The sequence below is a fragment of the Eschrichtius robustus genome, chromosome 3, assembly GCF_028021215.1.
Source record: "Eschrichtius robustus isolate mEscRob2 chromosome 3, mEscRob2.pri, whole genome shotgun sequence".
Lineage (NCBI taxonomy): Eukaryota > Metazoa > Chordata > Mammalia > Artiodactyla > Eschrichtiidae > Eschrichtius > Eschrichtius robustus.
In genome coordinates, this window is record NC_090826.1 from 51,180,323 (window position 1) to 51,252,411 (window position 72,089).

The 72,089-nt window shown below is 41.6% G+C and overlaps 1 protein-coding gene across 2 annotated transcripts; it reads right to left on the reverse strand.

The window, feature by feature from the left end:
* Positions 1-379: 379 nt before the first annotated feature.
* Positions 380-31,166, reverse strand: CYP2J2 (cytochrome P450 family 2 subfamily J member 2). Of its 2 annotated transcripts, none has more exons than XM_068537994.1 (9): positions 30,923-31,166; positions 19,857-20,019; positions 17,152-17,301; positions 16,595-16,755; positions 13,795-13,971; positions 11,843-11,984; positions 8,882-9,069; positions 6,026-6,164; positions 380-779 (listed from the first exon to the last, which is right to left on the reverse strand). In XM_068537994.1, the coding sequence occupies exons 1-9, from the start codon at positions 31,130-31,132 to the stop codon at positions 757-759; spliced, it is 1,353 nt and encodes a 450-aa protein (XP_068394095.1). In that variant the 5' UTR covers positions 31,133-31,166; the 3' UTR covers positions 380-756. The 2 variants fall into 2 exon arrangements, with proteins under 2 accessions (XP_068394095.1, XP_068394094.1); XM_068537993.1 differs by having other exon boundaries at positions 380-864.
* Positions 31,167-72,089: the final 40,923 nt, after the last annotated feature.

Here is a 72,089-nt window from a genome sequence, read left to right on the forward strand (position 1 = left end):
ACATTTGTTTCCCCCAAACCTGCTTTCCAGGTTTGGTTAAAGTGGTCACATTCTTCTTGGTCCTGGGGTCCAAGGCCAAGGAGTGTATCCTTAGGTAAATCAGAGAAATTTCTTCTCCATGGAAACCTGCCTATAAATCAGGAATCCTACCTGCCCTGCTGACTTCCCAGGGGCCATTCGGAGGCAGAAACAGGATGAGCTTGCCCAGTGCTACCAAGTGTGAGGGCCTTTCTAGCTGACCTCTGTGGCTGCCCCAGGGCCTGACTTCTCTTATCTACCATTTCGCACCACTCCGACCCGGGCCATCTCAACAGGCCAGCAGCAAGTCCCCGTCTAAGGAAGGAAGCAGGAAGGAGGCAGATCACAGCTATGACTTTTATGATGTGCTTTATGGTTTCCAAATCACTCTGGTTTTTACAGCAATTCTTCCTTTAGAGAAGGAATCACTATTCTCTTTTCATTCCCTGGCTGGAGAGGCAAATCACTCACAACATACCTGATTTGCTCAAGGCTCCACTGGAGATGGCAAAGCTGGGGTTGGGATCCTGTTTCCTCTGAGTCCAGTTCCTATGACCTGTCCTCAGAGGCACTGCATGCTGTTCCCTCACTGCCGAGCAGGCGCTCCTGCCTCGAGGGGACATGGCCATTCTTCCTGCTTTCCTTCCCCTCTCCCTCCCCGACAACTTCATGCCCGAGGAACGGCACAGAGGCGGTGGCTGACGGGAGAGATGGTCAGGCTCATTCTGAAGTTCAGACTCAGCTTCTCATTGTTTGGAGGCCTGAAGGTAAATTTTTGCACAAGGGAAGTAAAGAAAATAAACAACTCAGTTCTCGCCAACTGTTCTCCAAGGCACATCCGCTTACCTGAAAGACAAAAATATAAGGTGAGTTACCTGTTCGGGCGGCGTCTGTGCCCAGCAAGGACTGAAACCTTCTACCACGTCTTGTGAAACCTGAGCAAACGGAGGGCCTGCTAGGCCCTGGGGCTTTATGTACTCGGCTTACTTGATCGAAGCCACCTGAGTTAACCAAAGCCCAGCGAGCTAAATCCACAATCACACACTCCGATGCCTTCAGGGATGAGGCAGATGAGGCACAGGTGAGGCACAGGGTGTATATGAAAGAAGTCAGAGGCCTGGGTTGATCTAGCAAGTGAAGTCTAGCCTAAGGCCTTTCAAAAATCCATTAGCAAACAATAATGACAAAAGCAGACAAAGAACAAAATTCTAGGTAATTTTTCTCAATTCTTAAAAGAAAATTGTTGAAAAGTATAAGCAAGTAAACATCAGAGCAAGGTTTCTCAAGTATGAGGCATCTTTTCTCTTTTTCCCGTTTCCCTCCTTAATGACTGGAAATCTCTCTGCCGTGGCTACCTGTGCAGGCAGACACCATCTCATGCCACCTGTGCTTCACCTGTTCCGGGTTTCCGCCACGCCCTCCCCCTCATGAAGGTGCTCCTCGCCCGACTTGTGTAACAGCACCCCACGCTGGTCTCTACCACCAGCCCTCTTGTGGGTGTTTTAATAACTTACTTTCTCCCTAAGTAATATATATTCACTACAAAAAGAAAAAGAATTGTGAAAAGTATAAACACAATAAAAGATCTCATAATCAGGCAGAACCCCTGTTAACATTTTGACATATTTCCTCATGGTCCTTGTAAGGATTCTCCAGCACACCATCACTGGGATTACTCTCTGTAGCTAATTCTGTGTGCTGCTTTTACTACTTTGTGTTTCCCCACGTCATGAAACTTTCTTGGAAATAGTTAATATACGCATGCCTCTATTTTGTCCTTGCCTGTAATGAGTTGTTGAGGAAATAAAATTAGAGAGTATCTGCAAAAGTGTTCAGTAAGTTGAAATATGCTTCAGAATTATATCGTACTTATATTGTTTTGTGCCTGTTTCCCACCAGCGTGTGCCTATTTATCTCTGTTCCCCTCATCCTTACCTCTTTACCCATCACAAATAGTACAATGAGGAAATCTGTTAAAATAGTACCAGATCAGATGTATTGTAAATACCCAAGATTTTCCTAGAAGAATCCAGATATTGTGACAAAACTGGACCTAGAGAGTCAGGAACCAGGGTTAAAGTACAGGTTCTGCCAGTAACCAGCTCTGGGCTATGAGAAAACCCTTTATTCTTACAGACCTAAACGTGTCAAACTTGTCAAACATATGAGATAATCTCTCTCCTAACTACATTATGTGGCTGGGCAAGGATACCAGTAAGACAGGAGATATGAATTTGCTTTTAAAATTATGAAAACAAGGGCTACTTGATTTCAAAGCTTCATCCTGGACCACGGGAAACATGGACCTTCTCCTTGAGGCTCCCACTAACTAACCAGGTCAATTACCTCATTAGTAAAATGAGAACACTGACCTAGGGTTTTTGGGAAAAGTTCTTCCAAACCTTATCTCCTATGATCCAGTGACTTTTTAAACATTTTTTTGAAAAATGAGGACTCAGCCTCTTGCCTTTCATGAAGCTGTCTGCTGCTTTGTTGGATCAAGTGGGAAAAACTGAAATGAGGAAAAGAAAATATAAATTTGCAGTAATAGCTTTGCTATTTGCCCTGATTATGTACGTATCCTAATTCCACACCTGATCATCTTTTGCAAGAGAAGGGCAGGAGCTTTCCACACCCCATCCCTTGAGGGAGGCTGTTTTTAGAAAGTGCTGGATCAAGAATGAGGCAAAGCAGCTGTGCACCAAAGCCGGGAGTATGGCGGGGGAAAGCCAGACAGTGGTGTTGACTTCTTAACTCAGTGCATCTTTCAGGTTTCTATCTCTTGAAAACTGTTTAGCTAGGCCTCATTCTGTTACAGCTGAGGGAATCCCCAAATTGCTTGCCTTCTAAGAATTTCATTCTTCTCAGGCAGAAAGACAGATAGTGAGACCAACTGCTTGCAAAAATGGCTCCAATTTCCCCTCTCTCCCTGTACCCCCATCATTTGCAATGTGATTTCATAGCTCTTCCCATAAAAATTGTGCTATTTTCCCTTCCCCTTGCACCGGGTCTCACCTTATGACTTGCACTGGCAACAGAATGCAGGGGGGAGTGATGGTTGCCAGTTCCCAGCCTGGGCCTTAGGAGGCATTGTGTGCTTCCTGTTCTCCCTCTTGGGGTCTTTATCTTCCACATGAACACCAGCCCCAGCCGGGCTAGCTTGCTGGAGGATGAAACTTGGAAAAGAGCCCCATTGTCCCAGCTGAGGTCATCCTAGATCCACCTTCAGCCAGCTGACCTCCCAAAAAGGCCAGAGAGGCCAGCTAAGATCAGTTGAGCTCCCAGTGCAACTGCAGACTCGTGAGCAATAATACACACTTATTGTTTTAAGTCACTGAGTTTTCCACCTTTGTTATGCAGCAATGTAATAATTGATACATATGATATGAACTTGCTGAATCTTAAAATGGAAGGGCCTTTAAGTGGGGAAATGAGTTACATTGTAATTATGCAAGAAGGAGCACTAGATGAGAACAAGGGAACTTGAGTCTTAGGCCCTGTTCTGCCAATTCTTTGGGCACGTGATCTTGAATAAGAAACAATTCTCTCTTATTCTTAGTTTCCTTACATTAAGAAACGGCATACTGATCGATTGCCTGTCTAACTATTAATAACTGGGTTGCTGTAAGGATTAAATGAGATAATTTGCTTGCAAACGAAACCTGTAATTAAAAGGGTGTGTTATAACTCTCAATAGCAAAAAAAAAACAGTGAGTCAAGAATAATTATAATACTTAAAATACACAGGTGAAACTCTGCACTATAATAGGAAACCTGAAGCTCTTGTGGACAGGAAGACTGGAAAGTATTCCCATATCTCGTGTCTGCTTTCATGTTAGGAAGTGACTTGTCCAACTTGAGGAAAAGTGGCATAGAACCAGAGGAAGAAAGACACAGAAGATCTAATCACAATCAGTCCAGATACACTCAGGACAGTGTCCTAGAGCAGGAAAATCTGGGCTCCGGATCACGCATACATGGGTTCAAATTCAAGGGCCTCCCTTTCTGTACTTTAGTGGCATGATCAACAAAATGATACTGTCTCAGCAAATCAATCTATATTTAATTTAATGATAAGAAACCTATCATGAATTTCTGAGTGTCAACTCAGTGTAGCATAGTTACCTTTTTTAGGAGACACTGCTAGGAAGAGCACAGGCTTTAGTGTTTGATAAACCTGGTTAACATTGAGTTCTAGCTCTGCCTTGTGAGCTTTATAGCTTTTTAGATGCTATAAATGGCCCCGCCAAGCCTCAGGGCTTATCTCTAATGTGGTGATAATAGGAATCTGAAACTTGTAAGTTTACACTAGAACACATGCTCCTTAAGAGATATTTTTTTCTACTTCATTCATTGTCATATCCTCAGGGCTGAATGCCTGACACATGATAAATGCTCAGGAAATATTTATAAAATTAAGAAATTGGGAAATTAGTTGAACTGATCTCTGCAACATACCTAACTCAATACATGGAATATACTAAAATTTTTCTCACTAATTTTACATTGTTATAAATTAAAACACCCTTTTGGAACTGGCTGGCTTGGAATGAGAGTTTTCACTGCATCTTCTTTTGTACATTTCAAGTTGTATACCATGTAAATGTATTAATTAGGTTTTTAAAGGGTCATTAGAAGTTGAAACAGCAAAAGGACCTCTTCAGGGACCCGTTATAGAGTAGAATCTCATCTAGTTAAGCCTGTGGCACTTAGAGTCACTTGCGATGCCCATAATGAGAAGCAAGTAGCCCTTTTCCTTGCCCCGCCCCCAGCCTCTTCTTAGCAATTGGCTCTAGTTCTGTGTGAATGGGTTGCCCTAAAAAGATCTTGGAACATTTAAAACTCTATAAAGAAGGCAAGTGTTCAACCTTCTCTCTGGGAGACAGGCAGGGTCTGAGCTCTTGTTCCAGTGTTCTGGGGGACGGCAGAACGTGAAGCTGAAATCTCCATCAGAGTCAAGCCAGGACTTAGGAAGTAAGGGCATGAGTCCTGGTGACGCTCCACCCAGGGAATCCTGAGTTGCAACCAACAGCAAGAGTGAGTCATGCTGGGACTTCCCTGGTGGCACAGTGGTTAAGAATCCGCCTGCCAATGCAGGGGACATGGGTTCGAGCCCTGGTCTGGGAAGATCCCACATGCCGCGGAGCGACTAAGCCTGTGCGCCACAACTACTGAGCCTGCGCTCTAGAGCCTGTGAGCCGCAACTACTGAGCCCACGTGCCACAGCTACTGAAGCCCGCGTGCCTAGAGCCCATGCTCCGCAGCAAGAGACGCCACCGCAATGAGAAGCCCGTGCACCGCAAGGAAGAGTAGCCCCCGCTCACCGCCAACTAGAGAAAGCCCACATGCAGCAACGAAGACCCAATGCAGCTAAAAATAAATAAATAAACAAACAAACAAACAAACAAAACATGCTTTAAGAAAAAAAAAAAAGAGTGAGTCATGCTGGTGTGGACTGAAAACTGTTGCTTGCAATTCCAGTTAAACAGTGAAGGTTGCCCTCCATGAGCCATCAGTCACTGCAGCTGCCCCCAGTGGTGTGCTCTGAGTGGAATTCAGGATGGAGAAAAAGAGGATACTGGCCCTAGAGTGTTAGGATGCATATAAAGGAATAATTTCAATGAGCCCAAACTCTTGCATCTTCCCATAAAAAGAAAGGCACTAAAATCATAAACTTGAGATGTCTGGGTTTTTTTGTTTTTTTTTTTTGTGACTAGCAGTAATCTTTTGATGTTTGACTACATGGTTTTTTTCCAGCAAAAACTCCTATATATCCTCATTCTTTCCTTATCTTTTGGGAACAGTCCCTAAGAGCTATCTGAGAGGCTGCCTTCCCAGGGTAGAGTCCTCAGTTATGCCTCGAATAAAACATTCTCAACTTTTAGGTTGTGAGTTATTTCTTCCTGTTGAACCTGGAGACATTCCAACTAACGCAAAGCATATCAGGGAGAAGAGTAGGGAAGGGCTGAGAGTCTGGGTTCCCACACTCTTATTTCTTGCTACTCACCTACTGAGAAAGGCAGAAAGGCTTCCCTTTTCTTAAACCGTCCATTCTCCAGAAAATGCTCCGGATTGAACATGTCGGGGGTGGCCCACTCTGCGGGGTCCCTGTGCAGTGCAGTCAGGTTGGTCAGGACCATGGTCCCCTGGAGAAGGCAGCAAGGACTCAGGTAAGACTTGATCCACACAACACACATATGCAGAGGGGTGGCAGTCCCCCCGGCTCCCACACCAAGGCTGATAGCACCCTAAACTCCCTCAGCCTCCCCAGTCCGCTCCCTCTGAGCCCAACCCCTAGGACCCTGCTCTTTGCCATGGGACAGCTTACCATGATGGACTGGAATTGTCTGCTGGGAATTTTACCTGGGGAAGTGTGACTACTGACTGCAGAATGGATCTCTGCAGGGACTTGTCAGTGTATAATTTGGGAGGGAACATGTATGCATCAATAAGAGAAAAATGTGACATCTCCCACTCTCTTCCCTCCAATGTCTAGTCCGTTCTACAGAGAGTTTAATAATAGAATGAGGTCGCCCAGTGAAAGGAACCACTATCCTTCCAGATACATAACAAGAAACCCAGGAGTCCTCCTTAGTGCCTCCCTTTCCCTCATTCTGCCTTCATCCAGTCCTTAAGCTAGGCTGGTCAACTGTACTTGAAATTTCTCTTGATTCTGTCACCTCCATTTTATGTCCACCACTGCCCTCTGGTCCAGGCTACCACCTGGCTTGGTTATACTCCTATAATAGCCCTAACTATGCCCATTCCTCTCTTCCCCTTCAATGTGCTCCACACACTGAAAGCAGAGTTAGCTTTAAACATGATTTAATCATTCCACACCCGTCCACCCACCACACCTGGAACCTGATAGATACTCTTCAGTAGCTCCCATCACTCTTAGATTAAGGACACATCACCTGCTCCCTGTCTGAGCGACCCTCCTTCTGCCTGCACTCCCACTATATCAAGCTTCCTTCAGTTTCTCAAACATGCCACATGTTCCCACTCATTTCTGTGCCTTTTTACATGCTGTTCACATTGCCTGAAATGTCCTTCCTCTCCACTCTGTCATCGAGTTAACTCTTAATCATCCTTTAATCCTCAGCTCAAACATCACTTCCTTTGGGAAGTCTTCTCTGCCTGCTCTGGCTCCCACTCCTCATGGCAGCTAGCTTGCATCTTTCTAAAAGCCAGTGAGTTTTTTCCTTTGGGCAGTTACCATGGTTTGTACTTATAAACTCGCATGATTATTTTCCTCTGAGTTGTTTTCTGAGCCCTGAAAGTTTTAGGTGCTTAATGAACATCTGATGAATTAATAAAGAATAATAACTGCTATTTTGAGCACTTTCTATAGTCAGCACAAGGCTAAATATTATACATGCATGACCTCATTACATGTTCACCTGTGAGGTGGATTTAAATGCACTTTTACAGATAAAGAATTTGAAGCTCTGAGAGGTTGAATAAGATGCCCAAAGTCACAGGGTGGGAGGAAGTAGAACGATGATTTGAATTAGGATGTTTGACATCAGTTATGACTCCTAGCCTCTACAATGTATAGTCAATGGGATCTCGCAGTTCCCAGGATGATAATTCCAGTCAATATTAAAAATCAATGTTAGAACAAGTCTGTTGAGCTGGGATGATTCCCTGGAGCTAAATGAATTGCTATAAAAATGCAAAGATCACCTGTGAGATAATTTACCTCAGCCTTCACCCACAAGATGATCAATCAGCAAGAAAATAGTAAATGCAATTGCTGCAGGAATAGCTGCTTTTCCTGGCTCTGCAGGGATGGTGACTAAGGGGTGTCCAATGCGGAAGCTCCTCTGGCTTTGCCTTGAGATCATCCCCAGGTACAACAAACAGAGCAACTTAGACAAACTGGATCTAATGGATCCAAAGAGGTCCACCAAGGTGGAGAAAGGAAAGAACTGTAAATGTGCAGTGTGCAGAGAGGACACTAGGGGGCACAGGAGAGCTGCCTGCTGAGATCCTAAGAGTGGTGGGCAGAGTGAGAGCAGAATTTCCTTTGTGAGGACCGGGAATTTAAGAGGGACCCACTAAGGAATATTTCAGGGAGACTCTTTTAAAGTCAAAGTAAAGCAACTCCTGTGGAGAGAACATGGTGTAGTACAAAAAAGATGAGCCTGGGAATCAGAACAGTTCTGTTCCTGGAACCCAACTCTTGCCACTGTAGCTGAGAGATCTTATGCAAGATTAATTACTCTCTGAGCCTCGGCTTCCAAACTTATAAAATGAGGATAACAGAAGTATTCTGAAGACTGGCTAAGACATTTTAAATAACCTATATAGTCCATGGAACATAATCCTATTTAAAAAGCATTGGTTCCTTTCTCTCCTTTTCTGATATTTAATACTGCACACAATTGGATTGCTTTCCCTTGTGAGACAGTCCCATCAAGGGGCTGTAAGTCAAAGCTGGAAAAATACCAGTGGGGATATTATGTTAGAAACACCAGCATCAATGTGATGTTGGCCCAGGAGGTCTCAAATGTCCCTTCATATTTCAACATTCTATAACTCAGGATTATGAAGCAGAATTTTCTAAAGTAAGTCTGGCAGGTCCCTATCCTGTAAGAAGGATACAGGCTTTGCCTAAACACAGTTGACCTAGGAATCCCCCTTCCCCTCCGTAACACCTATTAGCATCCAGTTGAACTAATTTTCTAAGATCATACCCAGGGAACAAAACTAGTATTTCATCAGGCATAATATATATCTCTCTCCCTATTTAAGTGATTCTCTAGGACAAGAACACATGTTACTTTTCCAATTGAGATTCCCACCATTTACAATTATGAACTTGGAGATCTGAGGCTGTGAATGAGCCCCTAATTACCTTGGGCAGGTGGTATCCACCCAGGGTGGTGTCCACTGTCACCTCTCTGGGCACATTCATGGGGATGATGTTTCCCATTCTCTGCACCTCGTGGATGACAGCATTGGTGTAGGGCATGGACTCTCGAGCTGCCGTGCTCGGCTGCTGTGACTGGCCAAGCACCCTGTCGATCTCAGCTTGGACTTTTTCTGGAAAAGCAGAGGAGGTTCTATTATTCTATTATTCCATAACTTTCCTTGAGCCTCGTTAAGTTAAGGAATGGAATAACCAGGATCAAACTGGCTAAAGTTATCGTAGGCTCTCTAGACTAGCTCCTCAGGGAGGTATGTGAGTGGAAAGTGGGCCCTGGTGTGAGACAAATTTGGAGGCAAACTCTTGCTCTACAACATTCCTGCTGCACGTTACTGAAATTCTTTGAGCCTCAGTTTGTTCTTCTTATTCGTTAGGATAAATCCACTTCCGCTTTAGGATGTTTTGAGATTTACATGAACTGATTTAGGGAAGCAACCAACAAATGAAAAAAAATCCCATTAATTGTGCCCCAATACCTGTTTTCTTCTTTTTCTACAAAAATAGATATTTTAGCTGGATACCTGGTTGCACAGCTAAAGACTACATTTCCCAGATTCCCCTGTGACTAAGTTCTGGCCAACAGAATGTAAGTAGAGGGGATGTTTAATACTTGGAAGAGGCCCTTAAAGGAAGGGTGTGTGCTTCCTCCTCCTTCTTCCCTTCCTACTGGTGGAAAGGCAACCTTAGAGGTGAGCCATCTTTGACAGTGCCAACAAGGGCACCATTCTAGATACAGCAGAGCAACACAATGGAAAGAGCTTGGACCCCCAAAGGGTTCTGCAGAGTCCAGCTTAGAGTTTCTCATTTGAAAGAAAAATAAAACTCCTTTTTTTTAAGTGAACATTTAAAAACTTTTAAAATTGTGGCAAAATAAACATAATATATAATTTACTATCTTAATCATTTTAAGTGTACAGTTTAATAATGTTAAGTATATTCACATTGTTGTGCAACCAATCTCCAGAAATTTTTATCTTGCAAAACTGAAACTCTACATCCATTGAAGAGGATGCCATTTTGCACTTTCCCCAGGCTCTGACAACCACCATTTTACTTTTGCTTTCTATGAATTCAACCACTCTAGATACCTCATATGAATAGAATCACACAGAATATGCCTTTTTGGACTGGATTACTTAGTTTAGCATAATGTCTTCAAGGTTCATCCATGTTGTAGCATGTGTCAGAATGTTTTCTTTTTAAGGCTGATTAATATTCCATTGCATTCCACATTTTGCTTATCCATTCATCCAACGATAGAAACTTGGGTTGCATCCACTCTTTATGCCATTTTAAGCCATTGTTATTTTGGAGCCTCTAATAGGGAAGCTATATCAATACGCTAACTAGGTGGCTTTTAAATTTAAAAAGGACTTCCTTGGTGGTGCAGTGGTTAAGAATCCACCTGCCAGTGCAGGGGACACGGGTTCAATCCTTGATCCGGGAAGATCCCACATGCCACGGAGCAACTAAGCCCGTGCACCACAACTACTGAGCCTGTGCTCTAGAGCCCGCAAGCCACAACTATTGAGCCCACGCACCACAACTACTGAACCCCGCGTGCCTAGAGCCCATGCTCCGCAACAAGCAAAGCCACCGCAACAAGAAGCCTGAGCACCGCAAGGAAGAGTAGCCCCCGCTCGCCACAACTAGAGAAAGCCCGTGCACAGCAAAGAAGACCCAATGCAGCCAAAAATAAATAAATAAATAAATAAAATAAATTTATGAAAAAAAGTATCTGATAAATAAAAACACAGAGAATTTAAAAATAAATAAAGAAATAAATTTAAAGAAAACCCTGTAATTCACAGTTACAAGTGCATTTTGTAAGTGCATGACTCAGGACACATAAACATAAATATATACACATATAAAACAGACATTTATTCATATATATAAGGAAAGAAAGTTTCACAAAAAAAAGCCTTATCCTTAATACACAGAAAGCACTCTGATTTCCCTAATCTATTTTTTTTAATTTAGGGAAGAAAGTTAGTCTCGATCCACTAAATTGACTTTATGTCCTGTTAATAAACTTTTACCCACAGCTTGCAAAACTGTATCCCAACAGTTTTTATCCTTCATGTGCTTAAACCGTTCTGGGGCCTAGAAAATGAAAAATGATTGTAACAATCACTGTCCTCGAAAGGATTACAGTCTGTGGGGAAGATATATAAATAATGTGTGGTAAGCAAAGTAATGGAGGTGCAATTAGGCAATCTCTAAAGGAAGGAAATGCTAGTATTTTCCCAGAAGTGTGGGGAAACATCTTAGAGGGGCTGTGGTTGAGTAAACTCTTCAAGCATAGCTAGGGGTTTACCGTGTAGAGAAATTAGGGAAACACATTTTGGTATTATTCTTCTAGGGAAGAGCAGGTGTGACGGCCCAGAAGTACAAATAAGGACGGTGAAATTAAGTGACATGTGACTTAATGACGCCCCCATGCAGGGTGGGTAGAGTCGAGGCTGGACAGGCAGAAAGAGGCACAGCAGAGGGCATGATATACCAGATTAAGCAGTATGAACACTGTCCACAGGGCAACGGAAGACATCACTTAAAAGGAGGGAAGGCTGCGACCAGATTTCACACGTGAGTGGAATGGAACTCTTTCCTGGAACTCACCACAATGTCGGTGGACTTCACTGTTTTCCCCACTGGACTGCGCGTTTCCGGAGGGCTGGGACTCTCTGTTATAGTTGTGTTACATGGACCCATCACAATCCTCACAGAAAAACTGAAGAAGGTTCCCGTTCTCAAGTCCACCTGGCCCAGTAACTGTCCTACCTATCTCTCCATCCTATCGTGCTATCTTCTGGTCCCACCTTGGGACAGTGTGTTCCAGGGGGCGCCATTCTGACCTGGCCCAGGCCCATCCACTGACATGCTCACCTTGGATTTCGGGATAGAGGGCCATGTAGAGCAGACCCCAGCGCAGGGTCGTCGAAGTTGTCTCCGTTCCAGCAAAGAAGAGGTCCAGGGTGCTGTAGATGAGGTTTTCTTCGTGGAAACTTGAAGTAGCACTGCCCTTATGCTAGAAAGCACAATGATTATTGGTTTATTCAGATGGTTCTTAGATGCCACAACACAGGGGCCCTCATCCTAGAGAAAACGTGGAAGGAGAGCGCCCAGGAGAAATGACTTTCCCTTTGGTCATCTCAGGAGGCAGAGGCTTATTACTGCAACATCACTACAGTCCTCCTGCCCCAAGTGCTGGAAGCTTTTATTAGCTTTGGTGGATGAAACAACACAACTAATTTTTTTACACCCATAATTTGGGAGAATCTAGTATTACACTGGAAAAACAGCCTTGGGTTCCAATATTAGTCACACCATTCACTATCTGTACGACTTGAGCAAGTTAATAAACCTTTCTGTGCTTATATCCTATTCCACAAAATAGAAATAACAGTACTCACCCCTTAAGATGGCATTATGAATTATGCGAGATGGAAAGGACACAGAGCAAATTCTCAACAAATGTTTGTACTGATACCAGAAAGAATAACTGAATTTCTCTAAAGTACAATAATTCTCATATCCCCTGTTAATCTTCTCCTTTTTAGGCTAAACTTCTCTGATTCCAACAGCCATTCCTCATGGCACTCCAGCATCTTTGCCACGTTCCTCCAGAAGCTTCAATGCATCAACATTCCTCCCTCTGTGGTCCCACACCTGCACACCATATAGCAAGTGGCGTCTCCCCCTCTGAGGAGTAATCAATGCTTCTATTAATGTTATGCCAATAAGGTGAAACACGAGTGGAGTTGGAAAGACATCCACATTTCTGCCAACTCCAGGAGAACGAATGAATAATCTGATGAGTCAAAGATAATGACACAGATGCAGTGATGTGTGTTAACCAGAGGTGTTACTATGGTAAAGGATATACATCCCATTTTGCTTTTTTCCTGCTTCTTTCCTATAGTAATATTAAAAAGCGGATGACATGGTGATGAGGGAGGAAGGCAAATGTCCGTCCCATTTGAGGCTAATCTCTGGCAACGGACACAGATTTACTTGTGTTCTGCACTGGGAGCTGGGGGAAGGGGTAGGTAACTGGGCACTGGTCCAACTAATAATGAAACAACACTTATTCTTCCTTTTGTGTGTATCTCCCTCAGATATGGGCAGAGGACAGAGACTAGATCATGAGAAGGCAGTATTTGGGCTTTCCAAAGCCCTTAAGCCAAATACTGTTAAACCTCTATCTTTATTTCTAATTGTCTCATCAATGAACTCATACATCAATTCTGAGTTAATGTTATTCCTACACTCTATGACGTATTGCCTCTATTTTCCTCTCCTGTGGTAGGCTGAATAATGACCCACAAAGATGTCCATGTCTTAATCTCTAGAACCAGTGAATGTTACACGGCAGAAGGGACTCTGTAGATACAGTGAATTAACGATATTGATATGGGAAGATTATCCTGGATTATCCCAGTGGGCCCAATATAATCACAAGAGTCTTTATAAGAGGGAGGCAAGAAAGTCATAAAGAGAAGATGTGAGGATGGTGGCAGAAAAGATGCTATATTGATGGCTTTGAAGACAGAGGAAGGGGCCCTGCGTCAGGGAGTACAGGCAGCCTCTAGATACTGGAAAAGTCAATCAGTGGATTCTGTCCTAAAGCCTCAAGTAGGGGCCAGTCCTGCCCGCACCTTGACTTCAGCCCAGTGAAACTGGTTTCAGCCTTCTGACCTCTAGAACTGTAAGAGAACAAATGCGTGTTGTTTTAAGCCCCACGTTTGTGGTGATTTGCTACAGCAGCAATAAGAACCCAGAATCCCCTCATTTGCTCTTTAAGAGTAAAACTCAGGTAACAGCTCTGGTTTCCTCACCTTTTCTATTTCCTTGAGGTAAGCATCAATGAAGTCTCTTGCTTCAGCAGGATTCCAACCTCTCTTGTGGTTTTCAATCACACGGGCAACAAACATTTTCAGTTTCTCCCAGTTCCTGAAGAGCATTTGGTGGGGTCCAGGAAGGAAATTCATTATCCTTGGAAAGACATTGTAGAGCTGATGGAGAAAACAAAACAGTCATGGAGACAAGGGAGTGCCAGTTTTCTACTTTTGAAGACAATGAAACCATATTCTCTTTCCATCTCTTTTATTTACTTAAATTTAATGCTTGGAGTCACCCTTGACTCTTCTTCTCTCTCTCAACCCTCTTCTTTCCCCTCTGGCAAAGCATTTCAGCTCTCCATCCAAAATCTAACCAGTCTCGGACCACTTCTCACCACTCCATGTGCTTTGTCTTCCTGTACAAACCACCAACATTTCTTACCTGGATGCTGTAAAGTCTCCAACACGTTTCCTGATTCTATCCTTAACCCCATTCCCAGTCTATTTTCCACTGAGCTGCCAGAGGGATCATTTAACTGTTTAATTGATTATTTCACTTTTTGGCTCTCAATCCTCCAATGACTTTCCATGACATTTAGACAAAATTCTACACCATTCTCCTAGCCTGGAGCTCTACATGAGCTAGCCCCTCACCCTCCTGCCACCTCCTCTCCTATCACTCCCTGCCATCTTGCTCTCTTTCACTCTTTCAAGTCCAGTCCCATTGGCCTCTGTGAAAACATAAAAAATGTTCTTGTTTAGGACACTGCATTTGCTATTCCTTCCATCTAGAATGGTTTTCCTCTGAAATCTGTATAACTCCATTTCCTTTAATTCATTAATGTGCTGCTCAAATGTCACCTACTTGGACCTGTCTTACCTGATAATCTTACAGTTAGTAGCACTTCTGGTACTCTCTTTCCATTCCTTTATTTTGTTTTATTTTTTTCTGTGACAACTGTCATTAGTATGTGTATGTATATATATTTGGGTGTGTATGTCCGTGTGTGTGTGTGCAAAATGTCTGTCTATCTATGTATATGTATCTTTGTATCTATCTATGTATCTACATACCTATGCATGTATGTATCTATCTATGTATCTATCTATCTATGTATCTATCTATCTATGTTAAATATGTACGTGTATTTATTTATCTGCCCCCACTATGATGTAACCTCCATGTGGGTAAGATATTTTTTACTGAAATGAAGTGGTCTTTGACTATATTTTCTCTAATAATACATAGTAGAAAATAGATAGCGTAAGGTAATAGAAAGTTGCCTAGATTTTAAATGAAACAGGCATGGGTTTGACAATTAGCTCTGTTTCTTTCTAGCTATAATACTTCAGTAATAATAGTAATAATAATAGTAGTAGTAGTAATGATGTGATTTGTGGCTACTTTAGCTGCCAGTGGGGCCCGATGGTTATTTTCATGACTAAATGACATGAGATCCATACTGCACTTGACACAGAGCCAGCAGACCACTAGGGGATGTGCTTACATATTCTCATATCTGCTTGCACACATCAAGATGATCCATTTCACGTTTAAAGGACTGCTGTAAAAAATTATCTGAGATAAAGTATGAAGAGTTGTCCATCAAAGTGCCTGGTCTACTTTGGTTCTCTAAGAAATGCTTCTTACCCCTGCCCTACTGCCCCATCCTACCCTCCCAGGATTTCTGTTCCCTGGGAACAGTCAGCCGGGTACCCACTGAACTCCCATGACTTCCTAGGTTCTGTCTTAACAGGAGGGAAGAAACTGGAATAACTGGATGGGGGGGACTACCATGGTTAGAAGTGAGAGCAAGGAACATTATTCAAAAATAACACTGATAATAAATCATAATAGCTCACATTCATTATGCCCCTTTAATGTGCCAGGAATCAAGTACTTTATCAGTGTTGGTGTGATGGATCCCTAAGTCTCCAGCTAAAGATACTTGTTAAGAATAAATAAAACCCTTGGGGCTGATTTTCCCCTAGAAGTGTCTTCCAAATCCAGAAATGTGGCTGAGAGGCCAAGAAGCTGAGTAGAGGTTTTGACAGACTCACAGCACTGCCAGGACAAAAGTGGAGAGCAGGGCCCACCAAGGAAGGGGTGAAGTTTGACCCCTCTAAATCTATACCCTACAAAGTTAGAAGACTGATAATATCAAGTGAGGATGGACACGTAAGTAGTGCAACCACCTGGGAAAACTTTAAGTATTTTTTACAGGTGTAAATGCAAGAGAAACGAGTGGATGTGTCCACATGAAGGATTGACAAGACTGTTCATTCCAGATCCCCAAACTGGAAATCCCCCGAGTGTTTATTAATAGGGAACAGAATAACAAACAGGGGCATATTCATAAAATAGAAAAGTAAGCAGATTTTTTAAAAAAAGTACAACTAACATATGAATCTGAAAACAATTTGCCGAGGGAGAGTCAGGCAAAGAAGAATACTTCTGAGGGAGGATGGACATGGAGGGCTAAGGAGGGACATGGAGAGGAGAGACACAAAGGTGATGGCAATATTGTGCTTTTTAAAGAAAAGAACATAGGTCCATAGGTGCACTTCATGTAAAGTTTTGTACCTTACACGAATGTTAGAAACGTTCTTTGTCTATAGTCAATATTTAACAATATTATGTAAAATACTAAATTTAACAGATTGACTGCAAACATGTTTGTGTTAAAGTAAATTTTAAAAGGTTATATGTTAGCTTAAAAAAAAAAAGGAAGAGCTCATCTGTGTCTGACATCAGCCCAATATCCTTATCCAAGATAGGAAGTGAGAACTGCCTCACCTGGCACCACATTGATGTCTCAAGACATGTGACCTCATCCAGCAGCCTCAGCAGCTCCTGGAACTGATTGTCCTCGTAGTCAAAGCGCTCCCCAAATGTGATGGAGCAAATAATATTGGAAACTGCATTGTTGATTTTGAAGTGAGGGTCGAAAGGCTGTCCTAGAGGCAGAAGAAGCGATGGATCCTTCAGATTGGTTTCTTTCTCTTCCACTGAGAGTCTACTCTACATGACATATGACATACTGACTACAGAACCACCTCTGAGACTGTGGCCCCAGCACCCTACACAGGGTCTAACATACAGCAAGTATTCAGTCAATGCCTGGGAAGTCAAACTGATGACCAGGATTTAAAACCAATAATAAGTTTAATACCCATCTTCTTATTCTTAATTCTTGAGCTCCATGAGGGCAGGTCATGATTAGCTGTTCACTGTTATCCCCTCAGTGCCCTACGCAGTGCTGGGTGCAGGACAGGCACGTAGACTCTTATTAATCACCTGGTGAGTGAATGAATGAGCCACAGTTCCCTGCACCTGTCCTATGACACACTCACCGTTCTCCTCTACTATTGCCTGGATGAGGAAGTGGGTCTCTTCCTGAATGCGCTCCTCTAAGCTCTTCCTTCCTAAACCAAAGTTCTTCAGTGTTGTCAGGGCAAACCTTCTTTGTTCCTTCCATACCTGGCCTATGGACATGATCAAGCCTGGGAAAAAGAAAGCCAACATTATGAAAAGAAAGCCAACAAGAGCCATGGGGGATAATGCATCAGATGGAAGGAAGGAGAAGGGCATTAAGGCGCTTGAAAAGTATTCAGAGAAATAATCCCAAAGCAATAGATATAGTGGCTAGCATTTACTGACTGCTTCTAATGCCGGACACTTTAACATTTTTAATGCATTGTGTAATTTAGCAGTCACAGAACCTCTCTGAGGCAGGTCCTATCATAACTGCCAACCCTCCCAACAATTCTTTTGATAAGGAAACTGAGGCACAAGGGATAAAAGGGAACTCTGCAAGGTCTCAGAGTTAGTAAGCAGCTGAACAGGCATTCAAATTCAGTTCTGCCTAACTCCAAAGCCCATGTTTTGATTACTTGTCACATAAGTATATGTAAGTATTTATGTTATGCAACATACCAAGAATGCACTTAGGGATTAGACAAAATCCATACTCATAAGGAGGCAAGGCCTTTAAGAGAGGTCCTATCTAAGCTGGACCTTAAAAAATAAATGAATCATTCAAGAGCATGGAAGAGTGAAAAATCTATGCGGAAAGAAAAACACAGGCAAAGGAAAAAAAAAACCGTCTTGGTGTGTTCAATAGATGATCATTTATTTCATTAATACAGGTGAGGCCACACTTCTTTCATTTCTTCACTTCCAGAGCACTCTTCAACTCCTTCTAATATCTGCCTTTGGCCTCTACCACCTCAAGGACATGGCCTTCCCTGCTGTCCAGTCCAGGATCCTTTTCAACCTCATCTTGATGTGTCAGCAGCATGAGACACTTCTTTCTTCTCTCTTTTCCCAGGACGTGACACTCTCCAATTTTTCTCCTAATTCTCTGACTGCAGAGAACTTACCATACCTTTTGTTAATTCATCTTCTATTATATCTCAAAATGATCTAGTTCTTCATTCAAGTTCTGCAAGCCTCTTCTCCCCTTATCTCTGCTCCATTTTTGGGAAAATCTCATTAGCTCTTTCTGTCCCTCAGCTCCAGACATACATACAAGTGTCTGCTTGACTCTGCAGATTTAAAGGCATTTCAAACTCAGCATATCTATGACTGAATTCATGATTGCTCCATACAACTCCCCACCCAGGCCAGCCAACACCTTGCCCTCCTCCAAATATTCCTTCTTTCCTTTACCTACCCATTTGGGTATCTACCTCAATACCTCACTCTCTCTCTGTCTAGGTCATCATGTCTTATTGGATTTGCCTCCTGAACATCTTAAATCCATATATCGTCACGGCCACTCTCCTGGTCTAACCTACTGTACTGTCATTTCTTGCCATCTCCCTAGTCCAAGCCACCACCTTCTCTAACCTAAAGTGCTACAATAGTCTCTTGCTCCCTTTATTCCACTCTTGACATTGCAGCCTAAAGAAGTCTTTAAAATGTACCATGTAAGTACAATGATTCCTTTCTCTACTGAAACCGTTCAAGAGCTCCCATTATTATTAGGATAAAAAGCAACATCCTTAACAAGGAGATGCATGGAACTATTCCTGGCCAAACTCAGCACCTTCATCTCCATTTAATTTTCTCCATTTAATCCCTGTGCTTCCCACACTGGCCACCTTTCAATTCCTCAGTTCACTGTCCTTCTTCCCACCTCAGAGACTTTTCATACTCTATTCCCTCTGACTGATTGCTTCTTCACATTTGTCATTTACTTACATTAGCTTTTCCTGAGTCTCTGAATTAGATTAGGTACACCTAAGAAGTGCACCCTGCTCTTACCTTCATAACAGTTAAGGCCTGAAATTATTAGAGTAATTGATATTGTTTTCCTGAATGGAATGTAAGTTACAGAAGAACAGGATTTTGTCGTTCTACTCACTGTTCTGGCACTGGTGCCTAGCACTGGGCTTCACATGGCTGATAATAAATAGAGTGAATGGATGTAGAGTTAATGGATGAAATATTTCAGAGGAATTGAGAAGCACCTGAAAAATCTGGTGCTTTGGTAGAAGAATAAATCTGAGTTTTTCATTTAGATTTTTAAATGTGTTCGTTTATTTAATGATCATTTTAAGTGTTCATACCAAACTCTTCTAATATAGATGGAAGGGTTAAGATACCTTGTGGGGCACAGCCTTAATAATACAGCATAAGGAACTAGAGGCAAGAAGGGATCACATAATCAGCAGGAGGGAGCAGATCCACATCCATTTTCCTAGGGAAGAGATCTGAATGGGAAAGCAGAAAGAGAGAGAGAGAACGCATTGCCTTTCTTAAAAAACACATCACATCACTGAGTGATGTGAATACTTACTAATTAAAGCAGCCAGAGTGAGTTCATGCAGGTGATGCAGCTTCTCTCAAATCCCTGACATTAGGGCTAACCCTGCCAGGTTCCCTGAGGGGGTGTCTGTAACATGGAAATGCAGCCACTCAGCTTCTTTTAGGGGCAGGAATTTTATGATGGGCCTGGTCCCTGGGAGTGTTGGAGAATTACAGTCACAGAGGTACCTTTCACAGACTACAAGAATATCAAACGTACACATCTTATATTAGTCAAGAAACTTACCATTCTTCTTAAAAACACGTTCTCGAATAGGGGTTATAGGGCGGTTCACAAAGTTTTGGTCCTGGTGGACAAGGACTTCTTTGATTAAGGGCAATCCAGTTATAATAACTGAAGGCAAGTCACCGAATTCCAGGCTAAAAAGGTTCCCATATTTCTTCACAAACTGAAAAATAGTAAAATAGTCACAGAATATGCACATGTCTGTGTGTCCAGGAATAGAGGGTTTGTGTAGCTGTGGGAGCTTGGATGGGGGGTGGGGGTGTCTGTGTGCACACCTGTGTGTGCACTTAGGTCTGATGGTCTGATGGGGATGTTTCTACCTGTTTCCATTTCTCCTCCTCTCAACTAGACTCGGGCTGAATCCACTACAGGACATAGACATTCCTTATAAACATTCATTCATATGTTCAACTTCCTCGAATTGAGTGAGCGTCCACCATTAGTCCTGAGAATAAGGCCTAAAGATTTAACAAAATAAACAAGGTCTTTAACTGCAAGCATCTTAAAATCTAGGGAAGGGAGAGAAGTCATACATGTGACTCACCAGAGAAGGCTGAGATATGTTTAGTAAACATGGACTTCTTAGTAAATCATATCTGTTTAAACAAGAGAGAATGTCCCCTTCCTCAACATGTTCTAGGTGACAGAAAATTCATTATAGGGCTGGGACCAGGTATGGAGAAGAGCACACTAGTTCTGGAGCCATGTGCAAATCTTAACTCTATGGTTGACTAGCTGTGAGCTCCAGGGAAAGTTGCTTCACTTGTTCGGAGCCTCAGCTATAAAAGGAGAAAATTATTCTTCCCTCAAAGGGTTCTGTGAAGAAGAATGAGAGCAGCGATGTGAAAGGCACTTTGTTCCCTGGTACCAGGCAGACAGCCACTCGAGCCTCTGGGGAATGAATGGGCTCTGTGTGCAAAGGGATATGGAAGCACTTGCTCATGTGACAGACAGGACAAGAGCACAGGGATGATGTGCGAGAGAAAGGAGCTGGTGGTCACAGACGACCACGTCCACTGGGTGCCATGATAAGCACCTTTCACGTTTTATTTCATTAACCTCACAACTACCCTATGGTAGTAATGATTTTCCTTGCCTTTCAGTAAGAAAAATGAGTCCTAGCAGAAGTAACTTAGCCAAGGTGACAAAGCTATTGGGTGTTGGTGAAATTTGCCAAGCATTGTGTAAGATTTAAGGACAAAGCCATGAACCCAAGATGGTGCTTGGACCTTAGAGTTTAGTGGATGTAGGAGAATGAATGTGAGAATGAGGGTGAAGGAGCTGGGAGAGGAAGAGTGAGACGAAGAGAATGGAAGAGTGTGTGGGTGTGTCAGGAGCGTACACAAATGTTCAGGTATGTGCAAATATGGCTTGGACCGCAGTCAAGGGTCATAAATCAAAGTCATCCCTGACATGCTTACTCAAGAGAGGAATCTAAGTAGACCTGCCCATTCTTGCAGACTGCAGGGCTGTGTCTTACTAAGGCTGTGGTATCAAACAGAAGCGCTCATTTCCTTCAGGTATCTGTGGCCCCACCTCCCCAGCTGCCATGCACTTATGCGCTCCCATGTCACCTCAAGCTCCCTGGACTGTGTCACCCCTTCAGAGCAGATACCATGGATTTAGTCTCATTCCACCACCCTGCTCCCATATTAAAGACCAAGCCTGAACTCCATCCTTCCATTGTCTTGTTGGTCTACAGTCTTCCATCCATGTTTGTTCATCACTAGCACAGTAAGTCTGTCTTGTTAGAAAGAGCAGAGCCAAGATTCCACCTTAGTCTGGTCTGCCTCTAAAGTGCACTTCTTGTTCTAAGAAATGGCAGGAATGGGTCTGCATAAATCAATACTTCTTATTTCATCATGCTGAATGCCTGGATGAACTTCTTAGGTTTTACAGAAAGGATTTCTTGACTATTTCAGAATATATAGTAAAATATTTTTGGAATGGCTGAAAATCTCAGGTTAAGCTAAAGGACTCCTAACTGACAATGTATACAACCTGGAATCTCAGCTTGTTCTTGGAGGGGACTTGGCACTCCAGTAGTGTTTACTGAAATGAACTTCTACAGAGTTTCACCTCTTACCAACTCTCTGCCCTTGTATATTTCTAGTCCGACAGAACTACATCAAACATTTTTATGGCATGATCAACTGTGTAAACATGGATACATCAAAGGATCTCCTGCAGCCCTGGTACCAATGGTGGTGATGTCTACCAATTCTTAAGTAACCATACCAGTCACTGTGCCAATGGCTTTACTTGCAGGTAAATGTAAGTCCCAGTGTCATCTGAGAAGACTTTGTAAAGTAGAGAATACATTTTGATGTACAAAAACAAACAAGTTCTTAAGAAAAAGACAGTGTAAGGGATAAAAAAAAGAGGTTAAAAATAAGGTTGTTCAGCCTCCTACACTACTGGTGGGGATGTAAGAAGGTACAGCCACTATGGAAAACAGTATGGAGGTTCCTCAAAAAAACTAAAAATAGTGTTGCCATGTAACCCAACAATCCCACTCCTGGGCATATACCTGGACAAAACTATAATTCAGAAAGATACATGTACCCCTATGTTCATAGCAGCTCCATTCACAATTGCCAAGACATGGAAACAACCTAAATGTCCACCGACAGATGAATGGATAAAGAAGATATGGTACATATATATGATGGAGTATTACTCAGCCATAAAAAGAATGAAATAATGCCATTTGTGGCAACATGGATGGAACTAGAGATTATCATACTAAGTGAAGTAAGTCAGAAAGAGAATGACAAATACCATATGATATCACTTGTGGAATCTAAAATATGACACTACTGACACAAACTTATCTACGAAACAGAAACAGGCTCACAGACATAGAGAACAGACATGTTGTTGCCAAGGCAGGGTGTGGGAGAGGGATGGTATGGGAGTTTGGGGTTAGCAGATGCAAACTATTATGAATAGGCTGGATAAACAACAAGGTCCTACTGTATAGCACAGGGAAGTATATTCAATATCCTGTGATAAACCATAATGGAAAATAACATAACAAAGAATCTATATATATGGATAACTGAATCACTTTGCTGTACAGTAGAAATTAACATAGCATTGTAAATCAACTATGCTTCAATTTAAAAACAAGGTGGTTCAGGAGGCTAAAACAGGCTTAAAATCAGAAATGAAAATAGAAAAATCAAGAGAAAAGGAATAGCACAGTAGCTATAAAAGGCAAATAAAAGTAATAGGGTACAGGAAATTTCATATGAATGATAGATATTCCAAACATAAGATGAAGCACTTAAATAATAAAGTAGAGCAAAATAAATGTTTAGAATACAAAAAATTAGAAGTGGTGAGTTAGTGAGACAAGAGACTGAACCACGAGATGTAAAGTTGAGGACAATTCTACTTAATTTAAGTTCTTAAATTCAAAAGCCAACAGAACAAAGACAGGAAAAGAGAAAAAGGAAAAAAGGAAGAGTGTATCAATTCTAATTCCCACTAGCAGTAGCTGAGAGGGTCTGTTCCTCTGAGCACTCACCAGCACTGAGCTCTGTGTATGGCAGGAGTCGGGGGCGGGGGGGGGGGGTGTCGGGGGAGGGCGGGTTGGGCACAAGGAGGGCTAAGATTCTCTCTCACTCGCTAAACTGTATTTTAAAATGTGTCACTCAATGCATTTGCATTGCTTTTATAGTTACAAAGCGTTTCTCTCCAATAAAGCACAAAAAAGAAACCTAAGGCCATAGGGAATAAAGCTTTATAACACTTCTTACACTTTTTAAGTCGTAAAATCCTTCAAAAATCTAGTATGTCATAGATCTGGTAAAGCAAAACCCTGTACACATGAATGCATTTATGCATAAATGCAGTTCACCAGTCCCCTGGGGTCTCTGAACTCCTGCTAAGAATACTGGTCTCACTGGTAGTTCTTGGTGTTATGCTAGGTTTCTGAGAACAGCCTGTGGAAATCAAATTCAAGTTCAATCCAACAGATTTTTATAAAATGCTTTCAGAGTTGTCAGGCACCTTCTGACATTGCTATGTTATATGTGAGGGCAATACAGAGATCAATATGCTATGGTGTTTTCCTGAAGTGTCAAAGTCTCTTGGGGAAGGCTGACTACAGAAAAAAACTAATGCATAGTGGAAGATGATATATGTTATAATGCTGGAGCAAGGGGCATGAAGCTATTGAAAGAAGAGAAGAATTCCACTCCAGGTACGGGAGAAAGTTTCTAAGAGGAGCTGATACTTGGGCCAGATCGTAAATGAAGGTGTGGGTACCTGCAAAAGGATATGTGTTGTGAAGGCAAAGATTTTAGGCTGTGGGCATAGCATACACCAGTGCAAAGACAGGAAAATGTGGGCTTTCAGGAACAAGTGAGCTCTCTTTTCTGACTGCAATATAGGTTCATTAAAGAGCACTAACCCTGTGGTTGGTCAAGGCTGGGTGCTGGAGGTACAGGTCCTTAAGCTTAAGATGCCCCCAATCTAATGGAGCATACAGATAAGTAACCAGTTCTTATTATTACCATTCTGTACAGTAAATTATTAAATGGGGGAAAGCAGGAAGCACATAAGGGGACCAAAGGCTAGGATAGGTTTCTGGGAAAAAATACCTTCTCATTTGTGTACGGAGAGGGTAAACAAGCCTGGCAAGGTAATGTGAGCTAGACCAAGGATATACAAATGTCAAGTGAAATATTTTGGATCTTGTTTTGTTTGCAACTAGAAAACTGAATAGGAGAGGTAAGGGCAGTGAGTGCTTAAGAACTTGGATTTTGAAGTCATATAAATCCATTTATATCCAGCTTCTGCTTTCACTTTCTATGTGATTTTTGGTCAAGTTATTTAACTTCTCTGTGTCCCAGTTTCCAAATCTATAAAATGGGGGATATTACTAATTCCCATCGTTGGGATGGTGGTGATAAGTAACCATAATACTAAAATAAATAATAAAACTATTTATTTTTATTGTTATATTTGGGAGTATATTTTAGCAAAAGGACTCTGGTTAGATCTGGACAAAGGAATGCAGGGGAAGAGTGTCCAGAGAGTGGATTAATGCAGCCCACGCAGCAATCAGGCCAGACAAGGTATGCAACCTCAACTGGCTTTTCCTTGAAGTTTGTTACTATAAATTTTTGAAGAAAGGAGGAGGGTGGTAGATATAGAAAAGAAGCATCAACTATGTGCTAGGCACCCTGGCAGTAAACTGATATGCATGAACTTGTTTGATTCTTATAATAACCCTACAATGTATTCTTTGTTTCCAGAAAAAGAAGCACAGAGATTTAGTGCCTGGCTGGTGGTCATAAATGTGGGCTCTTCCTAACTCGCTCTGTATGTCTCATCCTTAACTGAAAGCATGAAGATATTCTCTCTCTCTCCTTCTGAGTGATGAAGTTCCCTAAATATTAGCTGGCCACATGACTTCCCAATCAAAAACCACATTTCTCGGCTTCTCCAGGTGTGGCCAATGGGACGTAAGTAGTGGTGACGTGTGCATCTTCTGGGTCATGTCCTTAAAGGAAAGTTGCTTCTCACCACCTGCTCCTTTCCCCTTTCCATGGACTGGAACTCATACGTGAAGATGTTGTAGGACGAGAGCAGCATGATAGAAGGAACTGGGGTTTCTGGATGACCTTGTGGTACAAAGCAGCCTTCCTACCCTGGTCTTCCTGCCTACATCTGAACTCACTTCTGAGAGAGAAATAAATTTCACTCTTTTTTTACACCACTGTATTTTGGGGCCTTTTTATTACAAGCAGCTTAATGTATAGCCTCATAATACATTTATCCACCTTATCTACCATTCTCCCACTTTAGTCCAATAAGATTTTCTCTTATTTAAATACATGCACATATAGCTGTGGTAGAGGAAGTTTAGAAAAAAAGGGGAAAAACAAGAATGGTTCATGGTTCCCATCATGCCATACGAATAGGCCAGTTTCTCCACTGCCCTCTCACTTTGTTTTAGCTCATGTCACTTCCTCCCATTTAAAAATCTCCTGTCCACTTTACTCCATATAACCACTTGCCTAACATTTCTTTCCAGTTCAGCCAAATTTATTTCAGCATTCTATAGAGGTTATTCCCAGGGCATCCCATTCACAATGATCCCACCTCATGATATCTCATTTGGTTACCAAAAGTTTATAACACACATTTCATCATACACTGTCTTGTACTGTGCCTGTCATATAATAAGCACTTCATAAATGTCTGTTGGATAAATGAACCCCTGAATAAGTCAATTATCCTCTAACTACATCGTGAAAAGTCAGGTAGCATAAGTCAGATAATAGGTAAATGAGTCAAATAGTCCTGTGTCCAAGTCCTTGTTTGGCCATTATCTATGTTGAATAACTTGGGGAAATCGCTTTACCATTTTCAGCCCATCTGCTCAGTGGTAAAATGGAAACAACATCAGAAGATTCCTAACTTGTGTGTCTTTTGTGAAGATCAAATGAAAACGAATATACATCCACATACAAGACCTAGCAGATAGTTAATGTTATAGCTGATAGGTAATGATAGATAGGTAAGTAAAGATAGATAGGTAATGATAGGTAGTTAATGATAGGTACTTAATGTTTCCAAATTGCTGGAATGTAAATTTAATTACAACTAAATCACACCATTTAACTCCATTTTTTTCACAGCCAAAAATATTTCATTGCAAACCTATATAAAATAAAATTTAACACTTCTGATGAAAAATCTTTGGGCCAGAGATAAGACCCTAGCCTCAGTTTCATCCCTGGCCAGTTTTATGACATGAGGCAAATCATTTAACCTCTTTAGTCATATTTATCTTAACGGTAAAACAAGGGCACAGGCCAAGTTTCTGATTTCAGACAAGAGTGAGTAAAAGCATCCCATTTTACTCGTCCTCCTCATCATGATACTGACACACACAAAAAGTAACACCAATAAAACCCTGTTCTCTGTAGTCAAAGGACCAGATAAAGGGTGGTCCACCAGGACAGAACATTTCAATCTTTGTACCTTCCTTTTCTGCAGACAAATACCATAAGAGATGTGGCCCTCCCACATCCTAATGAGGGGTTATAGCCATGGAGAAGATGCATGGAAACTTGCCTTCATCCTACCTTTGCAATAAGGCAGTGCCCCTCCCCTGCTGACTCTATGAGCTGAATTGTGACTGTCACCCCTGAACTGCAGTAAAGAGACTCCTTGAAGTAGTCAGTGGGCAAAATTCTGATTTCTACCACTCTACTGAAATAAGGAGGCACCTGTATTCCATGGAGATGATATGGTTAGATTACTGACTTCCCCCGACCCCCTGCAGTAAGGAAGAGGCTACTCTACTCAGAGGGGCCCCAATCTTTTGTCCCCATCCTCATTCTCTCCAGCCCGCACTGATGAGAATGTGGGTTGGAGTCCTATGGGGGTGGACAACACATAAGTGGGGTAGACCAGTATAGCACTGCAAAGACTTTATAACCTAAATTGACATTTGAACCACAATCCACAAAAGTGAACATTCTGAACATAAACAGATTGACTATCTGCCAAAATAAAAGATTTACATAGAGTCCAGAGTCACATAACAAAATACACCAAATGTCCAGAATATAGTCCAAAATTACTCATGTTACCAAGAACCAGAGAAATCTCAAATTGAATGAGTTGAAACCAATACTGAGATGATAAAGATGTTGGAAGTATAGGATAAAGATTTTAAACCAGCTATTGAAAATATGTTTCAATAAACAATTATACTCTCAAAAAAATTTTTAAATAGAAAATCTTAACAGAGAACTAGAAAATATACATAAGAACCAAAGAGAAATTTTAGAACTGAAAAATACAATAATGTAAACAAAAAACTCAAGAGAGCAACTCAGTGGCAGAGTGGTAATGACAGGATAATCAGTGAAATTGAACACATCAATAGAAAGTGTCCAATCTGAACAACACAGAGAAAATAGATTGAGAAAAGATAAAACAACTGAGCTTCAGGGACTGATATTAGAATAACAAAAGATCTGTCAGTTGTGCAATCAGTGCCAAAGAGTACCAGAAGGAAAGGAAAAAAACATGGACTTGAAAAAATATTTGAAGAAATAATGGCTGAAAAATTCTCAAATTTCGTACTAGAAAAACCTACAGATCCAAGAAGTTGTGAGTGAACCCAATAAATCCAAAGAATTCAATACCAAGACATATAATCAAATCTCTGAAACCAATAAAAACAAAGAAAACTTCTTGAAAGCATGCAGAGGAAAACAACTCATTACTCATGGGGAACAACAATACAAATTACAGCAGATTTCTCATCAGGAACTAGAGAGGACAGAAAGAAGTAGCACAACATTTTCAAGGGTTTAATAAAAGAAACTGTCAACCTAGAATTCTATATCCAGTGATAATATACTTCAGAAAAGAAGGTGAAATAAAACATTCTTAGATGACGGAAAGCTAAGAGAATTTTTTTGTCAGCAGACCAGTTCTAAAAGCATAGCTAAAGAAAGTTCTTCAGTTAGGAAAGAAAGAGCAACAGAAAGGGTAAATAAATGGGTAAATACTGTAGACTAATCTTCTCTTCTTGAATTTAACGAATCATGTTTGACAGTTAAAAGAAAAATTATAATACTGTCTGAGGTGGTTCTCAATGTCTGTAGAGGTAATATTTAAGACAATTTATATATTATAAAGTGGGGGAAGATAAAAGGACCTAAAGAGTTTTAAGGTGTCTGTATTCCACCTGAAGTGGTAAACTGTTGATACTTACTGCAATAAGTTATGTACGCATAGCATGTAATCTTTACAGCAAGCACTTAAAAACAATACAAGGAGATATACTCTAAAACACTATAGATAAATTAAAATGGAATTCTCAAAAAATGTTCAAGTGACCCACAGGAAGACAGGAAAGGAGAAACAGAGGAGTAAAAAACAAAGTGAAAAATAGGAAACAAATAATAAATTGGCAGACTTATATTTTAACAAATCAATAATTACATTAAATATAAATGATCTAAATTCACCAATCAACTGTCTGATATTGGCAGAATGAAAAAAATTACCCACCTATATGTTATCTACAAGAAACTCATTTCAAATAAAATGGTATAAGTAGATTAAAAGTAAAAGAATGGAGAAGCATATATTATGCAAATACGAATCAGAAGAGAACTGGTGTGGCTATATTATATCAGATAAAGTAAAATTCAGGCAAAGAAAATTACCAGAGATAAAGAGGGACATTACATAATAAAGAGCCAATTCACCAAGATGACATAACAATTTTAATGTGTATACACCATCTAAAAGAGCTGCCAAATACATAAATGAAAACTACCAGAACTGACTAGAGACATAGAAAAACAAGTAATTATAGTTGAAGACTTCGACAACCCTCTCCTAGTAACTGATAGAATCAGTAGACAAGAAGTCAACAAGGGTTCAGAAGAACTAAAGAACACAGTAATTTAATTATATCTAATTGACATACAATATATAACACTCCACCCAACAACAGCAGAATTCACATTTTTTTTCAAGTATGCATGGTGCTGTATCTTGGGTCATAAAACCAACCTTAACATATTTTTTAAAAATTGAAATTATGCAAAATATGTCCTCTGACCATAATGGACTCCAACTGGAAATCACTAACAGAAAGAAAACAGGAAAATCTCCCAATATTGGAAATTAAACAACACATTTATTAAACAACGGTACAGGTTTAGGAGCCTAGCTTTAAAATTCTGTAGACTAATCCTGTACCAAATGTGTGTTTCTCCCAGAAAGTGATAAAAACCTTCTCCATCTGAATTTGAGTTTATATTATAGGCTTGTGTTTAAAGTGCTCCAGGCATTTCTAGGGAAAGGGGAACTATTATTTGTTGGGCACCTACAATAAGCTGTATTAATATTGACCATTCACTGTTTTATTTAATGTTCACACCCACCTATCACAGTGTTGTCTGTCAGCAAGGTACCTGTGCTGAGAGGCAGGGAAGCAGCTGAAAATGCTTGAGAAAGTGCTGGATGTTGGAGGGAATTCTAAGGAATTCAGAGTGACCACAGTTAGGGAGCCCTGATGGGAGATGATTATAAAGAAGTGGAAAGAGGCTACAGCAAGATTTCCAAGTGGCTCCCTAAGGAGTCTGAAAGCTGGGAAGCAGCAAGAAGCCCTGAGAAAGCCTAAGCAGAGGAGTGACATTTTAAAATGATTACTTTAGTGAGAGTGGATTGCAGGGCGAGGAGGCTGAATGTGAGGGGCTCAGTCCTTGTGGGGATGGGAGCAATTCAGTTGAAAGGCGGTGAGGATTTAGGTAGCAATATCACCATTTTCCACATGGGAAACGGAGCCTCCGAGAAGGAAAGTACCGGATTTTTCCCCCCAAGGATAATAATATTAAAAAGACAAAGTGATTATAAATATAATGTCCCGGGCTTCCCAGGTGGCGCAGTAGTTGAGAATCTGCCTGCTAATGCAGGGGACACGGGTTCGAGCCCTGGTCTGGGAAGATCCCACATGCCGCGGAGCAACTGGGCCCGTGAGCCACAACTGCTGAGCCTGCGCGTCTGGAGCCTGTGCTCCGCAACAGGAGAGGCCGCGATAATGAGAGGCCCGCGCACCGCGATGAAGAGTGGCCCCCACTTGCCGCAACTAGAGAAAGCCCTCGCACAAAAACGAAGACCCAACACAGCCAAAAATAAATAAATAAATAAAGTAATTAATTTAAAAAAAATGTAGGGTGTTCCAATAATGGCTAAGAAGCAGAAAAATGTTTTTTAAAAAAATCACTGATTAAAAAAATAATAATAATGTCCCAATAATATGTAACAAGACACACAATTAAATGACTTAAAGAACATATCGTGTCTGGCACACTTAAATAGTAAACAGTTAACAAAATTTCATCCCTAGAAGTGGAATCATGCCGGTTGCTGGTGAGGAGAGCGAGGCTCAAAGCTCCCCGGGGGCCCGCTTTAGCCTCAGAGCCCCCCAGCCTCCCGCCCTCGGTACCCGGAATGGCCCTTGTCCTGCAGATCAGGGTCAGGACGCGGCCCTGGGCACCTTCGCCCACTCCTACCCTCTGAAGCGACAGGTGCCCCTTCTCAAAGTCCAGATGGAAGAAGTTGCCTACGAAGGGCAGGCGCGGGGGCCCCGGCGGGTAGTTCTTCGGGCGCCGCCTTTTGAGGAAATCAGCAAAGAAGAGAAAGGCGACGGCCCCCAGCAGGACAGTGCGGGGACGGAGAACGGTCCAGAAGGCAGCCGCCAGGGAGCCCACCGCCGCGAGCATGGCGGCGACCTCGGCTCGCTCTTCCGCGGTCTGAACCAGCAAAGGTCCCAGCAGCTCTCAGCCTCTAAGCTGCCAGCACTGCCCTCCTTCCCCGCCTGCCCCCGGCCCCGCCCCGCCCCGCCCCGCCACACCCCCTTCCCTCTCCAACCCTCACTCCGCCGCGCCCCTACCCTGGCCCGCTAGGCTTCCGCGGAGCCTGGTCTGCAGGACCCGTCTGGGCTCTTCCTCAGGCCCCGCCTCCTGCCGCGCCCCTAACCCGCCTCCACCCGGTCCTCTACTCCCCTCTGCCTTCTCCCAGCCCGCCTGCCGCCCACCAGACGCCTGTGGCCGGATTCCTGGGAGAACAGCAAGGGTCTCGGAAAAGGCCTGGCTACAAGCGTTTTTATTATCTAGTTAGAGAGCCTGTCTCTCTGTGAGACCATCGGGGCTCTTGGGTTTATGATGTCATCGCATCTCAGAGAGGGCCGCGGACACTTGAGCTCTGTGTTTTTCTATCACCGTCTCACCAAAGGACTGGAACCGCGCCTGGTAATAAAACAGGAAAACAGCAGCACCTGATATTTCCTGGGCGCTTACTATATGCCAGACTTCTTTAGATGAATTGCTTAATTCTGACAAATTTATGCAGATACCCTTCGTTCCATCTTGCAGTTGCAGAAACTGAGGCAGAGGTTAATATCAAATACGTGGTAAATAAATGAATCCACCGGTCTGCAGCACATTTAAAGGAGGCCCTGTATTTGTAACTGTTTCGAAGTTTAAGAAGCATTACATCAAAGCTCTAGCACTTAGGCTAGTCTTTAATAGGTGCTTAATGAACATTGAAGGTAGGTGTCTTAGTCCTTGTCCTTTTTTGGTTTGCTTAGTGAGATTCTTCCTCTGAAGCCTCAAGATGGTGTAGGACCCCAGGTTCCAACCTTCTATGCTATCCTGTGTGCCCACCTGTGTCTCACCATTTGTGAGATGCTCAAAACGTGAAGCATAGTACTGGAATAGTATAGCACACACTCAGGTTCTCAACATATATATAGGCAACCTGCTTAAAATCTTTCTTTAAAAAGAAAAGAGCATTCAAGTCTCTTTTCTATCTTCCAAAGTCTATAGGGAGATACTAGTCAGAGTTTAGTTTTTATCCTTTCAGTCCACATCTTCCTGTTTCACTCTAGTTGTTATGCATCCATGCAGTGTTTCTAATATTTATATAAATGCTGTTTTTAAAAGAATTCTACAATCGATTTTTTTTCTCAGTATTTTGTGTTTGAGATCTATCTGGGTTGATACACGTGGCTTTAGTTTATTCACTTTAACAGCTATGTAGTTCTCTCACTACCCCACAATTTTTTTGGGGGGGGGTATAATTGACATATAACATTGTATTCGTTTTGGGTGTACAGCACAATGATTCATCTGAGCAAAATGATCACCCAAAAGGTCTCGCTAACAACCAATACTATACACAATTACAGATTTTTTTTCTTGTGATGAGCGCTTTTGAGATATACTCTCTTAGCGACTTTCAAATTTGCAATACGGTATTAACTACAGTCACCGTGTGGTACTTTACATACAGATGATTATTTTATTACTCGAAGTTTGTACCTTTTGACCCCCTTCATCCATTTCGCCCATCCCCTTCTCCTGGCCTTTGGAAACCACCAGTCTGTATCTATGAGCTCTGTTTTTGTTTTTGTCTCTGTTTTCAGAATCTACATATAAGTGAGATCATATAATATTTGTCTTTCTATGTCTGACTTATTTCACATAGCATAATACCCTTGAGGTCCAACCACATTGTTGCAAATGGTAAGATTTCCTTTAAAATATATATAGATCTCACATTTTTCTTATTCATTCATCCATTCATGGGCGTTAGATTGTTTCCATATTTCGGATATTGTAAATAATGCTGCAAGCAATATGGGGATGCTATCATCTTCTGTGTTTTCATTTTATTCAGATAAATACCCAGAAGTGGAATTCCTGGATCACATGCTAGTTCTATTTTTACACCACAATTTATTTACCCATTTCCATATCAATGAACATTTAGGTTTGTTATCTCCCTCCTTCCCTTTTTTGTTTGTTTGTTTTTGTCTTTTGTGGGGTTTTTTTGGGGGGAGTTGTTTGTCTTGTTTTGTTTTGTTTGCATTTAAACAATGCTGCAAGTGAGAGATTGTGCCATGGGCTGGAATGGATGATGTAACATTTAAGATTAGATGATCTCTATTGACTTCTTTTCATGGACTTTGTATAAATCAAGTGCTGGACTTTACCTAAAAAGGTAATGGTTTCGATGTATTTATAATAAACTGATTTAAACTTCTTCTACAAGAAGAAAAATTAAGAGCACTTCTTTGAAAACAAAGATGAAGCTTCACCTAATTTGCTTTCTTCTTGGTTCCTTCTGAAGTAAGGTCTCAAAGCTGTGATTAATATTTTTCCATATAATGAATACTCTCAGGACATTGTATAGCCTGTGGTAAGTACAAAGGGAAAAAAAGACATTTTCCACCTTAAGAGCTTTTACCATGATCAGTATGACCTTCCCTGGTTGAATATTGTTCTCTTCTTGTTCCATTAAGTTAAAATACAAGTCAGCACAGGTATTTGGTTCCTAATATTTTAAAATGTAGTATGACTTTAAAAAGTATTTTGTATAAAGTTGTGTGTGTACTGTGTCTATACCTCAGGTTCAAGTTACTGACTTTATGTTCTAAAGAAAAGTGAATAACGCAAAATTAATAATATCCTTAGTTATAACAATAATAAGGTGATTACTGGTATTGGTGTTCAGTGTTATTTTGAACTTTATACTTTTCCCTTTATGTTCTCTGTCTCGTACCAACTAATCCCCCAAATTACTGAGTTGCTCTTAAAAAAAAAAAACAAAGAAGAAAGAAAAGGAAGAAAGAGAAAGAAAAATGTTGATATTGTGTACATATTTTTTGTTGATCAAGTCACACACATGAAAGCATGTAAAGCAACTAAGTGGAATATTAATTGCTTGCTGGGAAATTATCAGATTAGTCCCTTGGTTCTTATGCCACATGAATTCCTAGATAAATTGGCAATTCATTAATGAGTTAATTGTGATTACTACTATAAAGTGATTTTTTTCAGCATTAATTGAAAACTGTTATGTGAAACCTGTCTATCCAGAGAAGTTACACTGTATAAATATTAAGAAGTACTTTAGCTAGATTATTTTTTGGTATTAAATTATATGTCAAGTACTTGAAGTGAATTTGAGTTTAAAAGTAAGGCATATTTCCTAAACGACAGTAATAAATTCTTAATTTGAAAATTTCTTATTTTGAAATTTTAAAATTCTATTAGGTGTCTTTTATATCTTCTTCCACCACATAAATACATTGTTTGACAATTAAAAGACAAATGTTCTCTGAATGCTTTTAAGTATTTATTTTATTTCATTTATTTATTTAAATTTATTTATTTTTGGGTGCGCTGGGTCTTCGTTGCTGTGTGCAGGCTTTTTCTCTAGTTGTTGCAAGCGGGAGCTACTCTTCATCGTGGCGCACGGACTTCAGTAGTTGTGGCACACGGGCTCAGTAGTTGTGGTACACAGGCTTAGTTGCTCTGCAGCATGTGGGATCTTCCCAGAACAGGGATCGAACCCATGTCCCCTGCATTGGCAGGCGGATTCTTAACCACTGTGCCACCAGGGAAGTCCAAGGATTTATTTTAAAAATTGATGTGGTATATTATTTTTAGAAAGGAATAACTTGGCGCATCAGGATTTTTTTTTTCTCATTATCTGAGAGTTGAAGGGCTTCCTGTAATAATTGTGAACAAACTTAATCTAAATGTGTTAACAAATATTCTTCTGTACTTTATTTGTATATCTTTAATGCCCTGAAAATCTAAAGGGTAATATAAGCTAACATGTTTTAGAATATCCAAGAAGAAAAAAAAACAAACTGCTTTTTATATCAGCCTTTTAGATTTCTTGAAGATTTTGGTGAAGAATAAGAGTACATACTACAAGTATTGACAAAAATCTGGAAAACCTTTTCTATAAAACACACAATATTTAAATAGAGTTAGTCATGCAGGATCAGTGTTTAACAGTGGATATTTTGTCTTTTGTGTTTATATTATTATATTCAAATTGCAAGTACAGCTGACCCTTGAACAACAACATGGGTTTGAACTGTAAGGGTCCGCTTATACACAGATTTTTTTCAATAGTAAATACTACAGCACCACACAATCCTTGGTTGGTTGAATCCATGGATGGTTGAATCCATGGATGGTTGAATCCACAGATGCAGAACTGTATAACATTTTAATATTTGCCAAAATGGTATTGTAAAAGAAATCCTAAATATCTAATTTTTTTTTTTAAGTTAAGGAGAAGTAAAGATTTTCTCAAACAAACATTGAGGGAATCTGTTGCTAGTAGATCTGCCTTACAAGAAATGTAAAAAGTAGTTCTTCAGAAAGAAGGAAAAAGATACAGGTCAGAAAATCAGAACTGTATAAAGAAAACGAAAAGCATTAGAAAAAAATAAAGTAAAATAAATATTTTGTTTTCTTTTTCTTAATTGATCTGATAAATAAGTTTGTTCAAAATAAAAATATTAACCATGTATTCAGTGACTATAGCTTATAAATAAGTGATATGAATGTTGTAAGGGACAGAAGGAAGGAATTAGGAATACTCTGTTATAAAGTATACTTTCACTACTGATGAGGCAGTTTGGTATTACCTGAAAGTGGATTTGGGTCACTAGGAAATGTGTATTATGAACTCTAGGGCAACTGCTGGACAAATTTAGAAAAAGAAATTTAATCAATATGCTAAGACTGAAGACAAAATGGAATTATATAAAAGACTCAGTTAAAACCAGAGAAGACAGTTAGGTTGCTTCCATGTCCTGGCTATTGTAAATTGTGCTGCAGTGAACATTGGGGTGAATGTATCTTTTTGAATTATGGTTTTCTCCGAATATATGCCAAGGAATAGGATTGCTGGATCATATGGTAGGTCTATTTTTAGTTTTTAAGGAACCTCTATACTGTTCTCCATAGTAGCTATACCAATTAACATCCCACCAACATTGTAAGAGGGTTGCCTTTTCTCCACACCCTCTCCAGCATTTATTTTTTGTAGATATTTTTGATGATGACTATTCTGACCAGTGTGAGGTGATACCTCATTGTAGTTTTGATTGCATTTCTCTAATAATTAGTGATGTTGAGCATCTTTTCATGTGCTTCTTGGCCATCTGTATGTCTCCTTTGAAGAAATGTCTGAATGTCTATTTAGATCTTCCACCTATTTTTTGATTGGGTTGTTTGTCTTTTTCATATTGAGCTGCATGAGCTGTTTGTATATTTTGGAGATTAATCGCTAGTTGATCGCTTAGTTTGCAAATATTTTTTTCTCATTCTGTGGGTTGTCTTTTCATTTTTGTATGGTTTCCTTTGCTGTGCAAAAGCTTTTAAGTTTAATTAGATCTCATTTGTTTATTTTTGGTTTTATTTTCATCACTCCCTAGGTGGTGGATCCAAAGAGATCTTGCTGTGATTTATTTCAGAGAGTATTCTGCCTATGTTTTCCTCTAAGAGTTTTATAGTATCCGGCCTTACATTTAGGTCTTTAGTCCATTTTGAGTTTATTTTTGTTTATGGTATTAAAGAATGTTCTAATTTCATTCTTTTATTTGTAGATGTCCAGTTTTCTCAACACCACTTATTGAAGAGACTGTCTTTTCTCCATTGTATATTCTTGTCTCCTTTGTCATAGATTAGGTGACCATAGGTGCATGGGTTTATCTCTGGACCTTCTATCCTGTTCCATTGATCAATATTTCTGTTTTTGTGCCAATACCATACTGTTTTGATTACTGTAGCTTTGTAGTATAGTTTGAAGTCAGGGAGCCTGATTCTTCCAGCTCCATTTTTCTTTCTCAAGATTGCTTTGGCTATTCAGGGTCTTTTGCATTTCCATACAAATTTAAAATTTTTATTCTAATTCTGTGAAAAATGCCACTGCTAATTTGATAGGGATTGCATTGAAACTGCAGACTGCTTTGGGTAGTATAGTCATTCTGACAATATTGATTCTTTCAATCCAAGAACATGGTATATCTCTCCATCAGTTTGTGTCATCTTTGATTTCTTTCATCAGTGTCTTATAGTTTTCTGAATACAGGTCTTTTGCCTCCTTAAGTAGGTTTATTCCTAGATATTTTATGATTTTTGATGCTATGGTAAATGAGATTGTTTCCTTATTTACTCTTTCTGATTTTTCATGGTTCCTGTATAGGAATACACAAGATTTCTGTGTATTAATTTTGTATCCTGCAACTTTACCAAATTCATTGATGAGCTCTAGTTAGTTTTCTGGAAGCATCTTTAGGATTTTCTATGTATAGTATCATGTCATCTGCAAACAGTGACATTTTAATTTCTTCTTTCCAATTTGGATTTCTTTTATTTCTCTGATTGCCATGGCTAGGACTTCTAAAAACTATATTGAATAAAAGTGGAGAGAGTGGACATCCTTGTTCCTGATCTTAGAGGAAACGCTTTCAGTTTTTCACTGTTGAGAATGTTTGCTGTGGGTTTGTCATACATGAGCTTTATTATGTTGAGGTAGGTTACCACTATGCCCACTTTCTGGAGAGTTTTTATCATAAATGGGTGTTGAATTTTGTCAGAAGCTTTTTCTGCATCTATTGAGATGATCATATGGTTTTTCTCCTTCAATTTGTTAATATGGTGTATCACATTGATTGATTTGCGTATACTGAAGAATCCTTGCATCCCTGGGATAAATCCCACTTGATCATGGTGTATGATCCTGTTAATGTGTTGCTGGATTCGGTTTGCTAGTATTTTGTTGAAGATTTTTGTGTCTGTGTTCATCAGTGATATTGGCCTGTAATTTTCTTTTTTTGTGGTATATTTGTCTGGTTTTGGTATCAGGGTGATGGTGGCCTCATAGAATGAGCTTGGGAATGTTCCTTCCTCTGCAGTTTTTTGTAATAGTTTGAGAAGGATTGGTGTTAACTCTTCTCTAAATGTTTGATAGAATTCTCCTGTGAAGCCATCTGGTCCTGGGCTTTTGTTTGTTGGAAGTTTTTTAATCATAGTTTCAATTTCAGTACTTGCTAAAATGTGCACCGCTGGGAGCGCTACTCCGATCAATATTCCTTGGGGCTTCTGCTGCCAATGTCCTTGCCCCCACAATGAGCTATAGTTGACCTTTGGCTTCCCAGGAGACCCTCTAAGACCCCTAGTTAGGTCTAGCCCAGGTTCCTATGGAGTCACTGCTTTGCCCTGGGTCCCAGTGCATATGAGACCTTGTGTGTGCCCTCCAAGAGTAGAGTCTTTGTTTCCCCCAGCCCTGTTGAGCTCCTGCACTCAAGCTCTGCTGGCCTTCAAGGCTAAATGTTCTGGAGGTTCTTCCTCCCAATGCCAGACCCTCAGACTGTCTTGGAGGGCTATTTTTATGTGGGAATATCCCTGTGTAACCTGCGTGGGTTTAATATTTTTTGGTGTGAGGGCTGTTTTTAGTATAGATGTCTGCAACCTCTTTCCTCAGTGCATGCTGGCCATCATCCCCTTGATAGGAGGTGTGACTGATGTTGTGGTGGCCAGAACCTGCACTGAATATTGACCAGGGGCTCCCCTTTGCTCTGTGGTTGTCGCTGCCCTGTCAGAGGGGGGTCTGTATCCTAGTTGTTGGAGTAGAGGCCCTCAGATCTGTTTCTTAGCTGTGTTTCTGATCTGCAGTGCAAGGTAGGTGGGATTGGAGCTCTCCCACTGGGAGAGAAGTCACTGGGTATTTCTCCTCTAGAGCTGTTCACCTGTGGGTGTGCTCTGTTGTGTCAGCTTTCACCTGTTGTGTGAGCTCTCAGATTACATCAGATTACACTGTTGTTGGCACTGTTCTCAGCCAGACCTTAACCATGGGTACACTGGCAGTTGGCCCTGATATCTCTCAGATGTTGTTTTCACTAAGCCACCAGCATAGGTCCACTGAAGTCAGGTCCCAGGATTGCAGTAGTCCTGGATTTGGACCTGTTGTGGTCGCTATGGGGGCAGCTCAGACTCTAGCCTGGTCCAACCCCTGCATGTACGTGCCCACAAAGTCTACAGCTGCTAAAGCTAGACCCATCTTGGCTGCAGGAGCACTTGTTTGTTCAGATGTTCTGCAGACACTGAGTTTATAAAGCAGGTCGTGGGGGTGTCAATCCGTGTTTTGCACAGCTGCAAGGAGAAATTTCAGCTTTTCTTCCTTAGTTGCATGGCCCCTGGGGCTCAGCTGTGGTTTCAGCCCCACCTCTGCATGTGGGCCACCCACAGGGGTCTGCTCCCAAGGCTTCCCTGGAGCACACAAGTCTGCCCCAGTGAGGAGGGGGCACAAAGGTGGCAGCAGTTGGGGTCGTGAGAGTGCCTGCCACAGTGGGGACATGGTGCGGAGGAGAAGGCGGCGGCTTCCAGGTTGTGGGAGCCCTGCCTATTCCCCAGGTGGCAGGGTCCAGTGCGTGGGGAGGGAGGCTGCAATGGCGGCCCTGCCCCTTGCACATCACTCAACAATGGTGCTTCATTTCTATGGCATTCTGAGTTTCCTCCACAAGAATTCCCGGTTGCAAATTTCCTTACTCCTGTCCCATCAGGCTGTCTCCTCACAGCCAACAGCAGTCCTCTCCCTGGGTCTGTTCTCCAAACCCCATGTTCCAGCATCTAGCCCCCTCTGCACAAGTGGACACACCTCTCAGGCTGAGGCATGCAGGGCTGTGGTAAGGACCATCTGTGTAGGTCTCACTCTGTCCTGCCTGCCACAGACCAGTTGCTGCACTCTCCTCTGATAGCTCCCAAAGCTGCCTTTCTGTCCCAACTGATCTCCCTACCAGTGAGGGGGCTTCCCCCAAGGTGGGAACCTCTTCTCTCCTTCAGCTCCCCACCAGGGGTGCAGCTCCTGTCCCTCTTCCTCTCCTCTTCCTTTTCCCATCTTCTTTTTTTCATCCTACCTTGTTACACAAGAATCTTTCTTGTCCTTTTAGGTGTCTGAGGTCCTCTGCTAGTGTTCAGCAGGTGCTCTGTGAGAATTGTTCCATTTGTAGATGTATTCTTGCTGCATTTGTGGGGAGAGATGAATTCCATGTCCTCCTACTCCTCCACCATCTTGACTCCCCCATTAATGTTCTAAATACACAAATTAAAGACAATATCTGTCAGAGTAGATAAAAAACTGAGACCCCATTTCAGATTGTTTATTGTTGGTGAGTAGAAACACAACTTATTTTTTGTATGTTGATTTTATATCCTACAACTTTACTGAGTTCATTTATTAGTTCTAACATTTATTAGTTTTAAATGGGTGGAATCTTTAGTGTTTTCTACATATAAGATAATGTCATCTGCAAACAGAGATAAACTTAGTTCAGCATTGAAAAGAATAAAATACTTAAGAATAAGCTTAACCAAGGAGGCAAAAGACTTATACATTGAAAATTCTAAAATACTGTTGAAAGAAATTAAATAAGACACCAAAAAATGGAAAGATATACCCCTGGAAGAATTAATATCGTTAAAATATCCATATTACTCAATGCAATTCCTATCAAAATCCCAATGGCAGCAGTTGAAAATATAGAAATATTTTCTATAGAAATAGAAATATAGAAAATTCATATGGAACCACAAGGGACCCTGAGTAGCCAAAACAATCTTAAGAAAGATATCTCCATAGGCTTGTACGTATTAAAGAAATTTAATCAATAATTAATAAACTTTCAAAACAGAAAGTTCCAGATCAAGAAGCTTCCACTAATGAATTCTACCACACTTCCAGGAAGAAATTATAGCAATTCTCTACACTCTCTTCCAGAAAATAGAAGCAGTGAGATTACTTCCCAACTCATTCCATGAGGCCAGCATTACACTAATAACAAAACCAGACAAAGCCTTCAACCTCTTTACCCTACTGAGAGCTCCTGACCACCACCCCCCCACCAGGACTCACCATGTGGGAGCTGCTGATGCCAGGGCACAGATAGGAGCTGGACACAGAGAGATCTCTGTTGGGGGTGCTGTGGAAGGCCAGACTGAAGGATGTGGTGAAGGGGCTGGACAGAATCATGGGGCTCCCCATGGCTGAGCAAAGGGTCAAGGACAGGTCTCCAGATACCCTGGATCCAGATCCTGTCTCCCACTGCCTTGGGGTCAGGTTGTGAGCTCCTTGGCCTGTTCTTTAAGACCTCTATGCTCTAGTCTCAAACATACCATACGCTGTGACACCTCTGGATGTCCCCTTCCTTAGAAGAAAGGAAAACAATATCTCTCATGAATATAGATGCAAAAGTCTTCAACAACATATTAGCAAATCAAATACAGTGTTGTATAAAAATAATTAGAAACCATGACCAAGTGGGATTTATTCTAAGTATGCAAAGTTGATTCCATATTAGAAAATCAATCAATGTAATCTCATCACATCAGCAAGCTAGAGAAGAAAAATCATATGATTATAACAATAGATGCAGAAAAAGCATTTGACGAATTCCAATGTACATTCATGATAAAAGCTCTCAGCAAATGAGGAATAGAGGGGAACTCCCTCAACTTGATAAAGAATATCTACAAAAAAATTATAGCTAGCATCACAGTTAATAGTGAGAAACTAGATGTTTTCTCCACAAGATTAGAAACAAGGCATGGATATCTTCTTCCACCACCTCATTCAACATTATGCTGGGAATCCTAGATAATGCAATAAGACAAGAAAAGGAAATAAAAATTTATAGCTTGGTAAGGAAGAAATAAAACTGAGATTACAGATTTCATGTTTGTCAATGTAAAGAACCTCAAAGAATCCACAAAATGTCTTCTGGAACTAGTAAACTATTTTAGCAAGGTTGCAGGATACAACCTCGGATTGTATTACCAAAGTACTAATGAAAAAAGATTAATATACAAAAGTCAATTTCTTCATTGAGTGCCAGCAATGAACAATTGGAGTAAGATATCCTTCTATCTTGTTGTTCACCATCCCCTATGGTGCAGGCTTTGTCTCAAAATTCATACCAGGTTCAACAGAACCACAGCCATATTCTACTCTGGGATTATGGTGTAAAAAGCTTTTAAATTATTTATTGAAGTGTATTGCACATATAGAAGGAGGAGGTTATGTTACTGAAAGCTTGGCCTTTCTGTACACAGGTGCCAAATCAAATCCCAGAGACAGAGTTTTGGGTGAAGTAGAATAGGATAGCTTTATTGCTTTGCCAGGCAAAGGGGGACACAGTGGGCTCCTGTTCTCAAAAACTATGTGTCCCAACCTGGGAGGATTTGAGGAAGGATTTTATAACAATGGTTCGAGGTGGGGTTTCTGACAAGATTAGGGTGTGTGCAGGGCCTGCACTCCCTTCATCTCATCTCAGGTTGTCAGTCCCCTAATCTTGATGAGTTTCTCTGGTCCCTTTAATCTTGCCTCTGGTGGTTTCTTGGCTGCTCCTCCTTTGATTAGCAACTTTTCGTATCTACTCTTTGGAACCCAGGGAAGGTCATGGAGGCTGGAGAGGCTGGAGTCTTGCCTGCAAGAAATGTGCGACAAAAGGGCCTCCATGCCTGCGAGCCCCACAGGGCCCCACTGGGTTTCACTCATTGGAAGGAGGTCAAGAGGGCAAGTGGCTATTTTTTTTCAAGTCACGATGGGGAAATTGTTCTTGTCACTTCTACTCATATTCCATTGTTACAGCAGGCAGGTAGCTAGATATGAGCAAAGACATGAGGGCAGGGGATAGGTGACAGGAAATCATGCATCTTGTAAAAGGTGGGGGTCCATAGGCAGACAACGAAGAATGGAAACCTTCATACTCACAGGAAACCACATATTTTGGGTGATAAGTGTCCTGGTGGCAGACAAAGAAAGGTGGGGAAAAGCAGGAATCCCTTGGTTGAATGTAACCTGTTGCTCATTATGCTCTCATTACAATAAAATTGGCCTTGCAGGTAAGAAGTTCCCATCATGTGCTGACGCCATGACACTTTTTTTGAGGGGGTGGGTGAAGTAGAAAAGAATAGCTTTATTGCTTTGCCAGGCGAAGGGGGACACAGCGGGCTCCTGCCCTCGAAAACTATGTGTCCCAATCCAGGAGAGTTTGGTGAGGAGTTTGGCAACTTAAAAAAATGCACAATGTGAGAGTTGTGAGTTAAGTTTTATTTGGGGCAAAATGAGGACGATAGCCTGGGAGACAGCATCTCAGATAGCTCTGAGAAACTGCTCCAAAGAGGTAGGGGGAAGGTCAGTATATATGTGATTTTGGTGAAGGGGGAGTACCTGCAATCAAGCACATATTTTTGCAGAAGGTTTCTGCTAGTCATGAGGAGTAGACATCACCATGAAGGAATTTACTGCTTTTCTAGATATGAGGAGATGCAAGAATTGGGCTTATAAAATTGAAACAGGAAGGAAGGGGGCAGGGCACAAAGTTTAAAGAAATGACATAATCCGAGGACATGACATAAACTGATTAGAACCAAATGGGTACAAGATGGTGGACAAGTCAACTTCCACTAGACCCTGAACCTCAGTATATGCTCACTGTAACACATCAGCAAGCTAAATGACACACCAACAGGCACCATGACAGTTCCAAGGCCGACCATAAGGATCAAAAAGTGGGCAGTGGCCCAATTCCTGGAAATCCCTGCCCCTTCCCCAAATAGCTGGACTACTCCTCCCACTCATTAGCTTATGAAATTACCCACCCCTATAAAAACTGTCAACTCCATACCCTGGTGCCTTTCTCACCTTCTGAGACGGCCCACACTCTGTGGAGTGTGCTTCCCTCTAAATAAATCCACTTTGGGCTTCCCTGGTGGCGCAGTGTTTAAGAATCCACCTGCCAATGCAGGGGATAGGGGTTCGAGCCCTGGTCCGGGAGGATCCCACATGCCACGGAGCAACTAAGCCCAGGCTCCACAGCTACTGAGCCTGCGCTCTAGAGCCCACCAGCCACAACTACTGAAGCCCCCACGCCTAGAGCCCGTGCTCCACAATAAGAAGCCACCGCAAAGAGAAGCCTGAGCACCGCAATGAGAAGCCTGAGCACCGCAAGGAAGAGTAGTCCCCACTCACTGCAACTAGAGAAAGCCCGCAAGCAGCAACGAAGACCCAACGCAGCCAAAAATAAATAAATAAATTAAAAAATAATAATAATAAAATAAATAAATAAATCCACTTCTTATCTATCACTTTGTCTCTCACTGAATTCTTTCTGCAATGAGACATCAAGGACCTGAGCTTCATTAAGTCCTGAAACCAGGTGTATGATCTCAGTTGGAAGACTGTGAGCTTTGGCAGGGTTTGAATCCCAGCTGCGTAGGTTCAAGTCCCAATCTGGGTTTAGGCTGGGTTCGAGTCCCGACATATGGGTTCAAGTCCCAATCTGAGGTGCACGGTTTCAAAATCAGCTCCTAAAAATATCTAACTATATGAAGATCTGTTCTGCCAGTTTTTTCAGAGCACAGAATGCCTCATTCCTAATCTCCACCCTGAACTCCCTTCAGGGGATGTTGAAGGTCAGCAGTTGCTGCAGCACTGTGATTTAATCCTTACAGAGGTAGATGGCAAGTGCCAATTTGTAGTTGACAAGTTTTATGGCAATGTTCAAGGGTGGGGTTCCTAACGAGATTAGGGTGTGTGCAGGGTTTTAGGTGGTCAGTCTCCTATTCTTGATGAGCTTCTCTGGTCCCTTAATCTTGCCTCAGGTGGTTTCTTGGCTGCTCTTTCCTTGATTAGCAACTGTTTGAATCTGGGCTTTGGAACTCAGGGAAGGTCATGGAGGCTAGAGTCTTGCCTACAAGAAACGGTGGACAAAAAAGGCCTCCATGCCCAGGAGCCCCACAGGGCCCCAGTCAGTTTCACTCCCCCCTTTTCTCTGATACTTGAGGAGAACAGATGTTGGGAAAGAAAAGGAATAATCATTTTGGATAGAGATGTTAATCATAAACTCTGCAGAGGAACTCAGTTTTAAGGGGACTCAGTTTTAATCCCCACTTCGGTTTTATCTTTCCCCAAATCTTTCAGGGAATGGGGCAATGGCTGCTCTACTTCCTGCTGAGATGGGGCATAGTCCTGCCTAAATTTGGGGGAATAGTTACCGAATTAGAAATATTTGAGTTCCAAGTCCTGGATCCAAGTCTTATATGATTAAGATTTCAACCCCTTAGGAATAAGCCTGAAACCTGACCTGGACCTGGCACTTTGAAGAGACTTGTTGTAGCTAGTTGTTTTCAAGCCATTCCCTATAAGGGGGAAACCCATCAAGGCAATCCTGAAGAACCACAAATAGGAAGCTGACCACATATCTAGCAGTTAGAATTATCGAAAGAATCAGCATATGAGTCTATAGTTTTGTAGGTAAAAGGTGTGAGAAAGGATGAGAAAACAGAAATTTCATTCCGCTTGTTGAAACAAAGACTTAAAGTTTCCCAAAGGGTGAGATGTTTGTTCTCAGGAGTCTGCTTGCTAGCTGTAGGCAAGCTTGGCTGGTTAGTCTCGCCATGGCACTTCTGATGTAAGCTAAAAAAGAACAAAAATCCCTCCTCCCCTTGGGAAGATGGAGCTGGGATGAAAATCAGGTAATACGACCCCTAAACTTCTCCTTCCCCAATGAATATTCTGCCCCTTCATTTGTATGCCCCTCATAACTGGCTTGCTAAAGAAACCCAGGGCAGCAGCTACTCATCTGTCTGCCCACTCTCCCTCTGAGGGTGTATTCTTGTTTAAATAAATCTTCACTTTACTTTCTTAACCTCCCTGTCTCGTTTCCAAATTCTTTCCACGATGAGGCAAGAACCTTAAGTTCACCAGGAACACCATCAGCAGGAACCTAGCAACATGGCAACAACTAATTTGCAGAAGCTGGTAAATGAAGCCTTGAGCTGGCAGCCACGTGTCTATCTAAAACCTGGGGTGGGGTTCTCTTGCTAAAAGAGAAAAGGGGATCATTAGTATTATAGGAGAGCAGTTAGTGTTAGTGATAAGTTGTGTGCCAACCTCATTGGGAACCACCTGAAAACATATCTATCTTGTGGATCAGAGTTGGAATTCAAGTAGGTTGCCTTGGATCAAAGTTGCAAGACTCTGTGTGCTCCACTTTGCTTAGTCCCAGGAATCAGTGGTAGCAAAGCATCCTTGTCTTGCCCCATCTCTTCCACTTTTTGCACCTTAGTCATGAAGACTGAGTGCAATGCCTTGTGTCTAAAGATGCCACCCTCTGATATGCATCCGTTTCTGCTCCCAGAGGTTTCATCCCTCTGCCAGTTTCACAGCAAGATTCCTTCCCCTTGACTCTCTACTTCTTGTGCTCTTTTTCCTTCCAGAAAACTCTTTTTTGCTTTATTTAACAAGTGTTACCTTCATGTACCTTTTTGGGATTAAGGGCATGCTCCTTTTAATTTCTTAATCGGACACTCCAATAAATACAAAGTATGGAGGTGGGGTGTAGCTTATTCCCAGGAGGGTAAAGAGTAAGAGGGTTACTTTGGCAGTAACTGCCCTCTGTTATTCCGTTCCTCCTCTGCATTATTCACCTTCTGGGCAAGGGCTTGCAAATGTAAGTGATGAGTCTCTAACACTGCTCACTGAATCATCCTTGGACTCTAATTCTAAGGATCCCACCCCCTCACTCTTCAAAAGCCAGTGAGTACTGTTTCTAACTGAATCTATTTGGGAAGTCACAGAGAGAGCAGCGGAGCTTTGTAGTTTTCTTGCAATGAGGCACATGTGTGATGTAGAGAAGTAACTAAAGTTCAATATAGCTGGCTGCTATAGTGGAGGTTCATTCAACAAATTTTGTATACCTCCAATGTGGCAGGGATCACCTCTCCTGCTAGTAAAGGAGATACAATGTTAGGTAAATATAAATCAGTCCATGTTCTCATGGAGCTTACAGTCTAGATGCTGTGCCCAAAGGAACGTGAGTTCCCAGATCTATGATTAGTCTTCGTATGTTTTAGATGTTTCCTCCTTATGCACTGCAGACCGTATACATGTCACTGTTACTCACGCCCTGAGACAGTCCCTGTTGTCTCTTGGCTTCTCATAGCTGGAAGTCCATTATGGACTGGCCATTTTGCTCACCAGTCCCAATTATGCTGTAAGGTTGCACATTATACTGTCATTACTTTCTGGTGGGGATTTTATTTCTATGATGTTGCAGAAATATATATGTGTCTTCGCCAAAACATTCCACTTCGTTTTAAAGCTAGTTAGGGTCAGGTGGTCAGCCATGAACTAAAAAATCACCCTCAAAACCCTTATATTCTATTCTGGGTTTTGTTTCTAATAGCTAAAGGACTTTCAGGAAATCATTTAGCCTTCCCGAACTTCACTTTTTTAGCATTAAAATGGAGACCAACAATTTGTATTTATCGTCCTCAAAATTGTAGGGCAATACCAGTGAGATAATGAGTGTCAAAATGATTTGTGAAGTGTTTTTATTATTATATCTTATATTCTTTAAGAAGTTTCTCTCTCTTTGTTTAGCATTTACTCCCTGTATCACTTGGCATTCTCTACACCCTAAAATTACTCTATCTGATAACTTTTAACTTAATAACTTCTACAAATTCAAATAATGCTACGCTCCCTAACAACTGTATCAACTCACTCTGTCACACATACACATGCACAATGGTTATTGATCGTATATACTTATAAGATCTTACCTACCTTTGTTTTATTATTTCACTGTCCTTTTGCTTTGTACATATCAAATAAGTGCAGAAAAAAGTAGTGAGAGTGATAGGATTGCTAGTAAGATAAAGGTATTATTTCAGTGGCTATTAGAGATAAAAATTGAAAGTGATAAGAAAATGCTGCGTACTGCACATATAAATAGAATGAAATATTTGATTCTTGAGAATAAAGATAAAATCATGTATGCAAAAAAAAAAAATCAACTCTACATAACTTAGAAAGAGACATGGTTGCAGGACTAACTGGAGACTAAGAGATGAGACAGAAATAGGACAAGATCCAGGACTGGATTAATGACATCTCCAGGCATCTAGGCTGCAGGTCCCGTTCCATTATCCCATCTGATGCTGCTGCTGGAAAGAAGGGACTCTACCTCCTTTCCCTCCAGTCTTTTACTGCTCCAAAGCTTGCGGGGAGAGATTCCTGCTGGCTTGGCTTAAGTCACGTGCTTGTTCCTCTGCTAGGAAAGTCAGCTGCCTTGATTTACTATCCTATCATGATGTCACCCAGAGGGGAAGATTTAATTTCCCAAAAGAAAATCAGGGTACTATTAACATATAAGTGACAATGGATGCTAAATGGTCAAATGGTGTACATATACATATATATGTATATATACACATACACACACACACATACACAAATGCATATACATATGTAAACATGACTATGTAGTACATGAAAAAGATACGTATATGCACACAGATATACACACATATCTATACACACATATTACTATACACACACATTACATCATACAACATGTGACAAATGTTTAGAGGCGGCGAGAATCAACAGGGATGGGGAAGAGTGATGGATAAAATTTTAAAAAAGGAAGCAGGTGGATGTAATTAGAGGATTGGCATCAATGTTTAATGCCAATTTTACCTTAACGTTGGTCCAGAAGAGGTTAGAACACTGAAAGTTTGTCAAAGTAATATACAAAATGAAGAACAAATTTGAAAATTCCCTGAGCAGACAATACCATTGAAGCCACGTAAACACTAAATCTAGCTTCTTTCATGAATATAAGTGAACCTTAACTTAGATTGCTTCTTGTAACTGCCTCTGATAATCATACAAGAAATTTAAGTCATCTTCCTGCAATGCTATAAAATAATCACTATTATCAATCCCCTGCCATCTGGAAACTTCCATTATAATAACCAATCATTGGAAAGGTTGAACAGCTTCCTAATTTTCATTTTATACATCACCCTGAAGAGTCATACCTCTGAGCTTCCTAACAGTTTTGAGTTTGAAAGCTGCCAATCTGTGAACTGTTCTTATGTGCATAATAAACCCTTACTAAATACTACTTCATTGGTCTGGCTTTAATTTTTCTCTTTCTGGATTTTTGACAAAGTTAAGCCCAATGGAATGGTTTTGGATGAAACTTGTTACAAGCCACTGACGTTGACCAGATACTAAAGCCCTTTTGACCCTCCGTGATTAATGAAAATGTACAGGTGAGAAGTGTGTACACTGCAGCGATGAGGAATTTTATTCATTGTTGTTCAATAACCACTTACTGAGCACTTACTGTGGGCCAGGCTCTATTCTAGGCTCTGGAGATACAGTGGGGAAGAAGACAAGGCCCCAGCTCTAGTGGAACTTACGTTCTGGTTGGAGACAGCTGATAATAAACCAATTACAAAAATAATCAGATGACCCTAAGCACTATTCAGGAAAGTAAAATGGAGCTATTTGAAAGAAAGTGACAAGTTGTTTCTTAAGGGTTGGTGGTCTAGGAAGGTCTGCCTGAGTAGGAACAGTTAACTCATAGCTAAATGCTAAGAAGGAGCAAAAAAAAAAAAAAAAAAAAAAAGATAGTATAGTTGAGAGGAGAGGGCAGAATCATGCAGAAGGACTAATAGTGACCCTATATGGGAAGAATCTTGGTGTATTCATGTGGCGGGGCAGGGGTACGGGAATGCTCCAGAGGTAGGAGAATAGAAATCATGTCAGACAAGGAATTTGTAAGCCACAGTAAGGAGTTCGGAGTCTATTTTAATTTTGATTAGAAGCCACTGGAGGTTTTATTTTTTTAATTAATTAATTTATTTTTGGCTGTGTTGGGTCTTTGTTGCTGTGTGTGGGCTTTCTCTAGTTGCGGCAAGCGGGGGCTACTCTTCTTTGTGGTGTGCAGGCTTCTTTGGGGTGGCTTCTCTTTGTTGCAGAGCATGGGCTCTAGGAGCGTGGGCTTCAGTAGTTGTGGCACGTGGGCTCAGTAGTTGTGGCTCACGGACTGAGTTGCTCCGCGGCATGTGGGATCTTCCTGGATTAGGGCTCAAACCCGTGTCCCCTGCCTTGGAAGGCGGATTCTTAACCACTGCACCACCAGAGAAGACCGACACTGGAGTTTTTTAATCAAAGAGTGACATGATCTGCTTTTTTTTTTTCTGTTAAATGACCCTCCTTCCTTGAAGAAAATGGTTTGCAGGTGTAAGAACAGAGGAAGGGAGAATGGTTAGGAAACTATTGTAGCGAATAGGCTGGTAGATAATGACTCAGCAGCGAGAGTAAAGATGGAGAGAAGCACCTGGGATTCAGGATGTGTCTTCCAGATCTCAGAAATGAGAAGTTCATCCTTCTAGTTTCTCAGGCAAAGAACTTTTGAATCATACTCATTTCCTCTGTTTCTTACACTTCAAATGTAAATTCGCAAATTGAGGTGTCTATCTTCAAAATATATCCAGCATTTCTCACTGCCTCCTCTGCTGACACACTTTCACAAGTATCCTCATCTCTCATCTGGATTATTGCAAAAGCCTGGTCTTGCTGCTTCTGTGGTTGCCTTTGGAACATTCATACACATTCATGCACGCATATTCATGCCAGAGCGGTTCTTTTAAAAAACAAAATCAGGGCTTCCCTGGTGGCGAGTGGTTAAGAATCTGCCTGTCAATTCAGGGGACACGGGTTCGAGCCCTGGTCTGGGAAGATCCCACATGCCACAGGGCAACTAAGCCCGTGAGCTACAACTACCAAGCCTGCGCGTCTGGAGCATGTGGTCCGCAACGGGAGAGGCTGCGACAGTGAGAGGCCCGTGCACCGCGATGAAGAGTGGCCCCCGCTCACTGCAACTGGAGAAAGTCCTCGCACAGAAACAAAGACCCAACACAGCCAAAAATAAATAAATAAATAAATAAATAAATAAATAAATAAATAAATAAATAAATAAATAAATTTATTTAAAAAAACAAAACAAAACAAAACAAAATCAGATCATGTCATTCAACTGCTCAGATAGCTGTGCAACAACTTTAGTCCTCAAGATGTGCTGGCAGGCCTTACCGTCTGGCTCTTGCGGTTTCTCTGACCTTATCTAGTACTCTCCCAGGGGATCTTCCAGTCTACTGCAGTCCACATGCCTCCATCTTTGAACGTGCCAGGCACACTCCTGACTCAGAGCCTTTGCCCCTGCTCTTTTCTCTGCCTACAAAGCCCCTCCCCAAGATATCTACATGGCTCTCTCCCTACCCTCCTTCTGGTCTTTGCTCAGAAATTGTGGTCTCAAGAAGGATTTTTCTGACTACCTTATGTAAAACTGCAACTCCTCCCCTTCCTGTTTTCTTTTTCTTTCTTTCTTTCTTTTTAAAATTTTATTTATTTTTGGTTGCATTGGGTCTCTGTTGCTGCGCACGGGCTTTCTCTAGTTGCGGCAAGTGAGGGCTACTCTTCATTGCAGTGCACGGGCTTCTCATTGCGGTGGCTTCTCTTGTTGCAGAGCACGGGCTCTAGGCACGTGGGTTTCAGTAGTTGTGGCACGCAGGCTCAGTAGTTGTGGCTTGTGGGCTCTAGAGCGCAGGCTCAGTAGTTGTGGCGCACAGGCTTAGTTGCTCTGCGGCATGTGGGATCTTCCCGGACCAGGGATTGAACCCGTGTCCCCTGCATTGGCAGGTGGATTCTTAACCACTGCGCCACCAGGGAAGTCCCCTGTTTTATTTTTCTTTATAGCACGAATTCTCACTTAGCATACCACATGCTCTGATTTTTGTTTATTCTCTCTCCCTCTGTCCCCCAGTGGAATGTAAGATCCATGAGGAGCACAGAGTTTATAAAACTCTGTTTTGTTCACCAATTGATATCGCCAATGACTAGCACATAAATAGATGCTCAATAAATATTTGTTGACTATGTCAGCAGATAAAAAAAAGGAAAGGAAAGAAGAATAATAAAATTCACATTCTAGGAAGTACAGAAGATAAAGCAATCTGAAAGAGACATTAAGGTTAAGTGGGTCAAATATTCAAAAAGATAATGAAGAGATTAGATTTTATAAAGTAAAAATGGGTTATTTTACACATAACAAAATGGCATATTTATGTTAGCATCAATAGAATTTCTAAATATAAAAATTTAATCTTTGAAATTATAATGATCACACAATGCATGTAGTACTTGTTAAGTACTGGTAACATTTAAAGCATTTAAAAAATGTTTTAGAGACTAATTTAATCTGAGGAAGGTGAGATGGGAAAACCAAGGCACAGAAGAGGAGGAACTTGCCTGAAGTTATTCATCCATTAAGTGATGAAGACAGGACTCAGACCCAGACTGTCTGTGTCCCTAACCACTCCTCTTGTTTTTCATTTTTCTAGGTACTTTAATTCTCCAATTGTACTGTTTCTCTGGCCATGACCCTCCTTGGGACTTATTTTTCTTATCTATAAAATGCATGATATGAGGCTGGCTACATAGCATGCTGAATTTTGTAAAGCGAAGAGTGTTTGCAAGATACGTCAGGGACTGCATTGCCAGGTCCTGTGGAATATCACCTCTGAAGTTTGAAAACTAAAAGAACAGATTAGAATTTGACCTGGGAAATTCCAAGGCTATTTAGTAAAAACCCATAAAACACCATTAATTTCTGAAAAGGTCATTCTCCCAAAGACAGGCAACACAGAACAGTACTTGAGAGTGGGGTTATTTGGAAAGCTCAGGTGAAATCTGAAGTTCTGAACCTCTCCTTGGATGCGATGGGTTGAGACTGCCCCCATGTGGTCACAGCGTGAAATTGTAGAAGCAAGCCCGCTCTCTTAGTTTTCAGGAGAACCCTGCTATATTCTTGTTTTCTTCCAACCACTATGTCACTTGACGTAAAGCCATTGATGAGACTCTAGCCATGCCAGCATTTTTCTAGAGAACATTCATAATTTGAACTGATCACAAGATAAAATTCTGTTGGGACCATGGCATTCCTAGCCCTTGGTAATCTGGGGCCAGATAACCTATCCATCCTTGGTTCCATCTAAGGTTTTTCTCTCTATTTCCTGCACATGACAGACATTCTCTTCCTTCTGGGCTTCTGCATACACAATCCCATGGCCTGGAATACCCTTTGCCTCCATTTGTACTACAAGAAACCCCCATAAGGCCCAACTAAAAAATTCTGTGTGACCCCTGTATTTCTGCCACCAAGAGCCTGAGTTATTTTGGGAGGAATGTCATGCTTTTCTTGACTTTGCATCTCCCAGACCCTAGGACCGTGAAACCCACTAGCAAGCTGGTACCTCTTGCTTTCAAATGTTCTTAATTGTGTTTTATCTTGAATTTTAAACAATAGAAAACAACTAGTTCAGGCATCCTTATTTCCCACCTTGACTATTGAAACATCCTCTTAAATGGTTTCCCTGCCTGCCTCCATTCTTTTTCTCCTTCACTTATTCTCCAAACAGTTGCCAGAGCAAAATGTCCAAAAATCTACATTAATAGGCCACTATTTTACAAAAAAACCTTCTGCTGGCTTTCCATTACTTGCTGGAGTGGCCTTCAAATATTTTGATTATGTACATTTATTAATAAAATACTTCTCAGCATGTACCCACAGCATAGATTTGTTTAGGTGTTTATAAATTGTATAGATGTACTACTATAGTCATGAATCATGTATGTTATAAAACACATAAAAATAAAAATAAAAGGATTAAAAATAAGAACAATTCTTACAATATTTTTGTAAACATAAAAATCTTATTGCACTAATAATCATATTTTATGGTGAGAGTCATATGATTGGATGTACTTGAATGTTTTTGAAGCTCTTTGTTCAACACTGTGTTACTCTATTTCAGTTTACTTGGGTGCTTCATTTTAATGGCTGTTGTAGCAATAGTAATAGAAGTTCAGAATTTTTTTCAGCATCTCAACGGAGAGCCTTGTGCAAACTTCGGTGCAAATGCAAGTGTATTTGGAAGATACTGACTTAAAGAACAGGAGTCCAAATCCAAAATGGCATTCAGGAGTCTTTAAAACCTGGCCCAACCTATGCTTCCACACTGGCTCTGAGCATTGTCTCCTGTACCCTGACATACTTGATCTCAGATCAACCGCACAACTTTGAGTCCAAGGCTGCACCATACACTTTCACATTTCTGTGCTTTTGCATGTGCATGGAATGTACTTGACTTCCTTTGTCTGCTATGAATTTCTAATCATCTTTCAAAAGTATGCATATAAAAACCATTTATCTTTGAGATTTCCCAAATTCCACCCATAACCCCTAGACTCAGTTGTTTCCTTGTTTGGTGCTTGGATAAAATCTTTACATTCTCTCCAACTATATTTTTTTTTAGTGAATTATAGATTTTTGATTTATTTGTCCCAATTTTCTGCAAGACTTGTGGGAAGAAACTGTTTATCTCTGACAACCTTCTCAGTTCATGGGAGGAGTTCAAAAAGTGTGAAGTGATAAGTGAATGCCAATAACTACCAGTAAGTCTGCACATGTCCCCCAGACAATTCAGTCATGAATAAAACACCAGTCACCTCCAATTACTAGATGGCAGGTCCTAACCTCTGTAGTGAGACATCTTGATCTCCTATGGCTAGAAGCCTTTATTACTTTTCCTTTGCAGGAGACTTCTTGCCAGGGGCTTTTCATAATGACCTTAGTCACCTGGGATTATTCTCCGGATTATCTAGGATTGCTGCTCTTATGTGTGCTATGCTCAGTGGAGAAAGAAGAGAATATCCCTTGGACATTCTTGGATACCCAGGTTTGTTTTTTTTTAAACCTTGTTCTCTATCATCTGACCTGACTAGATTTTGGGGGGTAGGGAGGAGACATGGTCCAATTCAAGAAACTGACCGGGAGAATCAAGACTTTCTAACAATGAATAAATTACTCCTTGGGCTGCATGTTCTGTTGTCAACTTGACATCACTGGCATTCCACCTAAGGGCTCTAAGAAGCCATGGGCTCCATGTACTGGAATCCCCGTCCGATGGGGTTTCAGCTTAGAGCTGGCTACTGAGCATCACCAGGAGGAGATTTGGAAAGTGGGAGGGAAGGAAAAGCAAGAGTCAGCTGAAGCCATGAGCAAAGGCAGGTAAGGGATTCTCAGAGGTTTTCTTACAAGCTCTTGAGACCATTTACTTTTCTGCTGTAGACTGACACTACTGGTGGAAACTTTTCAGAGATCTTCATCATCTTTCTGGCAAGCTATTTTGAACTACCCATTTCAGTTCCTTGGGCTCAGTCTTCAGGGTTGGCTTCCCTGACATTTGCTCCCCCAGCTATTCCAATGACGTGCAGTTCCTCAACTCCTATATCCAACTCCTTACCCTTGGAATTCATGGAGTTGTTTCTGTTTTGCTAGCGAAAGTCTATGAGGTATATACAGAATGAGTTAGATAGCTGGGCTGTTGACCATCTGTAGCAGGTATCTAAATCATCCTCAAATGTAGGGGTTTAGAACAACAGCCATTTCATTGCTCTCAGTTCTATGGGTCAGGACTTTGGACTTCCAGAGCTCAGCAAGGATGTTCATCACAGTTCTGTGAGGTGCTGCCTGCAGGGGCTTGACTGAGACTGGGAGATCCAAAGTGGTCTCGTGTAACGTCTGAGGCCTTGTGCTGGCTCTCTGCTGAGACACCTTGATTCTCCACCACGTGGCCTCTCTCTCCATGTGGTCTGCCACCACTCAGTAGTCTGGCTTGAGTTTCTTTCCATGGTGGCTGGCTTCCAAGAGGGGGAAAGCAGGCACTGCATGGCTTCTTAAGGCCCAAGGCTTGATTGGCACAGCATCACTTTGTGATGTTCTATTGGTCAAAACAGGTAACCAGCCCAAATTGAAGGGACTCTCCAGAGTCCTCCTTTTGAAGGGAAGAGTGGTGAAGTCACTTTACAAAGAGTATGAGAAGGAATGTTGCAGCCACTTTTGCAAACAATTTCTGCACCAGCTGAGGAAATGGAAGCATGGAGAGGTTAAATAACTTGCTCAAGGTCACTCAACGGCTAAGTGACAGGGCCAAGATTTGACTCTGATTAATTTGACTGCCATGTTCATGTTCTTTCCCACCACACTACACTGCTTTAAGACTTCCTTTTAATTTATCTCTAAAGCTTTTCCTGACTACGTTTGTATGTCCAATTTCCACGTGGCTTCAAGGCCCAGAAAAAATACTACCTTTCCAATTGTTCCAAGCTTGAAATAAACAGTCCTCCAACTTACCCTTCTGTAGCATTTTTCTTGAGGTCCTTCACATTAAAAAATAAAGCAAAAATGTCTCTATTTCAGATAACTAAATCAGAAGCTTCCCTTAGTGTCTTAATATTTCAGTTAGTGTATAGGGTTTTATCTTTCACATAAGCCTGCTAGAATTCTGTAAGCGGGCTTGGGTCCTATATACCTCCCTTACCTCTTAGATCATATGGCATAAAGTCTAGTGCACAGCAGTTAATGGACAAATACCGAATAAATGAACATGTGAATGAGCCCCACTCTGTTCCTTAAGAACCATTCTGACCTCCCTGTGTACCAGGAAATGCATAGCCATTAAAAGTAAGCTCGAAGAGCCTCAGCCCTACTCTTCATCACTTAGGACCCCCTCCTGGCTTCTCTTCTGACTTTGCTCTTTCCATGCCATGTCCAGGTAACTTCTGGCCCTTGGCTTAGCATCATGGCTTTGGCTCAGCTTTTAAGTGTTGGTTTTGACATTCTTGGTTTTGGCCCTTGTTGACTTCTGAGAACAACATTGGATTGGATCTTATACCTTGCTTCCCATCTTTGTCATCCAGACCATGCCTTTACTCCATTATAATCTTCATGAGAACAGGAAAAATGTCTTGCTCGTCATTGACTGACCCCCTCAATACAAAGTTTAAAAAGCATTATATAGATTGAAATAACTGGTGCCCTTAACCAGACCCACTTTAGTCCCTAAGGAGATTGTGGTTCAGACAGAATGAGTGACAGATGTGTTATAATGAAGTGCTGTGGGGCTGCTTTTGCCTTAGGGAGGAGCATGAGGGCAGGCTGCATCAGAAGGGCTTCCCATGAGCCAATAAGCTGAGCAATCTTGAGTGAGGCATGCTTAACATAGCCATAATGAACCTGGTGTCAGAGGAGCCAACCCATTGCCAATTCTCTACACATATGTTGATCTTTTTTTGTTGAACTTCCCTGGAGCTCCTCTGCTTATTTAACTTTCCTTAATAACTAGCAGATGGCTTCTGTCTGGGCAATCATCAGCTGGTGCTTAGCAATGGCAGATTCAAGAGGAGGCATGGGACTTGTTAGGGGTGGGGGAATCCAGATGCCAACATGCAGAATGCCAGGTGAAGTTATCAGGCGTTGTTTAATTGGTGTTGGAGACAGTGAGGACAGATGAGAGGGGTATTAGGAAGAACCCTTCCTGGGAGGGGGAGACTGCTGCTCAGAGAGCCAGGCACAACTAGAGATGACAATGGCAGTGGAAACCAGGAGCAATTCCGGAAGAGAGACCAGTTCTTTTCTGAGTACTCATTATGTAGCAGCATGTATTATGCATACAGGTATGCAGTCAATCAACATATAGGGTATGTAAACTGGGACCCACCATTTATTCACATATTCATTCATCCAACAAATATGTGTTGAGGTCCTAACTGTGCATTAGGCCCCATCCAGTGCCCCCAGGCACTAGAGTTAAAGCAGTGAACAAGATATGGTCCCTCTTGTATCTGTCATTGATTTGCATGAAAATGATTAAGTGCATTCAGGTGGTACAATAAGCAAACAAATGGTTCACTTTGCTTTAGAGGAAGAGGTTCAGGTAGACAGTACAATGGCATGGAAAGGGTATTCAGCACCCGGAAGAGACTCAAATTTTGTGTAGCCAGAGGAATGAGAGAAATAAGCAAGGCCATGGAATTGGAGAAAACCTAGGAAAGTCCAGGAAAAGCTCTCCACTGGTTGGTCCTAGTTGCTCTTCCTGGATGTGAGAGTACAAATGATGTGTCATGTGTGAACAAGTCAAACTATTTACAACAGTGGGTGTCTGTCCTCTGTGTCAGGGTCCAGGCACCTTCTCTACCTGATGCTCACTAAGCCCCCAGACCTGTCTTCATGGGGCTTATGGACTACTGATGGGTGTGGGAAGCATTCAGTCATGCATTCAGCAAATGCTTGATGAGCATCTTCTCTGAGTTAGACACTGTTCTAGGTCCTGGGGCTGCAGTGATGAGTTATATAGATACAATAAGAATAGATTACCTTCATTCTAGAGGGAAAAAAAGTAACAAATAAATACATGGTATAATTTCTGGCAATGATAATTGCTATGAAAGAAAATTAAGTAGAGAAAGTGGATAGAGACAGCAGTGTGTGTGGAGGGGCTGGCCTCATTGAGAAAGTGACATTTGAATGGAGACCTACATGGACTGAGGCAGTTGGCCATGGCAAGGTCGTGGGGAAAGCATTCTAGGTGGGGAAAGCACGTGCAAAATGTTTCTGATGTGGTAAACATTTGGAAAGTTTGAAAACTAGCAAGGAGGCCAGTGTAGCCAGAGTACAATCCAAGGGAGAGAGTAGTAGGAGATGAGTTTGGATGAATGGTCAAAGTAATATCATGTAGAGATTTGTAGCCCAGAGTAAGGGGTATAGATTTTATTATAGTAGTAACAGGAAGATTTTGGAAGGTTTCACAAATTTCCACCTTTGCATAGATTTCATTTCTCATCCACTCTACTTGTACTATGTGGGTGAGGTGGCTTACCATAGTCACTCAGGGACCAGGCTAATGAAGGAGCCTGACACACACTTCCATGAATACCAAGATAGGGGGAAAGAAATGCTAATTCTAATCCAACTCCACAGAATTCTTTCATGTCCTCTCTCCATTTCATATTTGTATGTCTCTTCTTTCACCGTGAGACTCTTGGTTCCCCAAATCATCAATATATTTACATATTGGCTTAATCTTATAATGCAATTAAAATGTTTGGGGACTTCCCTGGTGGTGCAGTCGTTAAGAATCCACCTGACAATGCAGGGGACATGGGTTTGATCCCTGGTCCGGGAAGATCCCACATGCCGTGGAGCAACTAAGCCCGTGTGCCACAAGTACTGAGCCTGCGTGCCACAACTACTGAAGTCTGTGTGCACTAGAGCCCACGCACCACAACTACTGAGCCCATGCGCTGCAACTACTGAAGCCCACATGCCTAGAGCCTGTGCTCCGCAACAAGAGAAGCCACCGCAATGAGAAGCCCGTACACCACAATGAAGAGTAGCCCCTGCTCCCCCCAACTAGAGAAAGCCTGCGTGCAGCAACGAAGACCCAACACAGCCAAAAAAATAAAAAAGTTTAGAGAATTGAAATAGTCCATATCACTACAAAAAACAAAACTACTACTAGGATTTCTTTTTTTATTTTCCTACCACCCACTTCACCCAAGACTGAGGTTATATAGTTGAATATTACATTCTTTCATTACTCAGTTATTTCCCCCTTTCAGCATATTTTATTCATTTGAAATAAGGTGGGTTTCTCTGCTTGCTCTCCATTCTTTCTTTGTTTTGTCATCTATTGTCTGCTTTTGTCTCCTTTTCCAACTATATTCTTTTTTTTATTACTTTGCTCTCATATTTTAGTGGAGTTTTAGGGGCAGAGATAGATAGGCAGATTTAATCCACCATATTAACTGAATCAAAATGATCTTGAAACATGTGAATTAAATTATATTTGTCAGAAGTCTTAGTTGTGCTGCAGTAATATAATGTGATCAGGCACTGATCTTCTCTTAAAGCTTTTACTCAAAAGTGGCATATATCACTTCTGCTCACATTCTATTGGTCATGTCTAACTTAAAAGTGGGCTAGAAAGTGTAATCCCACCATGTGACCATAGGAAGACAGCCAGAATATTTGTGAACAGAATTATTGACGCTCACAGTATTCCTTATGTGAAATCCCATGGATTAGAATTAGACATATCAATTTGGCCTCATGGTTTCTAATATGTATATATACATATACATATAAATACATTATCCACATAATGTGTAAATATGTGTTTTATCTTTCTAGTATATATAATAGTACATCTATAATAAGGCATATATATAGTACACATTATATATATGGATATATGTATATATATATATAGTGTGTGTGTATATAGATGGGTATATATGCACTCATTATGTATAGATGGGGAGAAGAAAGGGCTCTTGCTTACAACAGAAGGTTCAGTGCCAACTGGTAGACATAATGGAGTGGGAAATCATCATTTTGCTACATCATCATAATAAAGAATGGTTCAGGCAAGAATCATCCATGGTGCTAAAGGGGATATTTTAATGAGGAGCAGGATATTTTCATGCCCTTAAGCTATCTCTTCACTGATTGCTCTATGTATGTACTATCTTTATTCTTACAACTTTTCTGTAGGTTTGAAATTATTTCCAAATAAAAAGCAAAAAGGAAAGGAAAAAATAAGAAAAAACTCCCAAATTCCTGCAGAGCCATTGTGTGGGTTAGCACCGGACATGGTCATGTGCAATTTTATATAGAACACCCCGCATGAAATTATTGTGTGTTCCTGAACGCAATAGCACAGACGTGTTTTTCACCTATGTTGTGTTTGAATTTACACAGGTGAGTTTAGTATTAAGAGAAAGAGAGAGCAGGGAACTATTGTTTTTTGAATTTTTTGTTTCAAACTTTTAGCTATGTTTTTGTCTTTTTATTTAAACTAATTTTAATAGGTGGTATAATTTGCAAGGAACAACATGCATTTCTTCTGCATTGGAGTGACACACTGCACAGGTTTTCTAAATGCTAATTAATTCCAACTTCACTTTACCTGCTGTTTCAAAGGCTGGCAGCTTGTCGTCATCATCTGAATGACAGCTGTTTCTTATCTCCTCTTTTTGAAAAGAAATAAGAAAATAAAGATAATTTTCAAAGGAATGTAGCAGTTCAAAATGCGACTGCAAATTCTCTGATCTCCCTCCATTGATGGGTGGAGGGTCTCTACCCCCCTCTTGGATCTGGTAACACAGAGGAAGCTGAAGTAGCACTTGGTGACTTCTGAAGCTGGGTCCTGAGAGGCAACGCAGCTTCTGCTTTGCTCTCACACCATTTGTCCTTTAGCCCTGAGCCATCAGGTTAAGAAGTCCTGTCATGTTCACGCCACCAAAGTGACCCATGTGGAGAGACCAGACGGAGAGGCCCTGAGACTCCATGGGGAGAGAGAGCTGGCCTTCCCACAGCTGTTGCAGACTCCCATCATTCCTGCTTAAACACTGTTTGACTAAAACTGCATGAGTCACCCCAAGCCAGAAGCCCCTAACTTGGGTGCTTTCAGAATTCCTGGCCCTTAGAAAAGGTGGGAGAAAATAAAATGATTGTTTTAGTTTTAATCCACTAAGGGAAAGAAGATGGAGGTTTAGCAGAAAATTGAGAGTTGAACACCAGGGAAATGACAGCAAAAAGCAAGTTCAACTTACACTGCAGAATCTTGGAAAGCTCTAGAAACTGAAGTACGAGGAACCAAGGAAGGTGGGGGTGATGCATGAGGCTAGAAAGAATATTGTATTCTTTCTATTTCTATATTGTAATAAAGTCCTTCTATTATCCTTTGCAGGCAGGCATTTACCCCTTCTTTATCCTGGCAGGATTCAGGATGTTTGCTCTGTGGAGAAATTGAACCAGAAAGGCTCCAAACTTGGCAACACCAGGCATAGCAGACCATGAAGGAGAGGCTTGACACTGAAACCTGGAGGATTTAGTAAAAGTCTGTGGAGAACTCCTGAGTTCCCTTCTACTCTTGAACATGGATCTTACAATCAGTTTTCACATGTATCCTTCTTAACTGTGATGAACAAATAAGGAAAATTCCATTGTGAGAGAGATTACAACACACACACACACACACACACACACACACACAGATACACACTTTCGCAGATTACAGGACATTAGTCTCAGACTAAACAGACTTACTCAGTATTCAACACAATGCATGGAAAAGACCCATATGATTGTATGTTATCTTAAAATTTCAGAGCACCAGGTAAAGAGATGACCCTAAAATGTTTCATAGGATGGGAATTAGGTAATATTCAGAGAATCAAATAGAATAATGAGAATTGGACTTCATCCAAATTAAAAACTTTGTGTTTCAAATGACACCATCAAGAAAGTGATACGACAATCTACAGAATAGGAGAAAATATTTATCTGTATATCTGATAAGGGATTCCTGTTCATAAAGAACTCTTATAGTTCAATAATAAAAAGGCAAATAACCCAATTAAAAATGAGCAAAGGATTTAAATAATTATTTCTCCAAAGAAGATATATGAATGGCCGTTAGCACATGAAAAAATGCTCAACATCGTTAGTCATTAGGGAAATATAGATCAAAAGCACAGTGAAGGGCTTCCCTGGTGGCGCAGTGGTTGAGAATCTGCCTGCCAATGCAGGGGACACGGGTTCGAGCCCTGGTCTGGGAAGATCCCACATGCCGCGGAGCAACTAGGCCCGTGAGCCACAATTACTGAACCTGCGCGTCTGGAGCCTGTGCCCCGCAACAAGAGAGGCCGCGATAATGAGAGGCCTGCGCACCGCGATGAAGAGTGGCCCCCACTTGCCGCAACTAGAGAAAGCCCTCGCAACAGAAACGAAGTCCCAACACAGCCATAAATAAATAAATAAATAAATAAATAAATAAATAAATAAATAAATAAATAAATAAACCAAAAAAACCCCCAAAGTTTAAAAAAAAAAAAAAGATGTAAAACTAAGGCAGGGAAGAGCAGGGCTATCTAATGGGCTCGCTCAAATCCCAACACTGTCTTTCTATCCTATTTAAAAAAAAAAAAAAACACAGTGAAATATTACTTTACACATACTCGAATAGCTGTAATAAAAAAGACATACAATTGAAGTATTGCTGAGGATGTGGACCAAATGAAATCCTGATACATTGCTGGTGGGAATAAAGAATGGTGCAGCAATTTTGGGAAACAGTCTGGAAGTTCCTAAAAATCTTAAACATAAAGTTGTCACATAACCCAGCAGTTCCTCTCCTAGGTATATACATATCCATGAGAAATGAAAACACAGGTCAGCACAAAAACTAGTACATGAATGTTCATAGAGGCTTTATTCATAATAATCAAAAAGTGGCAATGAAGTACTGATACAGGCTACGAAATGGATAAATCTGAAAAACGTTATGCTTTCTGAAGGAAGCCAGACAAAAGACCACATATTGTATGATTGCTATTATATGAAATGTCCAGAATATGCAAATCCTTAGAGACTGGGGTGGGGTGAGGTGGAGAATAGGGAGTGATGCTGATGGGTATGAGGTTTCTTTTTGCAGTGATGAAATGTTCTAAAAGTGGATTATGGCACAGGTCATACAACTTTGTGAATACACTAAAAACCATTGAATTGTATACTTTAAATGGGTAAATTTTATGGCATGTGAATTATATCTCAATAAACTTGTTTTATAAAAAAGAGTGAAGACAAAATGTAGACTTTTTAGAAATGCATGTTTTCAAAAAATTTACCTCCCCCACATCCCTGTGTAGCAAGTTACTGAAGGACATGTTGCATTGAGTCAATGGGATAAACCTAGAAAGCTGAAAACCTATAATCTACACATCTCATAATACTGGGACTTTAGCAATACAGTGGCAAAGGAAATCCCAGGATGGCAGCCATGAGGCAGGTCTGAGAACAACCGTTCTAACAGGAGCTGGAGGAGAAGAGCTTCAATAAGGATGTCTCTAGGAAAAAAAATAAAATCTTGTGGGTGATGTGATGGATTTGACCTTGTGAAAAATATTATTCAGAATTGATTGTTGGAGAGTTAGGGAAAAATTAGAGCTGGTGACAGAAGCAACTAAACAAACAGAAAAAGAGGTAATTATTAATCGTGGAAGGACAAAAAATTAAATAAGAAGTATAATTAGAGTGAACTACTAGGCTCAGCAGTGAACAACACTTAAATGGTCATAATGTTATAATTGAATATTGATACAATTGGTGTTGCCCTATCGTCAATAAACAATGCAACACACCAAGAAAATGGTAGTGTTGGGGATGAGTTTGGGTATCTCTGCATTCAATGTCTGCCAGAACACCATATTGACACTGTATTTCACAAGTTTAAAGGTGAATTTGGTTTCACTCTGGGGTGTCTAAGCAGACCAATTATCCCATCAATCTCTGAGAAGACCCCTTTTCAGCTCTTTGCAAATACTCAGCTTTTGAATACTTTGTTTTTCCCAATGAACACAAAAGTGGCTCCAATGAGTGAGAAGTGATGAGACACTATCTTTTTATTAAAATGTTTCGATAATTTAAAAAATTGTTCTATTTTATCCAGGACATTTTGTTTTTTAAGCAGCTTTGTTGAGCTGTAATTAACTTACCTATATATGTATAATCTCACATTGACAGATTCATTCTCCATTTAAAGCATACAATTCAATGGTTTTTGTTATTACATTAACACATTTTTAAGGTTGTAGGTAAAATATATATATAACAGAAAACTTGCCATTTTAACTATTTTAAAGTATACAGTTCAGTGACATTAACTACATTCACAGTGTTGTGCAACCATCACCACAATTTAGTTCCGAAAGTTTTCATTACGTCAAACAGAAACTATGCTGACATGATTTGGCTTACGTGTTAAAAGAATAACTCTTTATGCTATGTGAAAAAAAAAATTATATTGGGAGGGGGCACGATTGAAATATGGGACCTGATAAGAGTCTATTGCAACAAACTAGGTGAGAGATGGTGGGAGCTTAGGCCAGAATAATATTTGAAAGGTCACAAGAATAGGTCAGATTGAGGATGTATTTTGAGATGAGAGATTATAGGATTTGCTGATAACATGAATATGGAGTACATGGGAAATAGAGGAGTCAAGAATGATTCTAAGGTTTTGGTTTGATCAATTGAGTTGCCATTTTCTGAAAGACGTTGGAGGAGGTTTGGAGTTGTGATGGTGGTGGAGAGTTAGGAGTTCATTTTTGGAACTGTCAAATTTGAGATAACTTAGATATCCAAGTGAAGATACGAGTAGTGAGTTAGACGCCTGTAGTTCAGAGGAGAGGGCCAGGCTGGAGATATAAATTAGAAATATTGGATGTAGGTGGTATATAAGCCATGGATTAGATGAAATCAACTAGAGAGTGTGTATGGATAGAGAAGAGCAGAGTTCAGAGGGTTGAGACCTGGGCTAGTCCAACACTGTGCCATTAACACGAGAAGCAATTTATTATGTTTTTGAGAAAAGACAGAATGTAAGAGATACTATGAGTGGTCACCCACTGTCAGACTGGTCCAGTTTCTGTCTGTGTGGCCGCATGGACTCCTACACACCCTTTTCCTGCGTCTTGCTGTGTGGCTGTCCTGGGATCAGCATCTCAGTGGAATGATAACAGTGAGCTGTGGTGAATGACGTTACAGTATTACTCTGATGGTCACAAGGTATTAAGATTTTGTGTTGGTTGGATAAGTTGTAAAATCATGGGTAACCTCCCATGCCTTTGGGGTGTGGTAGGGTATTTTGGAAGAGTTGTGGTGTTCGAGATCTGATGCTACTTTCTGACATGTATTGTGGATCCTTACTTGTCCTGCCGTTAGTTGGCCCAGAAGCAAGATGGTGGCACATAGAAGTAATATTGATTAAGCCTGACCCTTGGCCAGGTAGTAACGTAAGCTCAGCCCAGTCTTCTTATGATAGTGCCTCAACCTTTCACCACAGCACTCTTCTCCTTCATCATCTTTACCTGCATCCAGAGACTTCCAGGGCAGTCTTTACTTATAGTCCTTCATGGAGACATTTATGAAAGGCCTGCTTTATCCAGGGTACCTTAAAGATATTTATTTTCATTTGATTGAATCATCACAGCAACCCTATGATGTAGATTTTTTTTATTCTTACCATTCCCAGTTTACAGATGAGAAAACTGAGACTCAGGTAGGTCACGCAGATGGTAAATGGCAAAATTGAGAACCAAACACATGCCTGCTGGACTCCCAAGGCCATGTTCTTCCTGCTTTACACACTAATGACATATCTAATGCATGAAGCACAAACACATAACAGAACTTCTCATGGTTGCTGGTGAGGACTAAGCAGGTTTTCCTAGGAAAAAAATGCAGGTGGGGCTGATAAAAAAATAACAGAAACAGCTGGATTTCTTTATAGAAACATCTTTGCAAAAGGGTGAGTGGCAATGAAAGCAGACAAAGGCTTCAGTTGTGACTGTCTTCACATACCAACTAGGTTGGCTGAATTTACTTTGGAGGAAAGAGGTAAACAGTATACATTTTCATCCATAACGCCAAAGCTAGCACCTCTGATTGAATGTTTTACTTTCTGGGTGGTTGTTTATGCATTGTGAAGTCATGGCATTTATGTCTCAGTGTTGGTGGAGGGTGGTGGAAAGGGACAAGATCAAAGAAATCTAAGCGCTTCAGGCAACGCTATGCCACAAACCAATCATTTTGCATTTACAGTGTACATCTGAGCTTCTCCTTTTTTTCCCTCCCATTGAAATGTGACCTTGGCCTCTGTCTCTGAACCAGCCAGCCTTTGAACACATGTAGTTTTATGGTTTAGGTTGGAAACTCCAGATACAAAAGCTTACACAAATTTTAAGAACGAGCTGAGATAACTGTGAAAGAAAGCTCTTGCTGGAGGAGCCACAAAGCCAGGAACAAATCTCCAGGCCATGTAATCACAAGGGGTTTATGCAAACCTCTTAAAGGAGGTTTCTACAAATATACATCCAATTTCCCCTTTAGAAAGGGCTGTTCCTTTCCAATGAGTCAGTGTTTAACAGAGCTTGGCAAAGCATAAGCCTGTCGGCTGGAAGAAGATGCGGTTTTAAAACTCGACCTATTCTTTAGAGAAGGAAATAACCCTTAAGCTGCATTAACATGGCCTACCAGGAGCAGCAGGCATGGGGATTCTGTTATCAAGGCATCCTCTGGGCTGGCGTTTCCATTCCAGGCTGCAGCAGCCCCTGCTTGCCTGCACCTGCCTTGTTATCTGCCTCCTGCAGACTAGACTTGCCTTTGTGTGTGCCATCTCTGAGCGTGTATCTGTGAGCAAGGCTCAGCTTTCTGGGCTTTAATTTTGAATGAGATGCAAAACACACTCAGCACAGCCACTGCCTCCTGTGTCTAAGTCTTGGGGCAAAGTTCATTTCATCTTCCTATCGCGTGAGAAAAATGGGACTGCCTTGTATGCTGACATGGTAGGATTATGCTGTAACGTGCTATTTTTAAGGACTGATCTACTGGCCTTTTGGGGTAGTATAGTACTGTTTTCTTAGTATTTTTATGAATCTGAAATCGGAATCATTTATATCTTGAGATCAAGATCAAAGACCCAAGTTTTCAACGCATGTGAAAAGACAGATTGCTGGGTAGTCTCCCAGCCTGGTTAGGGCTGTGGGTCTCACATTCTCAGTAAGCCCCCCGTTCACAGAGCTTCTATTGCTAGAATAATTCTTCTCTGCTCTCCTGAAGGAGTGGAATGTGACCTGAAAGCGATGCAGGTAATTCTTCCCTCTCTGGGATCTCCATCTGTAGATGATAACATTAAATGAAACAGAGATGAATCAGAAATGGCTTATTTGAAAGCAATACTATAGCTCTCAATAAAAACCTTGTGGTATCTGCCTCTCCTTCCCCTGAAAAACGTTTGTTTGAAAAAGATCTCCGAAGTTACCAAACAAGAGATGGGATTGAGTGGAGTCAGATGAAAATACTTGGAATTTATTTTGTAGCACAGTTTCATTATTCTCTTCCTTCTCTCCCTCGTTACTTATCCCTCTCTTGTCTTTTTTTTTTTTTGTCTTGCCACTCACACTTCACTCCTTTCCCCTCTTGGTTCCAGTTGTCCCCCACAAATAAGTGACTGGACCCTCCTAGCAGAGGCTAGCTGCTCGGGTTGTAGGAGAGACCAGAGTCCCAGGGAGGAGAGGTGGGGGGGAAGAGACACAGTTGGAACAGGGCAGCTGGCTGCTGGCGCTCACTCTAGAGCAGGGGTCCCCAACCCCCAGGCTGCAGACCGCTGCTTGTCTGCTGCCTGTTAGGAACTGGGTTGCACAGCAGGAGGTGAGTGGCGGGCGAGAGAGTGAAACTTCATCTGCCGCTCCCCAGCGCTCCCCATCACTCTCATTACCACCTGACCCATCACTTGCTTTACTGCCTGAACCATCCCCCCACTACCCCCGTCCATGGAAAAATTGTCTTCCACGAAACCAGTCCCTGGTACCAAAAAGGTTGGGGACCGCTGCCCTAGAGGTCTTCTCCACAGTCAGTCCAGCAGAGCCAGGGGGCACCCCAGTTCTGTTCATTGCCCCTGGCTGTATGGCCAAGAACAGTGTGTGTGGTTCCAGGGATGGTGACAACACCAGTCAGAGGATGAACCTGTGGGGCTGGTGGGCACTGGGGGAACCAGAGCACGCAGACGACTAAAACAACAGTTCTGTGCCATCTTCGTGATGGACTTGTGCCTCTCCCAGCTGCTCTGTCCAAAGTTGTAACTCAGTGGCTCATGCTATGTTCATAAAGTTTTGAAACCATTGCAGAGTTTTAATCAGAAAAAGCTGATGTTGTATAACTCTCTGTATGAGGGATAAGAAAGTTGTAATTGCTGAGTTTGATTTCTGCACATAAGCAATAAAAAACCTTCATGTTTTTGTTCATTCTCGGCTTGTTGGAGACTGACCTGTTACCATGAAGGAAGAAAACCATGGCATCAACACCGTATCTGTTGAGTACTTTAGATGCTCAACAAAGATTTGACGATAGTTCGTGTTCCATGGAAATGTGTTCTGTATTATTTAGTTCATTATAAAATCCTAGCAATCCTGGGGCTCAGTCCCTCCAGAGTCTGCTAGATGGCTGAAACGGACCTGGGGATGACTCTATGTTAGAGATCACTGATTATGACAGTGGAAGGGACCTCTGACACCACCCTGCCCAGAGGATGTGAAGTGACTTGCCCAACGACCCCCAGTGAATCTTTGGTAGAGAAAGGAATGGTTGCTTGCTTTACTGGGCAAACCCTCCCAGATAACATTTTCATAAAGCTGGAGACTGGGAGCAGCACTATTTCAGCAACCCTGAGAGCCAATGCAAGGAGCCATCTGACCTCAGTTTCCTCTTAATTATCCCCCAAGTACTGCCTCGGGTTGTATCCTTTCTTGTTCCCATATCCCTCACTGCTGTCACCTCCCTGGCTCTATGGGGCAGAGGTAGGAGGGTCTCTCCACTTCAGATGCTTGGGCCCAGGTATGGCTACATGTCCTTCTCCTTGTGTCCTTAGCAAAGCTGAGAGAACTCTGGGGGTGGCGGCTTGAATGAGATTTTACTAAAGGTGGACACGTGGGGACACAACTGCCTCTTTCCTGATAGACTGACAATCATCAGAGGAGTCAGGCTTAATGACTGACTGCAGGCTAATCCCCCAGCTCACAACAACTGGGTGGGACATTCAAGGCAGAGGCGTAAACTTACAGCAGCTGCGAGGATAGGCTGGCTGGGCTTCATTTTTTAAAACAGAGACAATCAGATTTCTCCTCAGGTGGATCTTCTATCCTGATGCTGTCCATTTCCTGCAGATTTCTCTCCCTTTACACAAGAGGGCGCTGGAGCCCACGGTACTGCACTCTTGGCTTGGAGAAGAGGATCCAGGGAAAGGCGGAAAAGCCGTCTGGGTGTGTTCCAGGGGATGGCACTAGCTCTGCCAGCTGGAGGTTCAGGTACTGTGTGTGCACCCCGAGATGCAGTGACTCGTAGCGCTGGGAGGGAGGATGTAAACCTCACCCAGGCATCCAGGAGCAAGGGGTTCTGGGCACACCTCTGAGAGAGGCATTGCCTAGCTTGGAGGGTATCCTGCAGAAAGTGACTGTATGTGAACCAGGCTTGGGACCTTTTAATTCAGAGAAAAGAAGATTGATGGTTGGGTGGGGGTTGGGGGAATGGGAGCTGCCTCTGCAGTCCTAAAAAGCTTTTTTTTAAAAACATCTTTATTGGAGTGTAATTGCTTTACAATGTTGTGTTAGTTTCTGCTGTATAACAATGTGAATCAGCTATATGCGTACGTATATCCCCATATCCTCTCCCTCTTGCGTCTCCCTCCCACCCTCCCTATCCCACCCCTCTAGGTGGTCACAAAGCACCGAGCTGATCTCCCTGTGCTATGCAGCCGCTTTCCACTAGCTATCTATTTTACATTTGGTAGTGTATATATGTCAATGCCACTCTCTCACTTCGTCCTAGCTTACCCTTCCCCCTCCCCGTGTCCTCAAGTCCATTCTCTACATCTGCGTCTTTATTGCTGTCCTGCGCCTAGGTTCATCAGAACTATTTTTTTTAGATTCCATATATATGTGTTAGCATACGGTATTTGTTTTTCTCTTTCTGACTTCCTTCACTCTATATGACAGACTCTAGGTCCATCCACCTCCCTACAAATAGCTCAATTTCGTTTCTTTTTATGGCTGAGTAATATCCCATTGTATATATGTGCCACATCTTCTTTATCCATTCATCTGCTGATGGACACTTAGGTTGCTGCCATGTCCTGGCTATTGTAAATAGTACTGTGATGAACATTGTGGTACACGTCTCTTTTTGAATTATGGTTTTCTCAGGGTATATGCCCAGTAGTGGGATTGCTGGGTCATACGGTAGTTCTATTTTTAGTCCTAAAAAGCTTTTGTTTGGAAGAGAGAGTAGGCTTATTTTATGTGGCTCTAGTTGCAGAACGGGGACCTATGAAAGAGATTTCAGCTCAACATATGAAGAATTTTGAACGTGTGGAAGGTAGCATGGTTTAAGCAGGAAGGGCGTGGGCTGTGGAGGAAGCCAGAGTTCACCTTCTGACCTGCCCTGACCAGCTCTATGACTCGTCACCTGACTTCCCTTAACCTCAGTCCTCTTACCTGTAAAATGGGGATCCTGTTGTCTACTTTATAGGCTGGTTGTGGAGAGTCAATAATTTGAATAAAGTGCACAGCATCGTGCCTAGCATTTTTGGGGGGAGCTTAATTAAAAAGATCATAGTAGCTAAGCTTGATTCCTTATTCTGTGGAAATCGCTGTGCCATCTCCCATCCATTGTGTCTAAGCCCCCAAACAACCCTATGAGGTAAACGTTCCTACCTGTATTTTACAAAAAAGGCAGGTGGGTTCAGAGAGTGTAAGAGATTTACCCAAGGTCTCAAGCCTGTGAACTTTTGCGACACTGAAATCCTAAGCTGGGTCTGTTTGTCTGCAGAGCTGTGTTCCTGCCAGGACACATGCTGCCTGCCTGTGTCAATGTGGTGTCTTCACCCCGAGGGCCCCTGGGTCTGGGAGCTGTTGGCGGGTTTATGTATCACACACAGTGATGCAGGGGCACATATGTTGTTCTGGCAAAGGCAAGGCGCCTTTTCCAGTGTCGGCTGAAGCAGTGGATGAATAATACAGGGAGAGGGACCAACAGAAGGGGCAAGAGGAGGCCAGAGTCGCATCAACTCCCCTGCCTCTAACAGGGGCAGCAGAAGGTGCAGCTGGCGGGGCCCCATCATCCCGCCCCTGGGTTTTGCACAGCTTTCCTTCTCCATTCTTTCCCGTTTTTGACACTTGTGATTATTACCAATCCTGGTGGCGCTGACGCACGGGAGTGCAATGGTTACCATGGCATACTTAATAGCGAGAGCAGATGTTTGGCAGGCTAACTCCATGCATTCTAAATACACAAGGCAAAAGGCGGTGGAGGGAGTAATTGATTTGCTGACTGCGATGGGAAGCCAGCCCGAGCCGCGCTGGGCCCAGACACCTTCTCACATCCTCTCTCTTACACAGCATGCGGCCTCCTCATGAGCTGACCTCTCGTGGGCTCCTCTGGCCTCACGTGTTACCAATTCCCACCTGCTCTCCTCTCTTCTGCTCAACACCTGT

Excerpts from the sequence above, each read along its gene's own strand:
- CYP2J2 (XM_068537993.1), bottom strand. The coding sequence starts at position 31,132 with ATGCTCGCGGCGGTGGGCTCCCTGGCGGCTGCCTTCTGGACCGTTCTC. Across the intron at positions 11,985-13,794 it reads ACCTCAAGGAAATAGAAAAG|CATAAGGGCAGTGCTACTTC; the intron begins GTGAGGAAACCA and ends TGTGCTTTCTAG. Across the intron at positions 9,070-11,842 it reads CCTCTATCCCGAAATCCAAG|AAAAAGTCCAAGCTGAGATC; the intron begins GTGAGCATGTCA and ends CTGCTTTTCCAG.